The sequence below is a fragment of the Dipodomys merriami genome, unplaced genomic scaffold (genome assembly GCF_024711535.1).
Source record: "Dipodomys merriami isolate MVZ:Mamm:240054 unplaced genomic scaffold, mDipMer1.0.p SCAF_71, whole genome shotgun sequence".
Taxonomy (NCBI): Eukaryota; Metazoa; Chordata; class Mammalia; order Rodentia; family Heteromyidae; genus Dipodomys; species Dipodomys merriami.
Window position 1 is genome coordinate 7,108,013 of NW_027206302.1, and position 72,089 is coordinate 7,180,101.

Sequence of the window (72,089 nt, forward strand, 5' to 3'; positions counted from 1 at the left end):
CACTCAGCCTAATGACATCATTTTGGCTGCCTGTCAGGATTGGGTGTGTGCCCGAGAGGAGTACGGCAGAGAAATACCTGTGCATCAGGTTATATTTCCTCCTCTGCTGGCTGGGAGTCAGATTCTACACTGAGGAAGAAAGATAGTAAGTGTGGGAGGAGGGCTGGAAAGAGGATAGATGGGAGGGTGCTACGTTGTTAGATGTGAGGATTTGGCTTTATTAAAACCATAAGTGAAAAGATGGTGCAATACAGAGGAGCCTCTTAGAACCAGTAGGATAATTTGACAAACTGGCTTCTCTGGTGCAAACCAGTTATTAATTGCCATTTATTATTGTTATTTTTTTGCAATAAAACTGTACCACCCAGTTATTTACTTTCTCATTAAAGTAAGTCTGGAGAAAAGACTTGGGTTTAAATTGAGAAATCTAAGGGAGGCCGGATAGTCAGAGTGAGCAAGGAATGGAATATCCTTTTTCTCATTTGTCTTACCAACTGGGGTAGACAAGACCTCCCTTGTATCTACCAGTACAGATTGCTATTAGAGTGACATAAAGTTTCTTGATTTTAGAGCTTTTAACTTTTTTTGCCCCATCTTTCTTCCATCCTTTACTGACACTGGCCCTTCATGTACACTAAACCAGCCATCGTCCCAGTCCTTAGGTTCAAGTGTGTAGTAGACCACCCTGCCTTTAGCTAACTATGCTTAAATTGAATCTGTTTGTTTTCTCTTCTTACCCCAAATGATTTGAAGGCAGAACAAAGGGAAGAGAGTTTCTATGGTTTAGGAGTTTAAGTCTTCTGTATTTTATTGCTTGATTTAGGGGTCTTAGAACTTGCTAATATGTCTGTCTAATTTTTTTTTTTTTTGGTGCTGGTTCTGGGGCTTGAACTCAGGGCTTGGGTGCTATCCTTTGTTCACAGCTAGCACTCTGCCACTTGAGCCACAGCCCTACTTGCAGCTTTTTTGGTTAGAACTAGAGTTTCATTCTGGTTTCAAACCATGATCCTCAGATCTCAGCCTCTTGAATAGCTAGGATTACAGGCATGAGCCACCAATGCTTACCTTTGAATAATTTTTTATAAGTCATTGAACACTGATTTTCCTGGGACTGTCTTTGTGGGGAGAATTTTGGTCCATGGGAACAATGTGGGTTTTGATGTCTACTCCTTTCTTTTCAGATAAATCCTCCTACATGTCCCTTTCTCTGGTGTTGGGAGGGACAGACAGTTGGGAAAAGTTAATACACTCATGTCATTGTTCACGGCAAGTTTTCTGGGTGTGGTGTATAACTTCCTCTGAAAGCTGATTCAAGAATTCTCTTCCATTGTGGAACCGTTCTTGTTTTTACATGCCATTCCAATTTACAAGCTTGGAATTTTGGGCAGCATCATTTAGAGGTGTTAAATTGGGAAGGAGAAAGATAAAGCTTTTAAGAGATTCTCTGTGGGACAGGTTTGTTTCACTGGTTAATCTAAGTCTCCCTGGATGCTGTGACTGAGAATGGAACATGTCTAAACACACACTCTTCCATTTTGATGTGACCCATCTCTCTAAATACCCTGTGCCATAAGACTGAGCATTTTGAGGTAGATCAGGGATAGCATCTCATTCGTCACTGATGTTTTACATAATGCTAAAGGTAAGTGTTAACTGTGTATTGACTTAAATGATGAAGGGACATTTTAAATGTATTAACTTTAGATAGATTCATGCCTACCATACTGAATTGGGAGACATTAAAAGAAAGTGGAGAGGTGGCTGGGAAGGTGGCTCAGTGGTAGAGCGCTTGCCTTGTATGCCTGAGGCCCTGGGCTCGATTCCTCAGCACCACATAAGCAAAAAAAAAAAAAAAAGCTGGAAGTGGCGTTGTGGCTCAAGAGGTAGAGTTCTAGCCTTGAGCTGAAGAGCTGAGGGACAGTGCCCAGGCCCAGAGTTCAGGCCCCACGACGGGGCCAAAATAAATAAATAAATAAATGAAAGTGAAGCTAGATATGAAAGAGATAAGAAAAGTAGGTTTTCCTTTCTTTCTTTCTTTTTTCTTTTTTGGGTCCGGTCGTGGGGCCTGAACTCTGGGCCTGAGTGCTGTCCCTCAGCTCTTCAGCTCAGGGCTAGTGGTCTACCAGTTGAGCCACAGTGCCACTTCCAGCTTTTTTCTTTTTGCTTATGTGGTGCTGAGGAATCGAACCCAGGGCCTCATGCATGCAAGGCAAGTGCTCTACCACTGAGCCACTTTCCCAGCCCCTCCTTTCTTTTTTTTATTTCTTTATTTCTTTTCTCTTTTGACCCAAGAATTTTTGTGAGAAACAGTTGTGCACTTCTTTTTTATGAGAGAGCATTTGGAAGTTGCAAGTGTTACTTCCATATCTCTAGCTAGTGACCTTGGACAAACCTTTTCGTTACTGTAACCTTCTTTGTAGCTAGGACAAAAGATAACCTGCCATTTCCTCTCAAATAGAGGGATGGATAGTTTTCAACAAAGGGAGAGACTCAGGATTAGATTGAGATTGTTGGGGTGAGCACAGGCCCCCTACTAGGCAAACATTGTAGAAATACCCAACTGTTAATATGATTTCTTTTGGCAAATCAGATAGTCTCAGTTGCTTGTGTGGCTTGTAGCCCACACCCAGTCACAACCTTAGGTTGGGTGGATGCAGAATTTAGAATTAGGGTCACCTGTAGCTCTTAGCAAATGTCCCTTGTATTTCTCTGGGTATTATGCAAGCATTATTCTTTGGTTCTTTTCCTTCTGTCCATAAGCAGAAAGTAGGAAGTTTGTGGGATATACTTTTGGCAGACATTAGAACCTGAGCTGCTTTGCCCAGTTAAACTGGTAACTAACCAGCACTCTATAACAAGATGGCCTGGCTCAAAAAGTACTAGATTTTGCATTCCCTGCTGAAAAAAGGGGGGAAGGAACTTGGCTTGGGTCCTAATCAGCTGATTTCCTGTCTCTATAAGGATGATTCCTACCCCCCCCCCTTTCCTTCTGGAAGAAATGGATATTTTTTCATTTCCTGTTTGATAGCATATTTTGTGAATACCAGGAGACACTTGGTGACTATAAATCAGTCTGGGTGTGGGATGGGAAGGAAGGAGGCTGCTTTTGTTTTCAGCAGAATGACTTGAAGCATATCCATGAACTTAAGCTCCTTGTCCCCATAGGAGACTCATAGACATGAGGATTGTTTTGAATCCTTTTCCTGGACTGTGCCTACATGACTAGCATTTGGAGACCTATTTTCTCCACTTTCACAGGAACTACATCTTGTGGATTATTATAGTCTTACCATGCCTTCTGGGTAACCGTCAGTCCCTGGTGGAAGTGACACAACTCTTGGGATGGCACCTGACAGGATGCTCCCTGAGAGCCTTGTCTGAGCTGGTTTAGAATCCGGCGATCAGATTTCCTGTCCCCTCTCCTCACCAGCAGACCTTATTGCTTCCTCTCCTGGAGGGGGTGGTGGGGAGCTGGTTGGTTGTTAAGAAGGAGCGCCACCTGTGGACTTGCGTAGCCACTTCTGTTTTTCTAAGCAAGAGCTGCCAGTCCAGTCTGGCTTGCTCCTGATTCATCTGGGCAGAAAGTGGAGGACTCCGAAAAGAGGAGCCGAGAGGCAGTCATTGTGATCCCTTTGCTTGTAGTGGAGCTTTGCGTAGGGTTTGGAAGTTTTGAAATATAGTAACTCAGGGTGTTGGTGTTTCCTCCCCCTCCCCACTTGGATCATGGAAAAGTCCTTTAAAATTCTCACCTACAGAATGAAGAGGCTAGGAGAAATTGTTTTTGGGTTTGTGGGTATTATAAGCAGCATTTTTTTTTGTTAGGGTTGTGCTTTGCTGTTTGCTGAACTTATCAGTGGATTTAAAAAGCATGTCCCTAACTTCCAACAGAAAAAATTTCCTTTAATCTCTGACTACCATATCCTTTTCTAATAAAAAATTCTTCCTTTTATTCCTGCAGCTACCAGGAACTTGCTCCTGGGGTTTTCTTGTTTGTGACTATTTTGTAGTATCAGATAAATTTCCCCTGAAAGGGGAAATGGAAAGGAATTCTGACTTTGGAATTCTGTTCTCTGTGACTTTGGAAAACTATTTAATCTCCTTATTGGATATGCTTCTTTGAATTCATCATTTGCAAAATGTTGGTGTTAATCATATGTAAAAGTTTTGAAAGGTTAAATAGCTAATATCAGACACATTGCTTGGCACATAACTGTGTGATTGTGGCTTTTTTCCCCCTTTCTCATATATATATATATATGTACACACACATATATATGATACTTTACAGAGGGGTTACAGTTACATGAGTAAGGTAATGAGTACATTTCCTATCGAGCACTGTTATCTCCTCCTTTGTTTTTCCCCTACCATTCCTTCCTTCTCCTGTCTCCCCAACTCCTCCTCCCCCCCGCCCTCCCCCAAGTTGTAAAGTTCATTTTCAACATAGTGTCCTTTTGTTTTTATCGGTTGTGCAGCTTGAACTCTGGGCCTGGATGCTGTCGCTGAACTCTTCAGCTCATGGCAAGTGCTCTACCACTTGAGCCGTAGCGCCACTTCTGGTTTTCTGGTGGTTTATTGGAGATAAGAGTCTCATGGACATTCCTGCCCACACTGGCTTTGGATTCTCAGATCTCAGCCTCCTGAGTAGCTAGCATTATAGACATGAGCCACTGGCGCTGGGCTGTAGCTTGTTTTTAATGGCAGAAGTCATACCACAGTATTAAAAAAAAAAAAAACATTTTGGAAGCCGGAAGTGGCGCTATGGCCCAAGCCCAGAGTTCAGGCCCCACGACCGGACCCAAAACAAACAAACAAACAAAAAACCGTTTTGGGGTCCGTGTGTGTGTGTGTGTGTGTGTGTGTGTGTGTGTGTGTGTGTGTGTGTGTGTGTGTGTGTGTGTGTGTGTGTGTGTGTGTGTGTGTGTGTGTGTGTGTGTGTGTGTGTGTGTGTGTGTGTGTGTGTGTGTGTGTCCATGCGACGCACTCATGCATGCATACATTTACAGTTCTTTCCTGCTTTGTTTTTTTTTTGTTGTTGTTGTGGGGCTTGAACTCTGGGACTGAGTGCTGTCCTTGAGCTCTTCAGCTCAAGGCAAGTGCTCTACTACTTGAGCCACAGTGCCACTTACAGTTTCTGGTGGTTTATTGGAGATAAGAGTCTCATGGAATTTCCTGCCCAGGCTGGCTTTGAACCATGATCCTCAGATCTCAGCCTCCTGAGTAGCTAGTGTGAGCCACTAGTGTCTGGCTTATTTACCATTCTTTCTGGGCACCTGATTATATGACTCTCTTTTTTCTTTTTGGGGGGTGGCACTGGGGGTTGGACTCTGACATTACACTTGCTGGTCAGGAACTCTGCCACTTTTGAACTACCCTTAGCTTTTTTGTTTTTTGAACTTAGGGCCCGGACACGGTTTCTGAGGTTTTTTTGTGCTCAAGGCTGGTGCTATACCATTTGAGCCACAGCTCTCTCTGCTTCCAGCTTTTTTGGTGGTTAATTGGAGATGAGACTCTCACAGTCTTTCTTGCCCCAGGTGGCTTTGAACATTGATCCTCAGATTTCAGCCTCCAAGTAGCTAGGATTATAAGCATGTGCTGCTAGTGTCTGGCTTGCTTTAATTTTTTTCAAATATGGTCTTACATTTGTGTCCAAGTAGGCCTGGACTATGATTTTTCTATTCCTGCATAGCTGATACCACAAGCACACATCATCATGCCTAGTTCTTTTGGTGAAGATGAGGATCTCATGAACTTTTTGCCCAGACTAGATTTGAACCATGATCTTTCATGTAGCCTGGGCTATGTAGTGCAACTATGTTTCAGAATAGCTTCATGTTTGTGCTTTGTGAAAGCCACTACAGAAGATCTAAAAATGAATTTTAAAATCAACCAAACAAAAAGATAAAGAGATTAAATATGAACGACAGTAGGGGGCACTTGAATGACAGTGGAGAATAGACAAACACAAGACTGTTCAGTTTGAAATCTGAGCTTGTCCTTGTTCGTTGGACAGCTCAGACTTTTTCCTCTCACACTTTATGCAAAACGGACAGATTTTTAAATATAAAATGCTTGATGTGACCAACAAATTTTTATTCTTTAAAAATGGACTGCCTTATTACCTGACTTATGAAATGGTAGCCTCTCTGTATAACACCTGAATAATAGCAATAAAATTATATATAGGGCTGGGAATGTGTCTTAGTGGTAGAGTGATTGCCTATTATGTATCAAGCCTTGGGTTGAATTCCTCAGTACCACATAAAGAAAAAGCCAGAGGGCTGGGAAGGTGGCTCAGTGGTAAAGTGCTTGTCTTGCATGCATGAGGCCCTGGGTTCAATTCTTTAGCACCACATAAGCAGAAAAAGCTGGACGTGGCGCTATGGCTCAAATGGTAGAGGGCTAACCTTGAGCTGAAGAGCTGAGGGGCAGTGCCCAGGCCCAGAGTTCAGGCCCACAACCGACCAAAAAAAAAAAAAAAAAAAAAAGAGAAAAAGCCAGAAGTGGAGCTGTGGCTCAAGTGGTAGAGTGCTAGCCTTGAGCAAAAGAAGCTCAGGGACAGTGCCCAAGCCTTGAGTTCAAGCCCCAGGACCTGCAAAAAAAATAAATTATATATATATATATATATATATATATATATGTATATATAGAAAACTTCCTTCACAGTGTGTTGTGTTAAGCTTGTTTCTTTTCTTTTTAAACTTTCAAATATTCTTCAGCAAGTAAGGATTGTTTAATAAATTATTGAAGGTGTAATAAAGCTAGGTGCTGGTAGCTCACACCTGTAATCCTAGCTACTCAAAGGCTGAGCATTGTGGTTTGAAGCCAGCCTGTGCAGAAAAGTCCATGAAACTCTAATTTCCTATTAACCACCAAAAGTCTGGAAGTGGAGCTGCAGCTCGTGGTGGACCTCTAGCTTTGAGTGAAAATGCTAAGTGACAGTGCCCAGGCCTGAGTTCAGGCCCTAATATGCACACAAAAGACAACAAAACAAAAATACTCAACATCAGAAGCTTTAAAACTTTGTGTTGCTGGGTGCAGCTGGCTCACACCTATAGCTCCTCAAGAGGCTGAGACCTAGAGGATGGCAGTTCAAAGTCAGCTTTAGGCAGAAAAGTATGAGAAACTCTTATCTACAATTGATTGACAAAATACTGGGCTGGAGGTATGGCTCAAGTGGTAGAGTACAAGCCAGGAGCAAGCAAGCCAAGCAAGAGTGCAAGGCCCTGAGCTCAAGTCCTAATACCAGTCATGAGGACAAAAACAACAAAAGAAACCTTTGCGTAGGAAGCCTTACTTTCTTAATTTTATTTTATTTTTATTGTGCCAGGGACTGAACCCAGGATGTTGAGCAGCTAAGCACTGTGTCACTGAGCTACATCCTTAGCCCTTTTACTTTCGGTGTCAACAGGTTATGTGCTACCTGCCAAGGATCTTGTTGTATACTTTCCTGTGCAAAAACAATGAGTGTAAATAAAGAAAATAGAACAGGGCTGGGAATAGGACTTAGTGGTAGAGTGTTTGCTTAACATGCATGAAGCCTGGGTTCAATTCCTTAGTATCACATAAACAGAAAAAGCTGGAAATGGTGCTGTGGCTCAAGTGGTAGAGCACTAACCTTGCACAAAAGAAACTTAGGAACAGTGCCCAGGCCCTGAGTTCAAGCCCCAGGACTAGCAAAAAAAGAAAAAGAAAGAAAAAAGAAAGAAAGAAAACAACAAAGCAGAAATTAGTGTATGTCCTAATTTATTTGAATAGAGGACCTAACATATACTTGAACAGTTGCAAGAAGGTTGAATCCTTTTCACTTCTTTTTTTTTTTTTTTGGTCGGTCGTGAGGCTTGAACTCTGGGCCTGGGCGTTGTCCCTCAGCTCTTCAGCTCAAGGCGAGCGCTCTACCACTTGAGCTACAGCGCCACTTCCGGTTTTCTGGTGGTTTATTGGAGATAGGAGTCTCACAGTCTCTCCTGCCCGGGCTGGCTTTGAACCGAGATCCTCAGATCTCAGCCTCCTGAGTAGCTAGGATTACAGGCGTGAGCCACCAGCGCCCGGCTCACTTCATTTTTTTAAAGCCTGTTAGACAAATCCAGCCTTTTCTCTTATTTGAATAATGATGGTCAACAAAAGCCAAAACAATTCTTAAGATTGGTCTCTTTCATGCCCTGTGAGAAGCTTTGATAAGGAATAACAGTATCATTTTCAAATTGGCTGTGGTACAAACTGTGTAAGTATAGCATTCCATATTCGATGCATATGATGTAGCTAGCTCTTAATCATCTTGTGCAAATGGAGTTCAGGAACACATCAAATTCACAGATCAGTCCTAGAACTAATTTATACAACTTATCCATGACTTGCTACTTGGATTATCAACTATGCTTGGTGGGAAGAGGAAGAGATTCTTTTCCTTTTGTTCAGTCTTTGCCTGTCTTTTTCATGTTGTCTCCTAGTATTGTCTTTATGCCATCATAACTAGTGCTCTTGTACATGCACTAGTTTTTCCCTCTTCACTCATTGCTCATGCTGTTTACTGTACCTGGAGTTATCTTGCATTTCTGCATCTTATTTGTTTTTCTATGTCTATTTCAAATAGGACCGTTTCCTTTTTTTGGCTGCCTTTTCTAATTAGTGCAGGTTTTGTATTAAATTGTATCTTCCTGAACTTTCATAATAATAAAAATTTCATTCTTAAAGGCAAATTTAACAATAGTGGACAAGTAGGATACATACAGCCTTTTACAAAATGCTTTCATGTGTATTAGTTCTTTTGAACCTCAGAGATAGTTTATCACTCCTGTTTTATGGCTGAAGAAAACAGGCTCAGGAAGGTAAGTGATTTGCCTGAAGTCGCTCACAGTTGGAACTGGATCTAAATCATAGGACTTCAAACCTTGTGTTTCTAAACTAGGCACAGTATGATATGCTGTAGTACTGGGTACTTGGCTAAGATAGGAGAGTTGCAAGCTAGTCTGGGCAACATTGTGAGAACCCATCTCAATAACCAAACAACAAAAAACAGACAAAATCCCATATAATATCTAGTCTGCTGCTTTGTGCTGATCTTGAAGGAAGGGTTAATGCTTTCTTGTGCCCTTTCATCTCGGGTCTTGCTAATAACAAGATAATTAACATTTGACAGGCTGATGGTTAGTTGGGAAGATGAGAGCATGTGCCTAGCATAGCACCTAGCACATACATACTTCTGTATAACCAAGTGTAATTGCATATAACTAACCATACATATGTATAACCAACTATAGTTAATAAGTGGTTATGGCATTTACTGTGTCAAAAATATTATATAAGTTCTTTATATGATATTAGGTGTTCCTCACCCCCCTCCCCACAGTTCTAGAGATCAAACCTAGGGCCTTACTCATGCTTACTGTACTACTGGGCTGCACATCCTAAGCCTGATATTAACATATTTAATTCGAATAACCTATCGCCATACTTTTTGAAATTGAGAAACAGAAAAGTGTAATGACCTACCCAAAGACATAGCTGATTTCACACTGAAAGGCAATCACTCTGGCTGTAAATACACACACTGTCTTAACCATTATGCAATAATCACTTGTTCAGATGCTTTTACATTATTAAGTTCCTTTCCGTCTTGGGTGGGGCTCAAATATGGAAAAAGCAAAACAGCATAGCTTGAGAATATACTCTTATGGCTCTCAAACTTGAGTCTGCATCAGAATCACCTGGCGGGCTTGTTAAAACAGATTGCTGGGTTGCACCCCAGTTCTGGCTCAGTCTGCACTGAGTTTGGGGTGGGGCTTGAGAATTTGTGTTTCTAACAAGTTCCCAGGAGATGCTGATGCTGCTGGTCTGGGACCACTGGTGTAGAGTAGTGGACTCAGGCTGCCAACATTTGAGTTTCAGCCTTGGCATTTATTAACTGAACTTGGGCAAGATCTTACACTTTTGTATTCTTCAGTTTTCCTCTGTAAAATATTTTACCAATAGCACTTACATCCTAAGAGTCTTAATGAGATTGAGTGAAATGATATGTGGAGTGTTTAAAATGGTGCTTGGAGCATTCAGTTTTGCCACACAGAAGTAGGACACGTTTCTTCCTTTCATAAAGGTTTTAGGGTCCGGTTATTAGACTAAATCTAATAAATGATAAAAATTCTGAAATTGTCTGATGCTGGTGGCTCACACCTGTAATCTTAGCTATTCAGTAGGCTGAGATCTGAGGGTCCCAGTCTGGGCGGATAAATCTGAGTCATCTCCAATTAACCAGCAAAAACTGGAAATGGAAGTGTGGCTTAATTGATGAAGAAGGGGTAGCACACTAGCCCTGAGTTCAAGACACTGTACACACATAAAACAAAAAAAAAAACCTTCTAAAATAAAGCAATACACGATATAGTTCTGATTTTGAAATACCTTAGATTCATAGAGAAGTGTGTATATGGTGAGGTGCAGGGGAGGCAGTGGGGAACCAGTAATAGAAGTGCATTACACTGAAAATTGAGAAAGGTTGGGGCTGTGTTTTGCTTTCACTACCAGAGAGCTTGAGAAAACCTGGTGCCGCTTCACAGTTTGCCAGAGAGATGATGGATTGTCTTTCCCATTTATTTGCCTTAGAGCTGATATCTTGCCTCAAGGTGAAGTTATTGACAGCATTTCCTTTTTTTTTTTTTTTTTTTTTTTGTCCTGGGGCTTGAACTCTGGGCTTAGGCACTGTCCCTCAGCTCTTCAGCTCAAGGCTAGCATTCTACCATTTGAGCCACAGTGCCACTTCCGGTTTTCTGGTGTTTTATTGGAGATCAGTCTCACATATGTTCCTGCCCAGACTGGCTTTGAACTTGGATCCTAAGATCTCAGCCTCCTGAGTCGCTAGGATTACAGGTATGAGCCACCCGTGCCTGGCAACATACTTTTTTTGTGTGTGGGAAACAGTGGCCAAGGAAGTAGTTTGCTCTTTCCTTCTGAGCTAGGCTTTGCAGCCTTTCTCCTCCACAGCTGCCACACATATTTCTGATTCTTGCTGAGAAAGGCAGTTGTTAGGTTTGGAAGTCTTTACATTCCAGAGCCAGCTGGACAGCTGACCCTCTGGTAGCTATTTCCCAAGCTGTGAGCCCTCTGTGGCGCCTCATCTGCCTGGGCCCCTTCTTACTGACTTTGGAGCAATATTCCATATTTAGTGAGCTATCGAGTTAGAAGACTGGAGAAAATTTGAAGGGAGAGTCTCTCCTACCTTAAAATTCTGGATGGAGTATTCAGGCTTAGGATAAGATGAATCTGTTAGAAAATTTTAATCCTTTCTTCATGCTCAAATGACGATGTACAGTGAGTGCTAAGAGTGCACCTTTAATTCATAAGTAAGAGGCAGTGTTTATTTTTGAGTGCCCTAAAGAAAATACTTTTGGGGGAAGGAGTGGGTAGCCATTCAGACAGCTCCATTTATGGTTGAGCAATGCTTGGTATTCTACAGAGGGAGCAAAGAAACAGTGGGGAAGAACTTAATATTTGGATTTTTCACCTCTTGATCTCTTCATTCAGAGATGATTAGGGACACCTCATTAGCCATCAGAGGGGAACAAGTATTTCCTGGACTCACTTGAGCCTCAGCTGGCATCCTAGGCGTCTTCTGTTCTCGCGGGGTGCTGAATCACCACCTAGGAATGGCAGTAGCCAGGTTGCCGCCTGGAGCACCTGGAGCGCTCTTGGCATTCTGTACTGTTGACTGGTCTTGGTCTCTTAGACACAGTTTGGGCCTCTTCTGGCTGTTGGAGTGATAGGCTGGGTCTTAGCTCTTTCTCCAGCTTGTTCCACAAGGCACTGACCTACTTTTCAGGGACAATTAAGTGTTTGTGAGCAAAGGAAGGCGGTGACCTGAGTGAAGGTGAAGCTGAGCTACATTAAGCAAACATTGGAGTTACTTTTTCCATCTCACACAGCAGGGCCCATCTCAGTCCAAATGGAATGGTGGGATGAGACTGATGTGGGGTCCAAATTCCAGATGCTTATCCAGATGGCTAACCAACTATTCAATTCTTAATCTTTTTCTTTCTTTCTTTTTTTTTTTTTGGTCAGTCATGGGGCCTGAACTCTGGGCCTGGGTGCTGTCCCTCAGCTCTACAGCTCTTCAAGCCTTGAGCCACAGCACTACTTCCAGCTTTTTCTTTTTTTTGGGGGGGGTCCGGTCGTGGGGCCTGAGCACTGGGCCTGGGCGCCGTCCCTCAGCTCTTCAGCTCAAGGCTGGCACTCTACCACTGAGCCACAGCGCCACTTCTGGCTTTTTTCTCTTTTTGCTTATGTGGTGCTGAGGAATCGAACCCAGGGCCTCAGGCATGCAAGGCAAGTGCTCTACCACTGAGCCACCTTCCCAGCCCCTCTTCCAGCTTTTTCTGCTTATGTGGTATGGAGGAATTGCACCTAGGGCCTCATGCCTGCAAGACAAGCGCTCTACCACTGAGCCACCTTCCCAGCCCAATTCTTTACTCTTTTTTATCAATGTACCTTACTATTAAAAGTTACTTTTCACAGTCATTGCACTCTTTGTCTTTTTTTTAGATGATAGGAGGAAAGTAGGAAGTGAATTGTCATTTTGAGCCACTGACAGTGTTCTGTTAATTTGTAACTTTTTTTTTTGTACTAGGCTGGTATTGTAGGCTAGATGGGAGCCTTGAGTTTTAGGGAACTGAATAAACAGATTATTTAGGTTTTCTGTACTTGAAAGGCAACAGATAAAGGATTAGGTTCAATAATGTTTCCTTTCTTTCTTCCCTTTTCCTCTTTTCCTTCCCTCCCTCCTTCCCTCTTTCCTTCCCTCCTTCCCTCTTTCCCTCTTTCTCTCCCTCCTTCCCTCTTTCCCTCTTTCTCTCCCTCCTTCCCTCTTTCTCTCCCTCCTTCTGTCCCCCACCCCTCTCCCTTCCCTCCCTTCCTCCCTCCCTCCTTCCCTCCTTCCTTCCTCCTCTCCCCCCCCTTCTCTCTCCTCCCCTTTCTTTTCTTTCTTGTGCTGGGTATGGAACAAAGGGTATGCACAAGGGTGCATGCTAGGCAAAGCACTCTACCATTACACCTTCAGCCTTCCAATTTTCAGTGAAAGGAAATAAACTCACTTTCTTGCCCTGATCCTGGGTATCACTTACCTTATTAGCAGGCTCCTGTTTCTACTTTGTTGTTGAATTGTGATTATTATGCAGGAGTTGTTCTTCCTGTTCTACCTTACCAGTTGGGCTTTGCAGAGTCCAGGTTCAAGGCCCTGGACAACAGTGACTCTTGTCCTACATTGACTCAAGACACTGAGGGAATTGCCAAACTAGAGTTAAAGCAGTTTCTTAAACTTTTGTTTTCAGCAACTCCATATACATGAGAACACTCATAATTCCTTCTGTTAATTAAAAGAAAAAAATACTGGCATGCTCAGCAAAGAAGATCTCAAAGCATAAGAGATCCCCTGCTCCTCTCCGCATTGGGATTACTTCTATCAACCTTTGAGGTGTCAGCTTTATTTAAAGAACCCATTTCTATATCAAAACATGGCCAGGAAAGTGAACCTGGCATCGGTTCTGGTCATACAGATGGCCACATCTGGGTGAAGGGTATTTTATATGACTGGAAACATGTTGTGTTCCTGTTAAAAACCCAGATTCTGAGCACATCCCCTTTCTTTATCTTTTCCTATTCCTTTTAGCCTGTGAGATCCGGAATCTGTCTTTTCTGTCTACCACACTGTTTATGGATTGGTGCTTTTCTTGATCTAGTTTGTTTTTTCTTTCTTTTTCTTCTGTATACTACTTCCCTTTCCTCCAGGCTAGATCCATATTCCTTTTCTGCACTGAGTTACTGGGTGCTGCATCACACTGCTGACTGACTCCTTTATAGATTCATGAGTGCCAGCCACAGCTTGGCTCACCCTGCCCAGAAATCTTTTTATTCCGTTCACAGAGATTTTTTTTTTTCCTCCCTGCAACAACTATTCCAACTCTTTACTCTTATCTCTCCTTGTAAACGGTCAACCAGATATTCAGCTTTAACCTTCCATATCCAGTTTACCTGTGGTCTTACTGACTTTACTTCGTTCCCTCTAATTTAATTTTTTTTTTGTTTTTGTTTCTTTTTGGTTCCGGTCGTGGGCCTGAACTCTGGGCCTTGGTGCTGTCCCTCTCAGCTCTTCAGCTCAAGGCTAGTGCTCTACCATTTGAGCCACAGCGCCACTTCGGGCTTTTTTCCTTTTTCCCCTCTAATTTTAGAGGCAGGTTCTGGGAACATGCATAGAAATAATAATAATAATAGACAATTATTATTTTTTCCCGTCCTGGGGCTTGAACTCGGGGACTGGGCACTGTCCTTGAGCTTTTGCTCAAGGCTAGCACTCTGCCACTTTAGCCACAGCACCACTTCCAGCTTTTTCTGTTTACATGGTACTGAGGAATTGAACCCAGGGCTTCATGCATGCTAGGCAAGCATTCCCACCCAGATATAATTTTATATTCTTAGTTTCTCCTCCCTAGTGACTTTTTATAAATCTGTTCAGGCTTGCTTCACCCTAAGAAAAAACTTTTACGTTTATTTATTTATTTTTTTTTGTCGGTCATGGGGCTTGAACTCTGGGCTTGAGCGCTGTCCCTCAGCTCTTCAGCTCAAGGCGAGCGCTCTACCACTTGAGCTATAGCGCCACTTCCGGTTTTCTGGTGGTTTATTGGAGATAGGGGTCTCACAGTCTCTCCTGCCCTGGCTGGCTTTGAACTGCGATCCTCAGATCTCAGCCTCCTGTGTAGCTAGGATTACAGGAGTGAGCCACCAGCGCCGGCATTGACTGATAGGATTACAGGCGACGTTTATTTTTTTTAAAAGGCCATTCAACTCTAATAGCTTCTCATATTTCTTTAGTCTTCTTGACCTACCACAACCATCATGGAAAAAAAAAATCCCTGAAGTTGCTTTCACTTGTGATGACCCATTTGCAGAATTCAGTAGTCTCTTTTCAGTTCTCATGCTGTGTGGCCTTGTCACTGCGTTTGATGTTCTGTGGGTCCCCTTTTCCCCCTCACTCTGCATTTAAAAAAGATGATTGTACTTTTCCCCTTTGAAATCTATAGAAATTCAAATGTATCCTATCCCAACTTGAGCTTGCCATCATCTCCCATCCTGCCCTTGCCCAAATCTGCTTCTCTTTCTACACTCTCAATCTGTTTGCCCAAGCTAGAAAATTTAGTTTTGTTTGTGTGTTTGTTTTTGTCATATTTCTTTTTCCATCTCCAATTGGATACAAAGTCCAGCCCAGAAAAATCTTAGCAACTGTGTTTCTCTGGCTGGGCCTACTGCCTGTTTCAGATCCTCATTTTCTCTGGCTTCTGTCAGTGATCATGCCACATCCCTTAAAAAATAGATTCTCGGGCTGGGAAGGTGGCTCAGTGGTAGAGTGCTTGCCTTGCATGCATGAGGCCCTGGGTTCGATTCCTCAGCACCACATAAGCAAAAAGAAAAAAGCCGGAAGTGGCACTAGGGCTCAAGTGGTAGAGCGCTAGCCTTGAGCTGAAGAGCTGAGGGACAGTGCCCAGGCCCAGAGTTCAGGCCCCACAACCGGACCCAAAAAAAAAAAAAAGAAAAAAAGAAAAAAAAAAAAAAAGATTCTCGAGCCGGGCACCAGTGGCTCAGGCCTGTAATACTAGCTACTCAGGAGGCTGAGATCTGAGGATCATGGTTCAAAGCCAGCCCAGGCAGGAAAGTTCGTGAGACTCTCATCCCCAATAAACTACCAGAAAACCGGAAGTGGCGCTGTGACTCAAGTGATAGAGCACTAGCCTTGAGCTGAAGAGCTGAGGGACAGTGTCCAGGCCCAGAGTTCAAGCACCATGACCAAAAAAAAAAAAACAAAAAAACCCAAAACAAAACAAAAAAACACCCCAGATTCTCTTTTATCCCTTGTTTGTGCTGCTTCCTTGATCTTGAGAACTTTCTTCTGCTTTACCTGCCTCACACACTTCTTTATACCATAAAACAGTCTTTAGTTCTGTTGAACTGCTTTTTATGGTGTTCTGCTTCCTGTTTCCCACAGCTTTATGTCTAGTTCTTATGGTGCTTTATACATTTTTTTTGTATTTGTACTTACCATCTTATTTGTAGTTATCTGTTTGTCTGAAACTTCTAGACAGAAGTTTAGTAAGTGAAGACTATACATTTTTCATCTTTGCTTCTTTGGTTGCATTTTGTGTTTCAGTAAAGTTTTTTTTTTTTTTTTTTGGTCAGTTGTGGGGCCTGAACTCTGGGCCTGGGCGCTGTCTCTCAGCTCTTAAGCTCAAGGCTAGCACTCTACCACTTTAGTGTCAGCCCCACTTCCAGCTTTTTCTGCTTATGTGGTGCTGAGGAATCAAACCCAGGGCCTCATGTATGCAAGGCAAGCGCTCTACCACTGAGCCACCTTCCCAGTAAAGTTTTTATCTCCAGGTAAAAACTGTTGAATATTAGTTGTAATAATCTCTACTCCCCCTGTCCTTTGTGTGTGTGTTTGTGTTTGCACATGCATGTATGTAATCCTGAAGCTTGAACTCAGGGCCTGGCTCTGTCCCTGAGCTTTTTTTATTCAAGGCTAGCACTCTACCCCTTGAGCCACATGGTCTATTTTTGGCTCTTTTGATGGTTAATTGGAGATAAGAGTCTCATGGACAGCCGGGCACTGGTGGCTCACGCCTGTAATCCTACCTACTCAGGAGGCTGAGATCTGAGGATCGCGGTTCAAAGCCAGCCTAAGCAGGAGAGACTGTGAGACTCCTATCTCCAATAAACCACCAGAAAACCGGAAGTGGCGCTGTAGCTCAAGTGGTAGAGCGCTCGCCTTGAGCTGAAGAGCTGAGGGACAGCACCCAGGCCCAGAGTTCAAGCCCCACGACTGACAAAAAAAAAAAAAAAAGAGTCTCAACTGTCTAGGTTGGCTTTGAACCACTGTCTTCAGGTCTCAGCCTCATGAGTAGCAAGGATTATAGGAGTGAGCCACAAATATCTGGCCTCCTCTCTCTCTCTTTTTATTTCCGAATTCAGTCATGTTTATTGTGAGAAAAATATAAAATAATCACAAATAAAAAATTAAAATAATCTAAAATCCTATTATTTATAATCACTATAAATTTTTTTGGTGTGTATATAATTCACATGGTCTGCATATAGAGTCTTACCCACTGTTCACAATTTGCCTCAAAGCTATCTAAGGAACTACTTCTGATGCCCTACTAGAAGTTAGTTTCTAGTTTCCTAAATGTTAATAGCCTTTTTTTCCTGTATAATTTATATTGCATATTAACATCCTATTATTATGAATTCACTGTTTTCCTCTACAGAATTTGGGGACTTTTATAAATTTTCATCTTTTACATCATTATTTTACTATTATGCACATGTGTCCAAAATAGTTACTAATTTCTGGATTTCTTAGGGTGTGTGTGTGTGTGTGTGTGTGTACTGTTTCTTTTCATATAGGTTCTTTTTGCTGGGGCCTGCATCTAGACCATGATCTGCTTATTTTATGCTTCCCATCATCATAACTGGGATGATGAATGTGTTGTCACCATGCCGGGCCATCTTCTATTGAGATGGAGTCTTGCAGACTTTTCTATTTGATTGGCTTTAAATTGTAATCCTCCCCATCTCAACATCCCAAATAGGTACAATTACAAATGTGAGCCATCAGTATCTGGCTGGATCCTACTTTAAAAGTACTAGTATAAAGCCTGGCGCTGGTGGCTCATGCCTGTAATCCTAGCTACTCAGGAGGCTGAGATCTGAGGATCGTGGTTCAGAGCCAGCCCGGGCAGGAAAGTCCATGAAACTCTTATCTCCAATAAACCACTAGAAAACTGGAAGTGGCGCTGTAGCTCAAGTGGTAGAGCTCTGGCCTTGAGCTGAAGAGCTGAGGGACAGCGCTCAGGCCCAGAGTTCAAGCCCCACGACTAACAAAAAAAAAAAAGTACTAGTATAATACATTAATAATTTTTCTATACCTAATACCTAATAAAACTTAAATGTTAACTTATTTTATGTTCATTTTCCTTTTTATGCTTAATAATTAAGATATATTATAGGAGGGAAAGGGAAAAACAGAAAATGAAAATTCCCTTTTCATGGCTATCCTTTGTTAGTCTCCAGATTCTTTTTCTTTTTTGTTATTATAAAGGTGATGTACAGAGGAGTTACTGATTCATAAGTCAAGTAATGATGCATTTCTTTTTTGGATACCTTTTCCCTTGCTCTCTACCAGTTTTTCCCTCCACAGGTTGTATAGTTCATTTTCAACATAGTGTCTAGTGAGTACCACTGCTCATTTGTTCACCTTTTGCACCTCCATTTCTGTGTACCCCCTTACCTTTCCAAAGACAAATGAACAAATAAGAAAGAAAAAAGAAAACAAAAACAACAACAAAGAGAAAACATCTTGTTTCCATTTCCTGGAGTTCATTTTGCTAAATACTATTTTATATGATCAGAGGCACATAGGCATTGTGCCTTTGTGTTCCCCCCCTAAGAATATCCTCCTCTGGTCTCATAGTGTGTGAATGAATGCCTAGAGTTGTGTGTAACTTACCATGTCTCAGCTTTCAAGACTCTTAACAGTGAAATATAACTGTCCTCTAGTTTCCATCAGCTCCTTCTGGTCTACTGAAATTGTTGCTGTCAAGATTACTAATCACCACTCAATTGCGAAATCCAACAGCAAATTTTCAGCTCTGATCTTCTTGACCTTTTAGGCACTTGATACTGTGAAACACTCATCTTTCTTGAAAGTTTCTCCTGTATAACCTTTTGTGATCTGATCTCTCCTAATATTCCTTCATTCTTTGTTTCCTGGTTTACCTTCCTTTATTGAACATTAAATAAAGATGCTTCTAGAGCTGGGCTCTAGCCTTAGAAGGCATGGCGTGCACACACACACACACACACACACACAGAGTAGGATTTTGTCTTTGGCACACACACACACACACACAGAGTAGGATTTTGTCTTTGGCCCTCAACATTTTTTCTTGAGGAATCTCATTCATATTTATCTAATGTGCTGAGTCTGGACAAGGTTTCTTTTTTGTTGTTGTTGGTCAAGGGGCTTGAACTCAACCAGGGCCTGAGTACTGTTCCTGAGCCTTTTTGCTCAAGGCTACCACTTTGAGCCATAGTACCACTTCCTATTTTCTGGTGGTTAATTGGAGATAAGAGTCTCACAGACTTTCCTTCCCTGGGCTGGCTTCAAACTGCTGTCCTCAGACCTCAGCCTCCTAAGTAGCTAGCATTTACAGGTGTGAGCCACTGGCACCAGGATTGGACCAGGTTTATTTCTTGAGTGCCTTATCTTTGAGCACCAGAGAACTTCTTTTGGATGTCCTGTGAGTATCTTTTATTCAACATTTTGCACACTTAATCTTCATCTTCACTCTGGTAAACCCCCTTTTCTCTATTTCTAATTTTATTTAAGGTATTATCTTCTACCTAGTTACACACATGAGATATTGGAGAATCACTTGGCAATCTTCCTTTTCTTTTTCCTTCTACCCTACTCCACCCAACTCAAATAAAACTGTGATTTAGTATGGTATAATTCTCCTTCATATCTCATATCCCTTCATTTCTTTGGTTCTCAGTGTAGCTTTCTTTGAGATTCTATTCTTTCTTTGCATGACTTAATTATAAAAGTGTCCAAACCGATCTTCTGCCTTCTGTCTTCCTTCTCCCCTTTTTACTACTGCCAGAATATTCTTTGTAAAATCAAAATCTGATTATAAAGAAAGTCGCACCCAAACGTAAACTCTTTCAATGGGTTCCCATTGCTTTTAGGGTGAATTCTTGTTTCTTTAGTATGGCATGCAAAGCTTTTATGTATTGCCATCCCTCCAAGGTAGAGAGCACCCTACATTCCAGCCATATCAAATGATTTCATGTTCCTTAAATATACCACATTCTCTCATGTTTCCACTGTCTGAAACACTTCTGTTCCTGTCAATCTCTGAGGTTGCGGTTAAGAATCCTCCCTTGTGGAAGCCTTTCCTGATCTTCCACGCTGCCTTTATCTTTCTTCTATGTACCCTCACTGGCATTGCTGGGTTACTTGTTTATCTTCCTTACTAGTTTACATACTGCTTGGAGAAAGAGGTTGTGAGTTCTTCATCTCCATCTTAGTGCCCTAAAATTTGGCATAGGTAGGTTAGGCAAAATCACAGTGAACTTGACATCATAATTTATCTTGTAATCCCAACACTTAGGAGGCTGAGGCAGGAGGATTCAGAGTTTGAGGTCATTCTCTATGTAAAAAGAAGAAAAAGGAAAAGGAAAGAAAAAAATATGCACGGTAAACAAATTATGTGCTCATTCAGCAACCCTCTTCTTTTCTGTGGAAACAAAAAAGTATGAACAGTTTCTTTAGTTTCTTTTTGAGGTATGTTCATTTAGTTTTTAAAGAAATGAATTAAATATTGAACACTTAGTATGTCACAGATACTAACAGGAACAAAAAATAAATTGAACAAAACAGGCAGAAATCTCCACCTTTACCAGTATACTCTTTCCTCCTTTAAAAAATAATCAGTAGAGCCAGGTGCTGGTGGCTCACCCCTGTAATCCTAGCTACTCAGGAGGTTGAGATCTGAGGATTTTGGTTCAAAGCCAGCCTGGGCAGGAAAATCCATGAAACTCTTTTTTTTTTTGTTGGTTATAGAGCTTGAACTCTGGGCTTGAGCACTGTCCCTGTGCTCTTCAGCTCAAGGCGTGCGCTCTACGCTTGAGCCACAGCGCCACTTCCGGTTTTCTAGTGGTTTTTATTGGAGACAAGAGTCTCACAGACTCTTGTTTTAGTTATTACATTTTGAAAATTAATCCAGTCGGGGGGGGGGGGAGGCTGGGAAGGGATGTGAAGGGTAAACAAAGGAGGAGGCTGCAATGCTTGATAAGAAATGTACTCATTATCTTGCCCATGTAATTGAACTCCTCTGTACAGTATGTTCACAAAAAATAAAAATTAAAATTAAAAAAAAAAGAAAATTAATCCAGTCAGTAACCAGGCACTACTGAAATCTGAGGATCTTGGTTCAAAGCTAGCCCAAGCAGGAAAGTTCATTAGACTCTTATCTACAATTAAGCACCAAAATAGCTGGAAATAGAATTATGGCTCAAGTGATAGAGTCCTAGCTTTAAGCAAAAAAGCTCAGGGATAGCACCCAGGCCCTGACACTAGACAGACAGACAGACAGACAGACAGACAGACAGACAGACAGACAGACAGACAGACAGACAGACACACACACACACACACACACACACACACACACACACACACACACACACACACACACAAATTCAATCAGCTTATAAAGACCTTCCCCCACTGTTTATTAGTCCATTTTCCTGAGATATGGTCATACATTTAATCAGTGTCTTATTAGTGTGCAGTTATGATGTTACAAATCTTTTGCTACTTAAAAATGCTACAATGAGTGGATGAATGTAGTGTTTCACACCTGTAATGAATTCCAGCTACTTGAAAGAGGGAAATTGGGATCAAGCCAGGAAAGTTAGTGAAACCCATGCCTCGCAACCAAGGTTGGTATAGTGGTTCACACATGTGATCGTTGGTACAGAGGTGTATGGAGGAGGAGTATAGTATAAGACCTCCCTGGGTAAAAGTGAGACTCTACCTGAAAAATAAAAGCAAAAAGGGCTAGGAGTGTGGCTCAGATATTAGAGCACCTTCATAGTAAGTATACCACCCTGAGTTCAAACCCCAATATTGCCAAATAAGTAAATAAAGCTACAGTGAAAACCCTTGTATGCTTGTCATTTTGTGTATTTGTATCCTTAGGGAAAACTTTTAGATGTGGAATTGTGGGGTCAAAGGCTATAGATATTTATACATTTGATGAGTAGATCAATCTATTGCTTTATTTATGGTGCCCATACTGAGGTTTGAATTTTTGCTTTCCTTTTTTGCTACAGGCTGGCACTTTATCACTTGAGCCACACTTCTACTTCCTGCTTTTTACTGGATAATTGGAAATAAGAATCTCCTTGGATTTGTCTGCCTAGGCTGGCTTTGAACTTGATTATTAGATCTCAGTCTTCTGAGTAGCTAGGTTTACAGGCATGTGCCACTGGCACTCAGCTACTTTAATCTTATAAATTAATATTTGAGGGGCTGGAAAGGTGGCTCAGTGATAGAGCGCTTGCCTTGCATCCTTGAGGCCCTGAGTTCGATTCCTCAGCACCATATAAGCAGGAAAAAAAAGCCAGAAGTGGTGCTGTGGCTCAAGTGGTAGAGCGCAAGCCTTGAGCTGAAGAGCTGAGGGACAGCGCCCAGGCCCAGAGTTCAGGCCCCACGACCGGACCTCCCCCCAAAAAAATATTTGAAGCATATATACAAGTACAACTGATACTATAGAAGATACAGATGTACCCACTACTCATTAACTGATGTTGATGTTCTCATTGAGATTCTATCAGGAATATTTAGCACTTCCTTAACTTGTGGTGCTCTCCTACAGATTTCTCAGAACTCATACTCCTGAGTTACCATCATATATCCTGTTTTGGACTTTTTAAAAAATATAGTGTCATTGTTAGCAAAAAGCAGCTTCAAAAGAAAATTCCATTATACTATTTTTAGTGTCAGGAATCTGACTTCTCAAAAAATTATTTATTTTGTCTCTTTCCTCTGTTCAAAAACAACAAAAGAATGCTACTGGAAGTTGGTGGCCTTTGTTTTTGAGTATGTGTTTGCTTTTCTGGAAGAGGAGCCCAGGTGAATTGAGCCAGCAAGCTTTCTTCTCCTAGATTTGTTAGAATAACCAAATGTGGTTTTCCTAAACAGGCAGCTTATCATTTTCTGACTTGGAAGCACAGCTGTATCCTCTGGAAACTGGTAGAGCTTATGATTGAAACTGTTCTTAGAGGAGTGTGAAGCTGTTGACCCGTTACACCTGGCTGCTGAACTGTTTCAACTGTTTTGTTGAAATAACTTGCCAATCTTGCGGGGAACTTTTTTTTTTTTTTTGGATAGCACTGGGGTTTGAACTCAGAGCCAGGTGCTTGCTAGGGAGATGTTCTATCCATTTGAGTCATACACTGTTTACTTTTTGTTTTCATTTTTAATTAATTTTTGGTTGGTTGAGGGGCCTGATTCAGGACCTCAGTGCTGTTCCTGAGCCTTTTCACTTTTTAGCTCAAAGCTTGCACTCTACTACTTTGAGCCACAGCTCCACTTCCAGTTTTCTGGTGGTTAATTGGAGATAAGAGTCTCATGGGGACTTTTCTCACTGGGCTGGTTTTGAACTGCATCCTCAGATCTCAGCCTCTGCATCCTCAGATCTCAGCTTCCTGAGTAGCTAGGATTATAGATGTGAGCCATCAGTGCCCGAATTGTATTGTCTTGTCTTGTTTTGTCTTGTCTTGTCTTCTCTTTCCCTCTCTCTCTCCCTCTTTCTCCCTCCTTCCCTCCCTCCCTCCATTCCTCCTTCCTTCCTTCCTTCCATCCTTCCTTCCTTCCTTCCTTCCTTTCTTCCTTCCTTTCTTGCTTTCTTGCTTTCTTTCTTTCTCTCTTTTCTCTTTCTTTCTTTCTTTCTTTCTTTCTTTCTTTCTTTCTTTCTTTCTTTCTTTCTTTCTTTCTTTTTCTTTCTTTCTTTCTTTCTTTCTTTCTTTCTTTCTTTCTTTCTTTCTTTCTTTCTTTCTTTCTTTCTTTCTTTCTCTTTCTTCCTTTCTTTCTTTCCCTTCCTCTCTCCCTCCCTTCCTTCCTTCCATAGGGTATTACATTTTTGCTGGAGCTTGCCTGGACTACAGTTCTCCTACTTGTGTCTTCTGTGTAGACAGGATTACAGGTATACTTCCATTCTCAGTTTATTGATTGAGAAGGGGGTCTGGATAACTTTTTACCCTGGTTGGCCTCTCAAGGTAACTGGGATTGAAGACATGAACTACTATGCCAGACCTGGTTGATGACACTCATCTCTGATCTTTTTCTTAGGTTTTCAGGATACTTGACAGTGAGGCTTTTAGGTTATTTTATGATTTTATAAACAGAGAGAACCTTAGTCTCAGGTAGGGCTTGCAAGGTAGGAACACCCCCTAATAATTTTTTTTTTGCCTTCTCTACTTTGCTTAGTGTTTCTAACCTGTTCAGTTTTATAGTACTCATAACCAGTATATGGAAGTGCTTTCTCATGGACCACATAGCCAAAAGGAGAGTGAGCTGATTGGAAGGTGTGTGTTCTAAAAGCATGGGACCTCTTTAAGGTTATTGTCAGGGCCTGTAATGTAGTCTGGCCTAATCCACACCATGTATTTCTGCAGGCCTGGGAAGGGCACAAGGAGGGCAGAATTCCTTGCCCCATGTAGAGACAGCATTGGCTTTGGAACGGCCCTTTCTTCAGATGGTGAACTCATTTTCTCCCCAGCTGACCAGAGTACCACTGAATAATCCAACTCTCTCTCCCTGACCCTGCTGCCAGGGGGAAACAATGAAGAAAGTTATCTTTGTTGTTCCCTGAACAGGTCTCTGAACCTGGCACCTGCGTTTGTTACTGAAAGTAACCTCTTAAGTCACTAAGAACAATTTTGCTCTCTTCCTGTCAGTATCTGCTTTCAGGTAATGGTAAGAATGGGCTGTCAGGGGTCAGTTCTGCCTCAAAGAACATTGCATATTTATATGAGGAGGTACTGTGTCCCTAAACCTCTTGTCTTTGGGCTTATCTCTGAGTAAGCAGTTGGGGAGTCAGCTGTGCACTTCGGTTGATGATCCCATGACCCTCATCTTTTTTTTTTTTTTTTTTTTTTGTCAGTTGGAGGGCTTGAACTCAGGGCCTGGATACGGTACCTAAGCTTTTCTGCTCAAGACTAGCCCTCTACCACATTAAGCCAATCTCCTGGATTTTCCTGCCCAGGCTGGCTTCAAATGCAATCCTCCTATCTCAGCCTCCTGAGTAGCTAGGATTATAGGTGTGAGCCACCAGTGCCTAGGTCATAACCCTCATCTTTGAGTCCCAGGAGACACTGCCATTTCTTCTTCTTCCTGCATTTCAGTGAAGTTGAGTTCTATGTCCCTATTACCTAGGTCAGTGCCTTGTACCTGGTGACTGTGAAAATGAGTGATTAGAAATATTCCTTAATCTGGCTGTCCAGACTTAGTGTTTCTGACCTAATATGCAGGTGTGGGGAAGACCACCTTTTTTTTTTTTTTTTTTTTTTTTTGAGAATTGCCTCAAAGAAATTGTGGAAAGTACTGATTTCTAGAGAAGTTTTAGGGAACTAGGGGAACTGCAAGCAAGGGTTTTTTCTCTCTTCTTTGGCCTAGATCCTTCTTCCTAGTTATAATTCTGCTGGCAAGCTTGTGTTCTTCTTTAGGAACAGTATCCTGAACCTGACTTGAGCCTTCATTTTAGCTAGTGGCCCTTGTCCCCTCTGGTAGGACAAGTTATTTCTTCTCAGTAATCACCCCATCACTGAGAGTCACAAGTCTCAGGACCACACCTCATGTACTGTAGTCTGGACTTTCTGATCTGGCTGCGTTTGTCAAGTTCCACTCAACTATTAGGTGTCTGTGCCTTTGTAAGAGCTGTTGGAGACAGCAGGGCCTGTTTTTCCCCTTTGTCAGCAGCTGGCAGTGAGTGTCTGTGGTCTGCCAGACATAAACCATCCATATTTGTCTGTATCTGAACTTAGGTCAGAATCTCTGTTGCCACCTGAGGGTTCCTTTCACTATTCACCTTTGTGGGTCTTATTGGAAAATAAAAGATGAGCAGCACAGGACTGGGAAGGTGGCTTAGTGGTAGGGTGCTTGCCTTGCATGCATGAGGCCTGGGGTTCGATTTCTCAGCACCACATAAGCAGAAAAAGCCAGTAGTGGCATTGTGGCTCAAGTGATAGAGCGCTAGCCTTAGCTGAAGAACTGAGGACAGTGCCCAGGCCCAGAGTTCAGGCCCCATGACTGGCAAAAAAAAAAAAAAAGAAAAAAAGAAAAGAAAAGGAAAAAAAGATGAAGATGAGCAGCCACAAAGAGTGTACAGAGGTATTTGGATTATGGTGCTTTGAAATGCTATTCCTCGGACAGTCTCTGTCACCAAGAATGCAGATAGTGTCCAGATCATTGCAACCCCCTCCCCCCCAAAGTTGGAACCGTCACTTATTGCATTATTCTAAACATCCTTGTTTTTGTTTAATTTTTATCTGATAACATGCTATTCAACAATTTTAATGGTGAAATACACAGGAAATGACAAGCCAGCATGTGTTATCTTTTAAATACACTTAGTTCAAGTGGCTATTTTAAGTCAGTTGTTCTTGAAGTTAGATTGCTGTTGTCTAGTCTACTTTGCTATTTGAGGTGGGAGGAACCACTGGGTAGACTTCTTGCTAAAGGTCCCAACTTTCTCTCTTTGATCAGTCATGCCTTTGTACTTTATTCTTTCCAGCACCTGTATTCAAATTGTACTATGTTAGTAGCTTTCAGATCACGACACAGAAAAGATCTTAAGAGATGAACCCTGAGGTTTGTTTTTTGTTTTGTTTTGTTTTTTCAGGTAAGGGGTAGGTTTATTCATTAGACCTGCTGGGACCAGGCAAGGTTGGCACTCCACGTGGCTGGGAAAGAGAGAGAGGAAAGAGAGAGAAAAGAGCTAGAAAAGAGCTAGAAAAGAGCAGAGAAAGAGAGCAAGAAAAGAACAGAGAGAGCTAGAATAGAACACACAGAGAGAGATAGAGAGCTAGAAAAGAACAGAGAGAGAGCCTGGGCCTGGGCTAGCCCTTATCTAGGGTGAGCAACAGAGAACTGTAAAGAGTAGTTTCATTCACCAGAGTAGCATTTACCATTGCAGTAGCAAAAACTGTCTGGTGTGTGTGGATGTGAAGGCAGCAATGGTATCGATCCTCAGAGCAAAAAGGGAAAAAACAGAAAAAGAAAAAAGAGGAAAAAAAAAGGAGGAATCCCAGCTATCCTTACTTTAAGCCCTTTATCCGAGTCACGGCACCATTTATGTTAGAACAGCAGCACTCACATGGTATTCGGGTAAGGGGTAGGTTTATTCAGTAGACCTGCTGGGACCAGGCAAGGTTGGCACTCCACGTGGCTGGGAAAGAGAGAGGAAAGAGAGAGAAGAAAGAGCTAGAGCAGAAAGCAGAGAGAGCTAGAAAAGAACAGTGAGGGAGATAGGTAGCAGAGAGAGCTAGAATAGAGCAGTGAGAGAGCAGAGAGCTAGAAATGAACAGAGAGAGCTAGAATAGAACAGAGAGAGTGTTTTATTTTTTTTTGTTTTCACCAGTCCTGGGGCTTAAACTCTGGGCTTGGGCACTGTCCTGAGCTCCTTTCATTCAAGGCTAGTACTCTGCCACTTGAGCCAGAGCACCACTTCCAGCTTTTTCTGCGATTAACTGGAGATAAGAGTTTCATGGGCTTTCCTGCCAGGGCTGGCTTTGAACCGTAATCTTTAGATTTCAGCTAGGATCACATGCGTGAGCCACCCATGCCTGGCAACCCTGACTTTTTTTTTTCCGGTCATGAGGTTTGAACTCTGGGCCTGGGCACTGCCCCTCAGCTCTTCAGCTCAAGGCTAGTACTTTACCACTTGAGTCACAGCACCACTTCCGGTTTTCTGAGTGGTTTATTGGAAATAAGAGTCTCATGGACTTTCCTGTCTGGGCTAGCTTTGAACCATGATCTCAGATCTCAGCCTCCTGAATAGCTAGGATTACAGGCATGAGCCACCAGTGCCCCATGAGTCCTGAATTTATTTACCTGAGGTTACAAAAGTTTATATGTAGGCGAATATGCTCCTTTTTCTAGGAAGCTGTATTCTTAGTTTTTAGTCATATTTTCAGTGGGGTTTGTGACCTGGAAAAAAAACAAATTAGCATTTTATCAGAATTTTGAACTCCTGTTCACATAGCTACTGGCAAAGTTAAGTCTTGAGACAGAGTTTGAGTCTACATGTTGATTCTATAACCAAAGTTCTTTCTGATCTCTACTTATCTGCACTTTTTCTGGAGAAACAGCTAGAATTACCTCAGGAAAACAAGCGAGAGCTGAATTTCATTTAATATTTGCCTTTTTCAGTCCACAGCCTTATTTCTTAGATGTGGAATCCAGGCTCCATGATGCAGATCATGTAGTCAGGCTGTTTGGAAAAGGTCACTTAAAATATACTGTCATTCTAATAGTAGTGTATCATAACATCTATGTTTGCCTTTTTTTTTTTTGATGACCGTGAGGCTTGAACTTAGGGCTAAGGCATTAGCCCTGAGCTTCTTTTGCTCAAGGCTAGCACTCTATCACTTGAGCCACAACTGTACTTCTGGCTACCCTCCCCCCCCCTCCCCCAGCAGTTTATTGGAAATAAGGGTCTTACAGACTTGACTGCTTGGGTCAATTTCAAACCATGATCCTTAGATCTTAGCCTCCTGAAGTAGCTAGGCATGAGCAATGATATTTTTTTAAAACTATATCGTACTATCTAAATTCTGTTCTTGAAGCATTAAACTCCTTTTTACCCTGTCTTTCCTACTAAGTTATCTGTCCTTTCTTCCATTCTCTCTCTTTCTTATCCTGGGGTTGAAACTCTGGGCCTTGTGCTCAGTAGGCAAATGATTTACCACTTGAACTATACCTCCAGCTCTTTTTGCTTTAGTTTAATTTTCAGATAAGGTCTTTTTGCTCTGGGTCTGTCCCACACTGTGATTCTCCTTTGTCTCCCAAATTGTTCTTTAAGAAAAAGAGTTATAGGGCTAGGTATGGTAGAGCATTTCCTATAATCCCAGATACCCAGGAAGCAGAGATAGGAGAATCTTAGTTGTAGGACAGCCTGGACTAAAAGTTAGCAAGACTTTATCTCAAAGTGGTAGTCTCAGTTACATGGAAAACAGAAGTGGTATGATCATGGATCAAGACTAACCCTCGGGTAAAAGCATGAGACTCTACTTGAAAAATAAGCTACAGGAAAAAAGGGTTAAAGTATGGCTTAAGTGTAGAGTACTTGCCTCGTGAGTGCAAGACCCTGAGTTCAAACACAGTACCACTAAAATAAAAAAGGAAAAAAAAAGAAAGTTACATATTTATGTTCCCATGACTCCTTCTACTCAGATTTGTATTAAGTAGCATAAAAGCTTGGATTAAGGTTTTTTTTTTTTAATTAAAAAAAATCCCTTCCTACCTGGTGCTGGTGGCTCATACTCATAATCCTGGCTACTCAGGTGCTTGAGATCTGCTGATCCTGGTTTGAAGCCAGTCTGGGCAGACAAATTCAAGAAATTATTGTCTCCAGTTAACCAGCAAAAAGCCTGAAGTAGAGGTATGGCTCAAATAATAGAGTGCCAGCTTTTTTTTTTTTTTTGGGTCCGGTCATGGGGCCTGAACTCTGGGCCTGGGCACTGTCCCTCAGCTCTTCAGCTCAAGGCTAGCACTTTATCACTTGAGCCACAGCGCCACTTCTGGCTTTTTTCTTTTTGCTTATGTGGTGCTGAGGAATCGAACTCAGGGCCTCACGCATGCAAGGCAAGCGCTATCACTGAGCCACCTTCCCAGCCCCCCCCCCTTTTTTTTCTCCTTTTAGGCTGGTTCTGGGGCTTGAACTCAGGGCCTAAGCACTGTCTCTGAGCCTCTTTGTGCTCAAGGGTAGCATTTGATCACTTGAGCCACAGTGCCACTTCTGACTTTTTCTGAGTAGTTTATTGGAGATAAGAGTCTTATGCACTTTCCTGTCTGGTCTGGTTTTGAATCCTCAGATCTCAGCCTTCTGAGTAGCTAGGTTTAAGATGTGTACCACTTCTGCCCAGCTCGTTTTTTTGTGCCGATGTGCTGGGGCTTGAACTCAGGGTCTAGGTTCTGTCCCTGAACTTTTTTTGCTTGAGTCTAGCACTCTACCACTTGATCCACAGCTTCACTTCTGGCATTTTGGTGATTCATTTGAGATAAGAATCTCATGGACTTTACTGCTTGGGCTGACTTCGAATTGTGATCCTCAGATCTCAGCTTTCTGAGTAGCTAGGATTATAGGCAGGAGCTACTAGTGACCAACTGAGCACCATCTTTGTGTGGGAAAAGCTAAGGGGCAGCATCCAGGTCCTGTATTCAAGCCCCATCTTTAACTGCAGCTACTGATAACAATAAAGCAGTTTGAAAATAGATCAGCTGATTGAAATAGCACTTCAAAATGGAGATCATGCAGGGCTGGGATGTAGCTCAGTGGCAAAGCGCTTGCCTAGCAAGTGCAATGTCCTGGGTTGGATCCCCAGTACCAAAAAAAAAAAAGAAAGAAAGAAAAGACAAAATGGGGGTCATGCAATGATGTTTGAACAGCATTTTCTCCCCAGTTGTCTCTGGGGAAGTATCCTGAGTTTCTAGTACTAGTGATGGACCTTTCAATTTCAGCTGTCTTCCTCTCCCTCCCTGGGACGGTGTTGAAATGCAGTCCCCTGCCTTGGGTGGCTGTATTCCAGTTTATAAACATGACTTCTGTAAGAAGGGAGCAAAGTTGCTTGTTTATTTTGTGAAACCTGTCCCTTCGTCATGTGATATTTGCTCAAGAGCTCCTGTTGTAGTGACATTCTTGTGGTAAGTGTGGCCCTTTAAAAAATTTATTTTCAAATGTTAAATGAACTTCCAGCTGGTGTCCTGAAAAATATTTAAACATCTCTCGCTAGAATTTAAGCAAGAGCAGCAGTAATCCTACTGGAGCCTATGCTGGGGTCTAGAGTGGAGGTGGCAAATGATAGGCAGAGGCTGTTGTGATCTCTGGGCTCATTTACACAGAGGAGGGGCTGGCCTTTCCTGGGGGAGGTATTTCCGTTCACTGCAGCAAATGAGGGAGCACAAAGGTTGTAATGTAATGAGGCTTCTCTGGTGACGTCACTTGTAAGTGTGGTCAAAGTCTAGATCTTGGGGGCTAGTAGAAGCAGGAGTAGAGATTAGTTGGTTTGTGTTCTCTCAATTCCCGGCTGTCATTGCACCACTACTTCAGTCACCAAACCAACCCAGCCTGGCTGGCCATGAATGCTTACAAGTACCAGAAATTCCTGGAGGGACTGAACAACCTTAGAGGTACTACAAGACTTTAGTCTATTCTTTATCATGTTCATGCTGATTGCATGAACATTTGTGTTGTGTGTTAAGGGGTGTGTGTGTGTGTGGGGGGGGAGGTGTCTTTTATTTTCCAGCAACACCTTGCAGGTTTAGGAAGCTCTCCTGATCTTAGCTGGCTGTGTTCTTTATGTGTTCAGGTAATTATGCAGAAGGAATAATTTATAAATGCAGTCTTAGGTGAGTAGGAAAGAATACCTTGAAGTATTTCAGCAACAGCCTGCTCTCTGGCTTTAAGATGCATCTAAGAAATGTCCCCAACTCTCCTGAGCTCAGCAGGGCTCTGGGTATTCCGTTTTCTCTCTAAACCAGCTGGGCAGTACGGGAACAAGGCTCGTGTCAGGGGGCCCTGCGTTCTCACCTAGGTGTAGCTATATTTCTTGGGCAGGGTTTTCTAGTTACCTGTGTCTACAGTGAGTCAGTTTGCCCTTTAGGGAGAAAACAGGGAGTGGGAAGAGGGATAGAGGGAGGAGTGCAGGTTGATGGGCTATACAAGCTTTTGTAAAACATAAAGCAGCTATTTTGAATGGAGCAGTTTTTAGAGTTAAAATGATGTTTAAAGGAAAGAATTTTTATTCTTTGTATCATCAACAAAGTCTTCACTGACCATAGATGAGCAGATATGATCAGATATGACAATGAAGGATTCTTTTTTTTGCTATTAAGGAGAAAAATTAATGAAAATATTTTATGTTTTTCTTCTTTAAAAAACAGGTGGGCTATTTCTGTGTTCAGAAGGGGCTGCTCAAACCATCTCTCTTTCATTAGCAGTGAGGATTCTGGATTTAGAACATATATAGGGTATGGAGAGAGTGGGAGAATGTAGAAGGAGGAAAAGAGTACATTTTTTTTTCAGGAATGAGATGAGTGGCAGACAAAGTATGGGTAAGAAATCTGGATTCCCTTTCTGCTAAAGTTTGTAGATACTTGGTTTATCTTCTTTTACTAGCTGTTAAAGAACTCTTTCTAGGAAACATGAGAGGCTTTGTATACTGCCAAGGAATATACATGCTGAGCATTCTTTATTCAGTCATCCAAAATCTGAAAGCTGAAACTTAAGGAGTGCCATTCAACTTTAAGATTTCAGAACATTTCGGATCTCTCATCTTTGGCCTAGGGATGCTCAACCAGTAAAGTCTGTGCATATATTCCAAATCTAAAAAGATCTGAAGCACTTCTGGTCTTGAGCATTTCAGATAAGGGATATATCAGCCTGCATAACTATAATAAAATACTGTTCTGTTTGTGTCCATCTTCTCTTCCTTATTCCCTATCTGCACCCCGTACAACTGTTTCATTTTTTTCTTTCTCAAAAACTTCCAACAGCTGGAGCCCGTTCCTTTTAGGTTCATGGTTCTATATTCTGTAAGCTCATCATGTATCAAATGTGTCTTAGCAAGAATGAATGACATTAACTGTTGTTCTCACTTCCCTGTCAACAGAAGGTTTAAGAGGGCAAAAAGGGTCTGGATCCTTAATCTAGTCTCACAGGGGAGCAGTGGGAAGAGGGGGCAGCAGCTCTTCTGGTTCTTGGGTGAGGGGAGGTGCTAGAATGTATACTTGTCCCTATATAAAAGCTCTGTTCTTTGTCCTGTTTTTAGTCTTGCCTTCTGTGTTTCTGGGCATGATAACCACTCAATAACTGGAGTCTTTTTGCTTTATTTGTTTATAAAACACTCCATAATTCTTCAGTAGAAGAAGAGGGTCAGAGTAGGAATTTTAAATTGCACTTAGGATCCTTAGTTTCTTGGTGTGGTTATATGTGTTGTCACTCTTCTGGTAGAAAATGGCTAAGGTTTTCTGAGGATGGATAGGTAGTGGAGTGTATGATGGGGGTCCTTTTTGTTGTCACTCTTCTGGTAGAAAATGGCTAAGGTTTTCTGAGGATGGATAGGTGGTGGAGTGTATGATGGGGGTCCTTTTTGTTCTCCTTTTATAAAGCATGGAGGATAGAATCTATTTTTATTCCCTAAATAAGAGTGGTCTTATTCCCCAGTTTCCTGTGCTCTCCTGACTTTCTCAGTCCTGGCTTGATCCTCTCAGGCAAAAAGATTTGAAATTGTACCAAAAGGTTATTTTTGCTTTTGGAGTCCACATAGAAGGTGGCTGTTGTTTTGTTTTGTTTTCCCTCTTTCTCCATTGCCCCAATTATGCGAACAGGTACCAGACAAGATGTCTACATAAGAGTCCTTTATGGGGTTGAAATCAGAGAAAAGACCACAGCACAATTCCTCCTCCTTCCTCCCCACTCTAGACACTGGAACTCTATATTATGTCCTCTGGTTTTGTCTGTACCTCTTAGGAGGGACTCAGAAAGCACTCATTGTTGTGGGCATTAAACAGGAAGGTGTGTGTGGGAGGAGTGTGTGCATGCATGCATGCATGCATGCATGCTGGTACTTTTAGCTTTTTCACTCAAGCTTGGCATTCTACCACTTGATCCATAGCTCCACTCTGGCTTTTTGATACTTAATTGGAGGTAAGAGTCTTACAGACTTTCCTGCCTGGTCTGATTTTGAACCGTTTTCTTTAGATCTCAGCCTCCTCAGTTGCAAGGGTTATAAGCATAAGCTACTGGCAGAAAAAGCCAGAAGTGCGCTGTGGCTCAAAGTAGAGTACTAGCCTTGAGCAAAAGAAGTTTAGTGACAGCACCACTTCCATCATTTTCTGTGTATGTGATACTGAGGAATGGAACCCAGGGTTCATGCATGCTAGGCAAGCCACATTCCTAGCCCCATGCTTCTTGCCTTCTCTTTTTTGTACTGGTAATGGTGCTTGAACTTAGGGCCACATGCACTCACTTTTCACTTTGCTTTTTTGCTCAAGGCTATAGTACTTTACCACTTGAGCCATACCTGCACTTCCACGTTGTTTTTTGTTGTTGTTGTTTGTTTTTTGTTTTTAATGAATTGGTTGAAGATAAGATTTTTCTGCCTGGGCTGGCTTTGAGCCTTGATCCTTAGATTTTAGCCTCCTGAGTAGCTGGGATTGCAAGCATGAACCACTGTTAATCTGGTTTACAACGAGATTTTTAGTTAGGTAGAATTCTGTCAAATAGCATGACCATTTATTTAACATTTCTCAATTGTGGAGTATATACCTTTCTAGCTTTTTATTTGTAATGCATATATTTGTAAATAAAATTTTCTTTGTGTGTTTGGTTTTTATCGTTTTGGATAGATTTCTAGAAGTGGAATTATTCCATCTTAAATGTTTTTAGGGCTCTGGACTTTATTATTATTATTTATTTATTTACTTTTTGTCAGTCATGGGGCTTGAACTCTGGGCCTGGGCACTGTCTCTCAGCAATTCAGCTCAAGGCAAGCAGTCAGCTACTTGAGCCATAGCACCACTTCCAGTTTTCTGGTGGTTAATTGGAGATAAGGGTCTCACACACTTTCCTACCCAATCTGACTTTGAACTGTGATCCTCAGATCTCAGCCTTCTGAGTAGCTAGGATTACAGGCGTGAGCCACTGGCATTCGCCTCATTATTATTTTTTTAAACAGTCTCACTCTCACTTTCACTCAGTAGCCCATGCTGGCCTCCATTTCATGTACCTCTGCCTCACTGCCCAAGTGCTGTGATTATGGGCATGTACTACCACACCAACTATGGAGCCACAGCAACACTTCTCTTTTTTTCTGTTTATGTGGTACTGAGGAATCGAACCCAGGGCCTCATGCATGCTAGGCAAGCACTCTACCACTGAGCCACATTCCCAGCCCATGGATGACAATTTAAAATTTTATTTCACTTCTAAGAGCTACTGAGGGTAAGAGGAGGATATTCTGCAACAGTGAATACTCATCTGATACCTCCCAGCTTCTTGTGCTACAGCAATAGTCCTGTCTTCAGGCTTAGTGGCCAGCTGGCTCAGATGTTTTTATTATCCACTTAATTTCATGAGGCAACAGGTGCCAAGTTCCTCTCTCATTTAGTCAGCATCTCCCACATGTCTTCATCATATCACTGTACTGTTGTATTACAGTGATCCAACTCCCCCAGCTTCCCTCTTGTGCTGGGGAGAGAACCACTGATGGTGATTGAGAAACTGCAGTACCAAGAATGATGTAACCAGCTGGGCACTGGTGGCTCATGCCTGTAATACTAGCTATTCAGGAGGCTGAGATCTGAGGATCGTGGAGCTAAGCCGTCCTGGGTAGAAACATCCCTGTGAGACTTTTATTTCCATTTAACCACTCAAAAGCCAGAAGTGGAGTTGTGGCTCAAAGTGGTAGAGCACTAGCTTTGAGCCAAAGAGCTCCGAACTTGGGGCCCTGAGCTCAAGCCTCATGACCAATCAAAGAGAGAGAGAGAGAGAGAGAGAGAGAGAGAGAGAGAGAGAGAGAGAGAGAGAGAGAGAGAGAGAGAGAGGAGGAGAGGACAGGAGAGGAGAGGACAGGAGAGGAGAGGAGAGGAGAGGAGAGGAGAGGAGAGGAGAGGAAGAATGACCTAGCCAGTACTGTGTGGAAATCTCACATTGGAACCCAGATTGGTACCATATTGAGATTGTCTTTGTATACCTGTTACTGAGCTTGCACTTAAATTGAGCCTAGTGATAGAAATAGGTTGACAACTCAGCTGTGTCAATACCTTGGCTTATGGTAGGCGTCTGCCTCTGGAAGAAATAGAACTTGTTCTATGTTTAAATGAACATATTTCAGTCAAGTACAAATGGGATTCTGTTGCTTGAGACCAACAGCCTTAGAGTAGAGTTGTGGCCTTGATGAGAGTACCTTCTTGTTTCTGCCTTGGAATTGACATCTTGCAGACAAGGGGAGGTTTTCTAGCTGTTTGGAGATGAAGCACATGTGTGGGACTTAATTGTGCAGTGGTCAACAAGAAAGTCTCCACAACAGCCAGAATAGTGGAAAATGGCTTGAGTCACCCACAGTATTACATCCTTCACTAGTGTGAACTGTCTGCCCCTCCCATTCCCAGAGCCCTGAAGCAAACTGTCACAGTGGGGTGATTCTCTCTCCTGTAGGGACTCTGCTGGTCTGCATACTTCTGGGGTGAGCCCTGTCTACTACTTTTACTACACCAGGCATTAATGGGCCCTGTACTTGCTGAAATGCATGGAAGTTTTTCACTGCATTATTTTCTTCTTAATTGTATATTTTTAGGCTTATTGCATATCACTGGGCTAGAGAGAGACACCAACTCAAGTTCACTTTGGGGCTAGATTTTGTTAATGCCGGTTGATGGTTTGTTAGGGTAGTTACGTGTTTTTTGTTACAACTGGAGGTGGTTGTGTACTCCCTCTTTGTCAGACAGTGAGGCTAACAGTATAAATTGCAGTGTCTCCTTATGTTCTGCCTTGTGTTTTTGGAAGTAGGTATTAGTATTTCAGGGTTATGATCACACAATGTCTATTGTCTGCTCTGTTAGGAACCTCAACTGTTTGTCTATTAGCGTCACAGCAACTGTGGGAACAGATCCTCTGAATGAATATGTTACTAAATACTATCTTTCACTCACTATAGATGATAGCAGGGACCTTTTCTAACTTACTAAAGCTTGAAATCCTTTGATTTGGAAGATTTTTTTTTAACTTGGGTTTGAGCTCAGACCCTCATGCTTTCTAAGTGAACCTTCTACTGCTGAGCCACACTTCCAGCCTTTTATTAACACTGGTTGACATTATTATTGTATTGTTGTTGTTATTTTGTGATGGTCCTGGGGCTTAAACTCAGGGCCTGGGCACTGTCCCTGAGCTTTTTTTGCTTAAGGCTAGTGCTCTACCACTTGAGCCACAGCTCAGCTTTGGCTTTTTGATGGTTAACTGAATAAATATCTGTCATAATTTCCTGATCATGCTGGCTTTGAACCATGATCCTCAGATCACAGCCTCCTAAGTAGCTAGGATTACAGGCATGAGCCACAGGAGCTGGGTAATTCCCACAGCAGTGTGAATATCATTTATAGGGACATAGGGCTGAAGTTAAACCAGTAAGTGTGTCCTTGATTTTAGTTTGATAGGATGCAAAGAGATGAGAGAAGAAGGGAAGAACAGGCATGTGGAATTCTTTCGAAAGTTTTTTCCCTTTTTGTTTTATTTTTTAAAATTTTAACGTTTATTTATTTATTTTGGTGCTGGTACTGGGGCTTGAACTCAGAGCCTTAAACTCTCACTTGGCTTTTTCACTCCAGGTTGGCACTCTACTACGTTAGCTATACCTCCAGTTCTAAGAGATTGGTTTTTAGAGGCAAACGACTTTTATGTTGAATTGTAGCTAGAAGGTGGAGATCCACTTATCCCTAAGTTGAAACCAACTCTTATACAGTGCTTTCTGGGACTGCTCAGGTGATGTATTTCAGCAAGAAGTCTGTGGGACTAGCTGGAGATTAATAGCCCTAGGTGGCTGTCTGAGTTCTCAGTACCCTGCTGAGTTCTCCCATTTCTTAAGAAATCTACTTGGGGCTAGGAAGGTGGCTCAGTGGTGGAGTGCTTGCCTTGCATACATGAGGCCCTGGGTTTGATTCCTCAGCACAACGTAAGCAGAAAAAGCCGGAAGTGGCGCTGTGGCTTAAGTGGTAGAACACTAGCCTTGAGCTGAAGAGCTGAGGGACAGCACCCTAGCCCAGAGTTCAGGCCCCATGACCTGAAAAAAGTCATTGGGACTTTTCTGCCTGGGCTGGCTTTGAACCACGACCCTCAGACCTCAGCCTCCTGAGTAGCTAGAATTATAGGCATGAGTCACCAGTGCCTGCCTACCCCGGCATCATCATCATCATCATCTTCTTCTTCTTCTTCTTCTTCTTCTTCTTCTTCTTCTTCTTCTTCTTCTTCTTCTTCTTCTTCTTCTTCTTCTTCTTCTTCTTCTTCTTCTTCTCCTCCTCCTCCTCCTCCTCCTCCTCCTCCTCCTCCTCCTCCTCCTCCTCCTCCTCCTCCTCCTCCTCCTCCTCCTCCTCCTCCTCCCTCCCCCTCCCCCTCCCCCCTCCCCCTCCCCCTCCCCCTCCTTCTCCTTTTCTTCTTCTCCTCCTCCTCCTCCTTCCTCCTCCTCCTCTTCTTCTTCTCCTTTTCTTCTTCTTCTCCTCCTCCTCCTCCTCCTCCTCCTCCTCCTCCTCCTCCTCCTCCTCCTCCTCCTCCTCCTCCTCCTCCCCTTCTCCTCCTCCTCCTCCTTCTCCTCCTCCTCCTTCTTCCTCCTTCCTCCTCCTCCTCCTCCTTCTCCTTTTCTTCTTCTTCTCCTCCTCCTCCTCCTCCTCCTCTTCTTCTTCTCCTTCTTCTTCCTCCTCCTCCTCTTCTTCTTCTCCTTTTCTTCTTCTTCTTCTTCTTCTTCTTCTTCTTCTTCTTCTTCTTCTTCTTCTTCTTCTTCTTCTTCTTCTTCTTCTTCTTCTTCCTCTTCCTCTTCCTCTTCCTTCCTCCTCCTTCCTTTCTTCCTCCTTCTTCTCCTTCTTCTTCTTCTTCCTCCTCCTCCTCTTCCTTCTTTTTCTATTTCTTTTTTTTTCATTTTCATTATTTTTTTATTGTGAAAATACTGTACAGAGGGTTTACAATTATGTGAGCAAGGTAATGAGTACATTTCTTATCAAGCATTATTGCCTCCTCCTTTGTTTTCCCTTCCCATCCCTTCCCACCTCCTCCAACCTCCCCCCCCCACTTTCTTCTTCTTTTTTTAAAAAAGAACTCTCTTCTTACTTTTTTTTTTTTTTGGTGGGTCATGGGGCCTGAACTCTGGGCCTGGGCGCTGTCCCTCATCTCTTCAGCTCAAGGCTAGTGCTCTACCACTTGAGCCACAGCACCACTTCCAGCCTTTTCTGCTTATGTGGTGCTGAGGAATCGAACCCAGGGCCTCATGCATGCAAGGCAAGCACTCCACCTTCCCAGCTCCTCTTCTTCCTTATCTTTACTTTCCTCACATAATTTCCTAGAACACCTTCAGTCCAGACAAATCCATCTCCCCATTGTATCTCAAGCAATTCTCATTCATTCTCGGTGCTTGCCTTCTCTTGTGCATTCATTTTATTTGGAATGCTCTTGTTCTTTATGTTAATTGGGATCTGTCAGTCTTGCAAACTTACTTGAGGTCTTTCTTCTGAGGAACACCTCTCTGATTATCAAAGAGCAAGTTGATGTATCTTTTTCCCACAGTTTTATCTTTCTGAAATTATGAATTTTTTGAAGTGACCATTTTATAGAAGTTTTATTTTTTTTAACTTCACAGTGCCTAGTTTATATAACTAGCTAGCTTTAAATGATTATCACTGAGCTCTTATAAAGTATAGGAATCAAAGCAAATAATTGTTTGGTTCTACAGATATATAGAACCACCTGCCACCAGTGCTTTGATGGACATAGGATCCAGCAACAAACAACACAGTAACAAGACTGATTATACTGTACATAAGCAGACACTAGGCAAATATTTGTTGGTGGATTCAATTTGAGGAAGCCAGGCAAATGACAAGAAATGAGAGATTTTAGAAAGTAGGCACAAATGCATAATTTATGGGAGAAAGACATAATGGATTTATTCAACATCAGTTTACTGTAAGTGTTAGGGATATACTAGCAACTATGACAAAGGCTCTCCCTTGTAGAACTTACGTTCTATCATTTAGATTTGTCTTAAAAAAAAAAACGAAGTTCTAGCCAGGTGCCAGTAGCTCATACCTGTAATCCTAGCTACTCAGGAGGCTGAGATCTGAGGATCATGGTTCAGAGCCAGCCCAGGCATGAAAGTTTATGAGATTCTGATTTCCAATTAACCAGCCAGAAAACCAGAAGTGGTGCTGTGGCTCAAGTGGTAGAGTGCTCACTTTGAGCTGAAGAGCTCTGGGACAGGGCCCAGGCCCAGAGTTCAATCCCTATGACTGACCTGCCGCCCCCCCCCCCCACGTTCCCCCCAAAGCGGGGGTTGGGGGGGAGTTCTTAGTGTTGGATGAAATCCATATGTGGGAAGTCAGTAATGAAAGAGTTAATCTGTTTCTGGGTCTGTAGGTTTTGTTGAAACAGATGGTTTCTGTGCCTTAGGGAGGGTTTCTAAGGAGGATTAGAGGACTGGGTTGAGAAGGCCTGAGACCTCTCTTGCTCACCCCATTGCACACACACCTGCTTTTCTGGCGCCTGGTGAGCTATGTGACTCGTCTCCTACTTGGTAGGCACTTGTTTGCTGGCTTGTAATTGTGGCTGTAGAGCTGTCTATATGACTGCCATTTTTGTTTTCCTTTCTTGATTTTTGTTTATTTTCCAACATCAACAGTGTTTCATTTTAGTTTAACAGATGTTGGGATTGTCTTCCATTATGACCTATATTTACATTTACATGATTTTAACTCTTGTAGTGTAATAAAATACACATAACATGTACCATTGTAACCTTTTTTTTTTTTTTTTTTTTTTGCCAGTCTTAGGGTTTGAACTCAGGGCTTGGGGATGTCCCTGAACTTCTTTTTGCTCAAGGCTAGCACTCTACCTCTTGAGCCACAGCGCCACTACTGCCTTTTTCTGTTTATGTGGTACTGAGGAATCAAACCCAGAGTTTCATGCATGCTAGGCAAGCACTCTACCACTAAGCCACATTCCCAGCCCCCATTGTAACAATTTTAAACTGTAAGAGTCATAGACCTTAAGTTATATTCATAATAATGTGTAATTATTTTGACTCTAGTTAATGAAGGACTTTTTATGACCCCAGATGAATCTTGTATCCATTAAACAGTCTTTGCCTGTACCCCTAGTCCCTGGTAGCCACTATTCTACTTTATAATTTGCTGATTCTGGGTATTTTATATAAATGGAATCTTTTTTTTTTTTTTTTTTTTTGGTCGGCTGTGGGGGCTTGAACTCTGGGCCTGGGCGCTGTCCCTCAGCTCTTCAGCTCAAGGCGAGCGCTCTACCACTTGAGCTACAGCGCCACTTCCCATTTTCTGGTGGTTTATTGGAGATAGGAGTCTCATGGTCTCTCCTGCCAGGGCTGGCTTTGAACTGCGATCCTCAGATCTCAGCCTCCTGAGTAACTAGGATTACAGGCGTGAGCCACCAGCGCCCTGCTATAAATGGAATCTTTATGTCTTCCTTCACCTGGCATATACAGATATGTTCCTAAGCCTTTTTTATGTAACATTATAAGGACTTTTTTAGTGTTTGCTTGCAGCCATATAATTTTATTATCTTGTTGATAATGATGTTCACTTAGCTATTCTCTTATTATTGAATATCTGATGTTCCAAGATATTACAGTTATTAGAAAAAATACTTTAATGAAGCTGGATACCAGCAGTTCACTCCTATAATCCTGTTTGGGGGTGTGTGTCTGAGGTAATCGTTCAAGGCCAGCCTTGAACATTATGAGACCTCTTATTCATTAGTTTGATGATGGTACTCACTTTTCACCCAGCTTCATGGGCAGTTGAGATTGAGAGGATCACAGTTGGTGGCTAGCCAGGGCAAAAAGTTCATGAGATTCCTTGTCAAAGGAAAGAAGCTGGTTGTGGTTGTGGTTGTGGTAGCATATGCCTGTCATTCCAGCTATCCAAGAAGCCTAAAATAGGCCTAGCAAGAAACAAGACCCTATTTCAAAAACAATCATATTTCAAAACCAACCACAGCAAAAAGGACTAGAGGTGTGGTTCAGTGGTATAGTGCCTGCCTATTGAACATAAGGCCCTGAGTTCTGTAGGGTCTGCACAGGGACACCTCCCTCCCTCTTGGCTAAGTCTCTACCCAGTATCTGTTACCTAGGTAACTGGCAGACCTGGAAGCAGTTACCTTCCCCTCCTGCTAGGTCACATCCTGGGCCACCTCTGGTCACATGCCTCCCACTGACCTTAGGAGGGTCCCAGACCCTGAGGTCACTTCCAGATCCAGTGTGGCCACACCTTTCTCCCACCTGGCCACACCTGGCCACACCTCTTCCTGTTCCTGGCCTAGATAAGTCCTGCCTCAGAGGTGGGTCCCCCTCCCCCCCTTTCCTTTTCAACCAGGCTTCTCCACCATGCTGACGGGGGCAGCAGTTCGGTAAATAAACTTCTTTTCCTGCCTGAATAGTGCATGGTGTTCTCTTCATCGGCTGCCTAATGAAACCTACCTATATAATATACCTTACAAATTCAAACCCCAGTACTGCCAAAAGGAAAAAAAAATGCTATAGGGACATCTCTTTGACTATGTACTGCTTTTTTTTTCCTATAGGAATCTGTATGTTGCATGTCAGTTTCAAAAGAATCATTGTCCCTGATTTAGGACAGTTTGGCTAGCTATACATCTCTATGGGTGAACAGCCAAGTAGTAAATTTTATATAGTATTCTTTGCAATGTAAGATCTTGATCATTAGGAAATGGCAGGGAATTTTTTTTTTCTGTTGTCTAGAATTCGTCTCTGATACTTCTTTCTACACTTTAGGTATAGAAAAGCATTGATTGTAACAATTGAAGATGAATTTTTAAAAATTAATTTACTTACTCAACAAATATTTGAGATACTTGAAACTTGGTAGTGGGTTGGTTTGGCTAAACAATGCCTTTTATTCCATGGACCTTTGATATTGTCTGGGAGCAAGTCTAGTACTTACTTCCACTGGAATGAGAGGATGCAGAGGCCTGAGCCACATGGCTCGCCTCTTCCCATCCATGAAAATATTTATTTACTTATTGTGCTGGGGATTGAACCTAGGTCTTTATAAATGCTAAATGAGTGCTTTGTCACTAAGCTACATTTCAAACCCTAGCAAAACATTCTTAATTTTTCTGTAACTACTGGGAAAATGTAAACCACCTAAGGCCATTCATGGGCACACTATGCCTCCAAAACCCATTGTTAAGCCGGAAACATTGGAGAGTGTTAAATTGTTGAATTGTTGACTTGGGATGAAAAGCTGAGAGGCTAGAAAGAGTACCAATAGTTAGTAAGCCTGATGGCTATCCTCCTCCACCTCCACTTGTTGCTTTTCCTGCTAGTAATCAGAATTTGATCTTCAGAAATATACCTTCAGATGTCTTCTCTGCCAACCCCCCCGCCCCCACTTGAAAAACTGTTGAAAGTCCCTTCTCAGGAAGACTGCTGAGAAAGGGATAGTCAGGAGAAGGACCTCTGTTTCCCCACACCCAGGAATTAACCCGAAGGCCTGCGATTACTGGGGGTGGCTGTGTTTGTTTTTCAATGGGCTGCCTTTACTGAGTAGGAAACAAAGACCCAGAGCATAGACCAATCGCATAAGCCTAACATTTTCATATTTTTTTGCTCTGCCAAAGAATCTTTGGTTAGTGTTAAGAATAACTAGTCTGTCCATGGAAACACCAAGGCCTTTTGTCTGCCAGAAGAAAAGGGCTTTTGATTAAGGCTCTTCTCCCTTTCTCCTCTCCCTCTCTCCCTGTCTCTCTCCTTTACCCCCCTCTTCTTTTCCTTAAGCTGTTTTGGGAAGCCTCAGAAAGTGCTGTTTGGGGAATTTGGTTCTTTGTGCTTTGCTGTGCGTTCATGCAAAGATGAACTACAGTAAAATGTGTTCAACTTTTGATGATTACTTCTTCCAGCCTTCCTTTAATCTTTCATGAAAGACTTTCACCAAAACAGTAGCTCCTGCAGAACCTGTAGTAGTGATCTGACCTTGATTTCTTAGTATGATTTTGATATAGTTAATATGCTTTTTTTTTTTTCAAGTCCTGCGGCTTGAACTCAGGGCTTGAGCGCTGTCCTTAACCTTCATTTGCTCAAGGCTAACACTCTACCACTTCAGCCACAGTGCCATTTCTGGCTATTTCTGTGTATATGGTACTGAGGAATTGAACCCAGGGCTTCATGCATGTTAGGCAAACACTCTACCACTGAGCTACCTTCCCAGACTAGTTAATACACTTAATCTGACTCATTAGATCAGTTTTCTAGCTATAAAATCAAAAACTTTATATCATACCATTTTTATAGCATTATAATGAGAATTGCATGAATTCATATGTGGGAAGTACCTAGAAGGCATGCCTAGTACACAGTAAGTACTCACATTAGTATTGCTACCAGCCACAGAATATTACTTTTATAAATTAATTAGTTAACTAATTAACTTTTCACAGTGCTAGACATTGAACCCAGGTCCTCATACATGCCAGCAAGCTTTCTGAGCTATACTTCTATTCCCTATATAATAATAGTTTAATAGTAATAATGTTTTATCTTACTGATTTGACCTCTTTGTGCTCAAGGTTAGTGCTCTACCATTTGAGCCACAGCCCCACTTCCAGCTTTTTCTGACTAGTTTATAAGTCTTAAGGACTTTCCTGCCCAGGCTGGCTTCGATCTCAGATCTCCCGAGTAGCTAGGATTACAGGCATGAGCCAGTTGACATGATCTTATAACAAAGGGAAGGATTTATTTTCTGTGTGGACATATCTCAAAAGTTCAGATTCTCAATTGAGTATCAGCAAGGCAATCTGCTTTATTGTGAGGAACTTAGTCTTTGGCTACAAAGAGTATTTGCAAGGTGGTTATAGACTGTTACAAGACATCTCCTTTCTCATTGTTTTTCTGAGGACAGTGATACTTCTTGTGCCACAAAAGAGCCCGAGCCAAATTATAGAGAGCTCCTAGTCCTCCAAATCCATAGTAGTAAGAGAAAGAAAGAGGCGGCATCTTAGGTAAAGAGAGTATCCACAGGGCTGGGTCTGGCCCATGACTTCCACAAGTATAGGAGTGTTATTAATGGAAGTTAGAGTAAGTACCTAGTCACTGGATTTCCCTGGCCCCAAGAAAAAGAGTAAAATGATCTGCCATAAGCCTCTGGGTTGTTTTATGAACTGCTACCTTCTTTGCCAAGTTACTGGGGTGGCTTCATAAGTAACACAGAAATTTAGGTTTTTGTCTTTTGTCACTTTCTGTATTATCCTTTATTTTTAGAAAGGGCTATTTGGTTGGATTTCTACTCCCTTTTCCCCACTCCTGCAGGGTGATCTCATCTTACCTTCCTGTAGGAGGAGGCTAGGTTATAAAGGAGAATTGCAGCTCGGGCTTGCCTAACATAAAACAAGACCCTATCTCAAAAATATCCCATGAAAAAAGGAGCTGGAGGAGGCATGGCTCAAGTGATAAAGCCCAAGGCTGGCAAGCATTTGCCAAGTGTATGGCCCTGAGTTCAATCCCTTGAGTGTGGAGGCAGGGAGGGAGTTTACAAAAGCCTATATCCAAAGCTTTAAAGGCAATCAACTATAAGTCAGGAACTCAGTTCCTGAGTTTTACTGTGTCAAAACTAGCCCTGAGTTCAATCCCTTGAGTGTGGAGGCAGGGGGGGAGTTTACAAAAACCTATATCTAAAGCTTTAAAGGCAGTCAACTATAAGTCAGGAACTCAGTTCCTGAGTTTTACTGTGTCAAAACTAGCTGTATAACCTGAGGGCAAGAGTAGAAACAGTTTTATTTTTTATGATACTGTGAATTTAGTCTTTAGTTGGCCAACCAGCTGGAGTTTGTGTAGCAGGAATTTTCTGATGGAAGACTGATAGTAGTCCTACATGCTCACGTATAAGTAGGATACATCAGAGAGTTCTGCATATAATCCATGTAGTGCTCAGATTCTTACTACTAATGAAGACTCCCACCCACACCCATTTCTAATTAGCATTAGTGATACAGATGACATCTTTCAGCTTCAAGTGGTGACTTTGGGGAAGCATCTCAGTTTTGCATTGTGTTTGTTTACCACTACAGCAGCTGTGGTAAATGGAGAGTCATTGCTTTCTACAGTGCCCTTAGACCATTTGCAGTGACCTCAAGTCTTGAGAATCATTTGTGTGAGAATAATGCTGAAAATCCTGTAGCTATTTGGCTCTAAAGAAAAGCTGCACTGCCATGGCAATAAAGCTCCCCATTGAATAAGTAAAATGGCAATTTCCAAGAGTCTGGGTGGTAGTTATTTCAATCAAGTTGAGAAATGGGATCACCAAGAGAGAAGGGGATTTCTGAAGAATTTAGACTTTCAGGGAAACAGTCATTTCCAACTGGCCGGGCAAGAGCATAAGGCTTTTAGGTTGTATCTCTGTCCTCAGTAAGACAGGGAGTCCACAGAGGTTAGCCACTACTTCACACTTGTATTATAACTTTTTCCTTTTTTTCTGTGTGCTGTCCTAAGGCTTGAACTCAGGGACTAGGCACTGTCCCTGAGCATTTGTGCTCAAGCTAGCACTCTACCACTTGAGCCACAACTCCACTCCCAGCATTTTGGTGTTTAATTGAAGAGTCATAGACTTCTCTACCCAAGCTGGCTTTGAACCTTGATCCTCAGATCTCAGTTATGAATACAGGCGTGAGCTACCAGTGCCTGGCGTATAACTTTTTCTTTTTTAAAAATACTTTAAAATACTGAACAAAAGTTTAGTGCCTCACAGAGGGTGCACGTGTATTTAACATTCTTCCTAGAATCTGAAATAAAATATATAGGTGCATTTTCTCCTGAATAGTCAATTTGGATTTCCCTTGCCTTTTAGTCTTATCTTACTTCTTGAGAGGTAGTAAGATCATTTCTCTTCTTTTTCTTACAGTTCACTTTAGTGAGGCAAAAAGTTGCTGGATTTGACAACATTCTTTCTCCAAAGATTCTTGAGGCATGAGGGGGTCAATGTGGTTTATTTTTAAATTCTAGTTCTTGGTTAAGGGAAAGCAGTTGTCTTCACTGAATTCCCCTGGGGAGGCTTCCAGCTGCCCAGAAACCTGCCCCCCCAACACTCCCCCACCCCGACCATATCTTTGTCCAGCACATTCCAGCAGTCTTGAAGTCCTCTCAGGAGCGAAATGCTGGTCTGATGACTCTCCTGAAATACCTTCATGAGACTAGGCCATGTCATGAATTAGGTATCCACTTGGCAAGCTGAAGGAACAAGTGGCTTGTGACCTTGATATAAAACTTCCGACTGATAAAATGGTTTTGTAGTCTTATGTATATGCAAAGTTTCCAGCCAGCCATCTGTGGCTCATGCCTATAATCATAGCTACTCTAGAAACTAAGATCTGAGGATCAGAGTTTGAAGCCAGCCCAGCAGACAAATCCAAGAAACTCTTATCTCCAGTTAACCAGCAACAAGCTATACAGCTCAAGTGGTAGGGTGCCACCTTTGAGCAAAAAGCTAAGCAAGAGACTGACTCCCTGAGTTCAAACCCCAGGACTAGCACACAAAAAAGGAGAAAGTTTCTATCTACTTTCTTGTTCACTTTATTTATTTATTTATTTATTTTGTGTGTGTGTGTGTGTGTGTGTGTGTGTGTGTGTACATGTGTGCGTGAGTGCTGATTTGGGGGCTTGAACTTAGGGCTTCATATTCTTGCTCAGCTTTGGCTGAGCGTGACTACTTGAACCACACCTCTACTCCAGCTTCTTGCTAGTTAATTATAGATATAAGAGTTTTACAGACTTTTCTACTCCAGGTTTGAATTGTGATTGTTAGACATCGTCTTCCTGAGTAGCTAGGATTACAAGTGTGAGCTATGTAGTTTTTACTATTTCTCTTTAGGTATAGCCTAGAGTTTTCTGGGAGCCTACTGGAGATAAAAGAAGTTAAGCTGCAATGAACTTGTAGAGAACGATTAAACAGTGATTAAGTGATATTTTCACTGTGATTAAGTGATACTTTAACTTGTTTCAGGGAAGAAATGGCAGTCATTAGGGAAAGAAAAAGATTTCTTTGCTGTTTTGACTCAAGTTATCTTTGTAGACCAGGTCTGCCTGCCCTTAATTCAGTTTCATTTTTAGCTGTAAAGTGAACTCCCCCTCACTTTTCTTTACTGATTTTCTTCTTAGTCTTATATTCTGTCGTCTACTCGCTCCATACCTCTGTGTTGCTCTATTTTATTCTTATTTTTGGTAGTATTAGGGTTGAACTCAGGGCCTCATGCTTGTTAGTGATACTTGTCTACCACTTTTGAGCTACTTCTCCACCCCATTTTGATCTGTTTATTTTAATTTTTTTGTCAGTCCTAGGCTTGAACTCAGAATCTGGGTACTGTCTCTCTCCCCCCCCCCCCCCCCCCCCCCATAGATCATGGGGCTTCAACTCAGGGCCTGGGAGCTGAGCTCTTGCTCAAGGCTAGCACTCTACCACTTTGAGGCACAGGTCCACTTCTGGATTTCTGGTGGTTAATTGGAGATAAGGATCTCAGGGCCTTTCCTGCCCAGGCTGCCTTTGAACCATGATCCTCAGACCTCAGCCTTCTGAGTAGCTAGGATTGTAGGCATGGGCCACCAGTATCCTGCTTCCCTGAGCTTTTTTTGTTGAAGGCTAATGTTCTGCCACTTTCAGCGTGTGTGTGTGTGTGTGTGTGTGTGTGTGTGTGTGTGTGTGTGTGTGTGTGTGTGTGTGTGTGTGTGTGTGTGTGTGTGTGTGTGTGTGTGTGTGTGTGTGTGTGTGTGTGTGTGTGTGTGTGTGTGTGTGTGTGTGTGATTACTTGGATATGAAAGTCTCCTGCCCAGGCAGTCTTTGAACTGGCATCCTCAGATCTCAGCCTCCTGAGTAGCTAGTATTATATAGACATGAGCCATCAACAACCAGCTTGCTCTCGTTATTTTTGAGATAAACTCACATTTTATACAGACTGGACTAGAGTCCTCCTGTTATGCTGTAAGTAGGATGACAGGTGCATACTCCCTGTTGTTGAGATGGGGTTTTGTGAACTTTTTGCCTAGGCTGGCCTCATCCTGTCTCCTTGAGAGGTAGGATTACAAGCATGAAACACTATGCCAAGTTCCTACATTGCTGCAGTTGCCCTAGGAAAATCAGTTCCATTGAATAGATTTGGGGTAGGACTCATATACATTTCTGCCTATTGTTTCTTGAAGATGTAGAGATGATGCAGGAAAGTTGGAAAGTCGTGGGACTGGTGAGAAAATCCCCAGATGGGGAGTTGAAGAGACTTGAGTTTGAATCGCAAATCTGTTAATTAACTAGGTGATCTTGAACAAATTATTTAATCTCTATAACCTTCAGTTTTCTATTTGTGTAAAGGTGGGCTGATGATTCCAACCTGTTAGAGTAGGAATTGGAATTTTGTATGTAAAGAGCATTGCCTGATGGACATTATTAGGCATTTGATTATGTTTGGAAGTAACTCCTATGTGATCAAAGAGGTAAGAGTTGGTTTAGATTGTTTTGACTAGCTTTCTCTCATTATGTCAATCCATGGTTTATATATTCTAGTGTAAAACTGTGCTTTCTTTTGCCTTTATCAGTATTTAATAAGCATTTAATAGAAAACCAAAGGAGTTTCTAGTCCCTGTAATCTCTATCACCTTCCCCATTAGTTTTAAACAACTTTCAGTAAAAACTGTTTACTAAATAAATACAGCATTTAGGCTTATTATGATTGTTTTCTCTTAGATCTCTGATATGCTAAGTATTTAATGAACATGAAGAAATTTTGAGTATTTTGGCTTCAAAGTATCAGTAAACAATGACTGAGATTGCCTTTTATTTTACGTTCACACACTGAAAGATGTAGTAATTATTCCCTAAAACCTATGGGCTGCAATTCCAGTCAACTCTCAATTAGATTTTTTTTCATCTAGAAATTAGCAAGCTGCCTGAAACTTATGTGGAAATGTAAAGGAACAGAATTGGAGGACTCAGACTTCCTAATTTAAAAACTTAGGTTACAGGACTGGGAAGTTGGCTCAATGGTAGAGTGCTTGCCTTGCATGCATGAGGCCCTGGGTTCGATTCCTCAGCACCACATATGCAAAAAAGAAAAAAAGCCGGAAGTGGTGCTGTAGCTCAAGTGGTAGAGCACTAGCCTTGAGCTGAAGAGCTGAGGGACAGTGCCCAGGCCTAGAGTTCAGGCCCCACGACTGGACCCCCCCCCAAAAAAAAAAAAACAAAACTTAGTTTACAGCATGGTGATGGATAAGACTATATTGATCAGTGGAATAGAATTGAGAGTCCATAAATAAACCCTTATATTTATGGTTAGATGATTTTTGATAAAGATGCCAGGATAGTTTAATTGGAAAGAATGTCTTTTCAACAAGTAATTCTGAGACAATTTAATATTGTTTCATAAACAATGAATTTGAACCCCTATTTTTCTGCAATATGTAAAAATTAGCTAAAAATGAATCATAGGATTGGGTGTGGTGGGATAACACACCTGTTATCACAATAACTTATGAGGCAGAGGCAGAAGAATTGTGAGTTCAAGGTTAGTATGGGAAAAGGTAGTGGGAAGACTTGTCTCAAAGAGAGAGAGAGAGGGGCTGGGAAGGTAGCTCAGCGGTAGAGTGCATGCCTTGCAAGCATGAGGCCCTGGGTTCGATTCCTCAGCACCACATAAACAGAAAAAGCCGGAAGTGGCGCTGTGGCTCCAGCGCTAGAGCGCTAGCCTTGAGCTGAAGAGCTGAGGGACAGCACCCAGGCCCAGAGTTCAGGCCCCATGACCGACAAAAAAAAAATAAAAATAAATAAAAATAAAAATAAAAAAAAAGAGAGAGAGAGAGAGGTAAGGAGGAGAAGAGAGTGAGGGAAGGAAGGGAGAAGTTAGACCAAGGGAAGGAAGAAGTAAAGAAAGAAAACAAGGAAGACAGACTGAGAATGTACCTCAAGTGGTAGAATTCTTGTCTAGAATGCACAAGGCCTTGTGATCAGTTTGCAGTAATATGCACACAATTACAGACCTACATGTAAAAGTTATAATTATGGAACAATTAGAAGAAAATTTAGGAATGAGTTTTGGATTAGGCAGTGGTTTCTTGGATATGACCCTGAAAACATAAACAACAAAAAGGGGGAAAATATATTATACTAGACCAAAATTGAAAACCTTTGTGCTTCAGTGAACATGATGGTTTTCAAAACTTCAGTGAACATGAAAAGGTAGCTGGATATCAATGGCTCACTGCTGGTATTTATTTTTGTTGTTTTTTAGTTTTTTTAAATTAATTTTTTAAAAAGATTTATCTTATTGTATAGGTATTCAGAGGAGTTACATAAGAAAATGAGTACAAATTGTTTGACAAGAATTGTTCCTGTAGGTGGCTGCTTCTTTTTGTGTTGGTTCTGGGTCTTGAACTCAGGGTTTGGGTTCTGTCCCTGAACCTCTTTGTGCTCAAGGCTAGCGCTGTACCACTTGAGCCACAGTGCTACTTCACACTTGTAATCTTAGCAATAAGGAGGCTGAGATCTGAGGATCACAGTTTGAAGCCAGCCAGGGCAGAAAAGTCTTAGAGACTTTTATGTCCAGCTAACCAGAAGAAAGGCAGAAATGGTGATGTGGCTTAAGTGGTAGCCTGCCAGCCTTGAGTTGAACAAAACAGTTAAGAGCCCTGAGTTCAAGGCCCATTTCTGGCATTGCTGATCTGAATATAAAATAGTGCAGATGGGGCTGGGAAGGTGGCTCAGTGGTAGAGTGCTTGCCTTGCATGCGTGAAGCCCTGGGTTTGATTCCTCAGCACCACATAAGCAAAAAGAAAAAAACCGCAAGTGGCGCTGTGGCTCAAGTGGTAGAGCGCTAGCCTTGAGCTGAAGAGCTGAGGGACAGTGCCCAGACCCAGAGTTCAGGCCCACGACTAGACCCCCCCCCCAAAAAAAAAATAGTGCAGTTGCATTAGAAAACAGTTTCTCAAAAAGTTAACATTTCCTAGCAACTCTCTCCTAAATATATGACCAAGAGAATTGAAAACATATTCTCAGAAAATTTGTATACAGATGTACATAGTAATACAAATGTTCATAGTAATCACAGAACTCAATACCAGCTGACAAATGGATAAACATTATAAAGAATAGGCAAACCCATAGAGACAATAAGTAGATTAGTGGTTGCTAGGGGTTGGGGATAGGAAGCAAGTGACTGCTAATGGGTATAGGGCTTTTTGGTGAGGGTGGGGGGTGATAAAGTATCCTAAAATTACATAATGGTGATAGTTGCACACCTCCGAGCTGTGCAATGTGTGTTAACATTCATTGCAGCTGTTAATAAAATACTAGTGTCACCTGTATGTATAAATTGCATTTTGTCACTTTTTACTTGGCCCTTTATTCCTGCCACTGTGAATCTTGAAGTTGTTTGGATTTCTTGAGGCAGGTTACTGTTGTTCAAAACTTCAGGTTTGGAATTATATCTTGCAAGAAATAATTGATGGAGAAGAGTTGATAGCATGTTGTGTCAAGAATCAACCCTTTGAGGTAGATATTCTTGAGGCTGAAGCCTTTCCACCTCAAAGTTGACTTACCTTACTTTATTTCTTACTTCATTCTTTAAATTATAGGTCCAATTTTGTTTTATGTTCTGGTTTGCAGCCCCATTCCCAGCTGCACTAAGGAATACACTTTTTTTCTTTTTTTGTGGTCAGTCATGGGGCTTGAACTCAGCTCTTGTCCCTAAGCTCTTCAGCTCAAGGCTAGCACTCTACCCCTTGAGCTACAGAACCACTTTCAGTTTTCTGGTGGTTTATTGGAGATAAGTTTTATGGCCTTTCCTGCCTGGGCTGGCTTTGAACCACAATCCTCAAATCTCAGCCTCCTGAGTAGCTAGGATTACAGGCCTGAGCCACCGGCAACCAGCTAAGAAATACACTTTTTGAAATTTCTTCCCCTGTTCTTCTGCCAGGCTAGGCACTTGCTTTAGTGTTCTTTTTTTGGGCGGTATGGAAGAGCAACTGGAAGAGCCACTGGGTGGCACCCTGCCCCCAGAGCATTTCTGGAAAAGAATGACATGCCTGGATGAGGCTCAGGCCTGTGTTGGCAAGGAGAGGTGACTCATTTTTCATCAAAGTAATTTCAAAGAAAATGTAATGACAGGATGACGTCAGAGAAGCAGGTGGAAACAGGATCCTTGATTCAGGTTTTGGAAGGAAGTGCTGAATGGTGTGGTTGCCTGGGCATTCAGAATGATTGACTGGCATAGATCATGGGAAACATCACTGTTTTTTAATTTCTGTCTCAGGAGCCCTGATGTGGGCAATACTTGACATTCACGTGCCCTCAGAGTATGTGGTCAAGTCTATGCCTGTGCTGGGTGTGTTTGTTTGGATCACAACATCCTGTTGAAGTCATGGACTTCTTTAACATTCATTGTGCCATAAGTGGGTTCTTGTATTGTGTACAGCATTTCCATGACTAACAAGGTCAGTGTTTTGGAACTGAACCTCACCTTCTCATGATGCTAGTTTAGAGATGTGGCATTTTTTTGTTGACTTAGATACAGAAATTTGCTTTAGCATCAAAATATCCAGATCTTAGGGACTTGACTTTTTTGCCCAAAGTGCTCTGATTCCTTCTAGTGTTTTTAGAAAAAGATCTATCTAAGGTTCATCACATATACTCTTTCCTTCTGAATAGAAGCCCCTTGTGGAGTGTGTGTATGTATGAAGCTGATAAAGTGCAAAAGGAGTTAGTCAGAAAGGATAGTGAATTTTGATATCTTTGTATATTGCAAAGAAGTAAAGTTGAGTATTGGGCTCCCATTAATGCAACAATTGTGCAATAGAATCCCTATTATCCCTATGCCTTCAAACCTACTGGAATGTGTGTGGTTTTAAAGTTAAGAGACTTATATAAGGGAAAAGTTAATAAAGTTTATTATTAATGCTCTGCTTCAGGTCTTGGGAAAGATGGCTTAGTGTCAATTGTTTCAGAATCAAATTGTTCATTTTAAAGTGGAAAGATAAGCTGGAGCCAGTGACTCAAGCCTGTAATCCTAGCTACTCAGGAGGCTGAGATCTGAGGATCGAGGTTTAAAGCCAGCCTGGGCAGGAAAATCTGTGAGACTCTTTTTTTTGGAGGGGGGACTGGGGGGGTGGTCAGTCATGGGGCTTGAACTGTGCTCTGGGTCTGGGCACTGTCCCTCAGCTCTTCAGCTCAAGGGGAGCACTCTGTCACCACTTCTGGTTTTCTGGTGGTTAATTGGAGATACGAGTCTCATGGACTTCCCTGCCTGGGATGGCTTTCAACTACAATCTTCAGATCTCAGCTTCCTGAGTAGCTAGGATTGCACTGGCTCCTGAGCCACTGGCTCCTGGCTGTGAGACTCTCATCTCCAGTTAACCAGCAGAAAACTGGAAGTGGCACTGTGGCTCTAGCAGTAGGGCACTTGCCTTGAGCTGAAGAACTGAGGGACAGTGCCCAGGCCCAGAGTTCAAGCCCTATGACTGGAGGGAAAAAAGTGCAAGGACATAGAAACTTTTAGACTGCATAGGACACTGATGTTACCAAGAAGCAGAATACATTACCTCTCTAAGATTTATTGTAAGCAAGACAGAAAAGTTTTTTTAAAAAATTAAGTTTGAAAATGATGGAGGAAAATAATTTCTTGACATTGTCTCTGATGTCACTTCCTCCTAGTTGATCATGAATTCTGTTTTTACAGGGTACTACTAGGTGAACCCTTGGATGGAAACTAATCACTGAGGTTGGGTTAGTAGGAAGTGAGTCAGGAGGGACTGAGTCAGATAACCTATTTCTTAGAGAAAGGTGCTGGACTTCCTGAGCTTTTAGCCAGTCCTCATCCCTGCTAGTATGGCTTCTCTATTTATCTCTGGGAAATAACAGATCATTAGCAGAAACTTTTCACTAAAGTGCCAAAAGACCCAGGGAGAAATCATGCTTAGGACAGGCTTGTTTGGAACCTCCATGAGGAAACTTTGTGATGTGGTTTCATAGATTCTGTTCTGATTTATTGAGTCCTATGACAATGAATAGAAGAAGAAGCCATCTTGACATTTTTTTTTTTTGGGTGGGGCAGAAAAAAATTATCTCAAATAGAATAAAATCCAAACTCATCATTTAAGATCTCCCATAATCGAGCCCAAGTTTCTTTAAAACAACATAATCTCTCACTATGGGGCACAGGCTAACTTCCAGATTATCTTGTCGGCAGCTTCCTGAGTGCTGGATTACAAGTATAAGCCATCATATCCTGCTCAAAACTGTATGTAGCTTCCTGCCCCTTATCCCCATAGGATCAAACCTAGTTCCTCATAAATGTTGGGCAAATTTTCTGTCACTGAGCTTTACCTCCAGCTGTGTCCTACCTCTCAGTGATTTTTTTTGATGTTTTGTCTTGATGTTCCACTACAGATGTGTTTTAGTTCTTTGTCCCCATATCTTTAACACGTACACTTTGACTTCCCCCTTCTTCTCATTATCACAGATTATTTTGATTATGTAAAATATTGCTTAGCTGAGCCAGGTAATATACTATAATCACATTTTCTTTTTTGACTAACCTTTTATTTTTCCAGGAATTGTCTTGTTTTGTCATTTATTTATGGTTCTGTGTATTCCTGCAAGCTTTCCCAAAGGGATTCTAAGGTTGTCTCACTCAGTATGCTAAAACATACCAAATAATCTTGAGTCCTTTGTGTGTGTAAGAGAGGAACATACCTTTTAGAAGCTTTCTCTTATTACTATTCTTATTGCTATTCTTAATATTATTACTATTATTACTGTTAACTTTTGTGTCCATGCCTTTATTAAATCTGTCATCTAGTGGGAGAGGGACATATTAAAGAATAATAGAGGGGGTGACTAATATCAAAGTATATTATATGCAAATATGGCAATATGATGAAACCCATTTCTATGCACAGTTTACTATTGTACTGAAAAAGCTGGTGACATTGCTCCACCCCAGGAAAAATGTCCTCATTACATGATTTAGGAAACAGTAACCCCTTTCTACATCACCTTAATAATAACAAGGAAAAAAAAGCATCGTCCTAGGAAATTTCTTCCACCTCTCTTCCTTGATGGGTCTAATGTTTGTGGACATTGTTATATTTCGTGGTTTATTCTATTTTTTAGTTGGGCTCATGTCTTTAGTTTCCTGAGAAAGAACATATAGGAGGAAAATATTATTGAGACTCTATCATCTATCTATCTGTGTGTGTGTGTGTGTGTGTGTGTGTGTGTGTCTGTGTGTGTCTGTGTGTGTGTCTGTGTGTGTGTGTGTGAGTGTGTATGCATGCATGCATGCTGGTACTGGGCCTATGACCTCTTGTTTTAACTTTTTACTCAGGGCTAGTGCTCTACTACTTCTACCACATCTTCATTTTTTGCTAGTTAATTGGAAATAGGAGTCTCAGATTTGTCTCAGAGTTTGGGTATAGAGTTGTAAATCTTTTGTTTTGTTTTGTTTTGGTCAGTTGTGAGGCTTGAACTCTGGGCCTGGGCACTGTCCCTGAGCTCTTCAGCTCAAGACTAGCATTCTACACTTGAGCCACAGTGCCACTTCTGGTTTTCTGAGTGGTTTATTGGAGATAAGAACCTCACAGACCTTTCCTGCCCTGGCTGGCTTTGAACCTTGATCCTCAGATCTCAACCTCCTGAGTGTAGCTAGGATTACAGGTGTGAGCCAATGGTGCCTGGCCTTGCAAATAATTTTTGATCAGACTTTGGAGTTGTCCCTCGTGTTTTCAGTTTTCAGTGTTGCTGTCCAGAAATCTAACCCATTCTGGTTCTTGTGTATGTATGTATCAGTACTGGGCCTTGAATTCAGGATCTTGGGCTCTCACTGGGATTTTTATTTTTTTTGCTCACAGCTGGCCCTCTACCATTTGAACCGTAACTGCAGTGACCAGTGTTTTCTTTTTTTTTTTTTTTTTTTTTTTTGGTCAGTCGTGGGGCTTGAACTCTGGGCCTGGGCGCTGTCCCTCAGCTCTTCAGCTCAAGGCGAGCGCTCTACCACTTGAGCTACAGCGCCACTTCCGGTTTTCTGGTGGTTTATTGGAGATAGGAGTCTCACGGTCTCTCCTGCCCGGGCTGGCTTTGAACCGCGATCCTCAGATCTCAGCCTCCTGAGTAGCTAGGATTACAGGCGTGAGCCACCAGCGCCCGGCGACCAGTGTTTTCTTAAGACAGGATCTTACTATGTAGCCTTGGCTGGCCTTGAATATGTGATCCTCCTTAGGCTAATATTTGACATTTAAATTTAAGTGACTCTAACAGAAAAGATTTGGCCACCAAACTGTACAGAAGGAACTTTAAAGAAACAGATACAATAGTAGACGTCACAGGACACTTTTTTTTTTAGTGAGGAGGACAGAGAGAGAGAGAGAGAGAGAGAGAGAGAGAGAGAGAGAGAATACTATGATCACCTTTTCTCTTTTGGTTAAAGAAGAGAGCAAGTGAGAGAAAATGAACTCTTAACATCCTCAAGAGTCTTAAAAGGCAATATCAGCATAAACTGAGAACAAGTACTATATAAAAAACATTCAAAGAGTAACAAACAGTGGTCAAAAATGAGAAAAATGATATCACAAACAATTCTTAGCCAATGAGTGGTACGGGCCTGTCATCCCAGCTATGCTGAAATGTGTGTAAATAGGAGGATCATGATCCAAACCTACCTGGACATAAACCCAAGACCCTAAAGGAAAAATAACCAAAGCAAAAGGGCTGGGGACTCTTGTCAGAACACTTGGTAGGTCCTGCATTCAGCCTTCAGTACTATCTCTCCCCATCCCCCCTGGGGCTTGAACTCAGGGCCTGGGCACTGTCCCACAGTATCACTTCTGGCTTTTTCTGTTTAAATGTTATTGAGGAATTGAACCCAGGGCTTCATGTAAGCTAAGCAAGCACTCTACCACTGAGCCACATTCCCAGCCCTCACATATATTAAAAAACAAAACAAAACAAACTAGAATGAAGCTAGGAATGATGGTGCATGGTACACACTTAAAACCCCAGCACTCAGAATGCTGAGATAGGAGTCTGAAGTTTCTTGGTTATCTTCATGTTTTACAGTTTAGTCCTAAAAGGTTGAATAATGAGACTTTTTGGCTGATGTGCTCTTAATAAATAACCAGGAAGAGGAGATTGGTTTCCTCATAGAGGAACTGGCCAGTGTCCTATCTGGGGCCTTTGAAGACTGGCAGACAGAGCTTTGACATTTCCAAGCAGGGCAATGGGGCAGTGGGGTAGTGGGAAAGAGGCTATTATTGTTCACTTAATCAAAATTTGATCAATGCTATTGTTTTCATGAGATGCTTCTCTTGCCCTTACCCTTATGTGTGCCTGAAGACTTACTATTAATTGATCTTATTTTCAGCCTTTTAGCCTCACCTTGCCTTTCTCTTCTTCCCTTAAACCTTTCTGCATCTTTATGCTGTTCTACAGTTTACCTTGATATTTCTCTCCTCTCTCTCTTTCTGTTTCTCTCTCTGTCTGTCTGTCTCTCTGTCTGTCTGTCTCTGTCTCTCCTGGGGCTTGAACTCAGGCCCTGGGCACTGTCCCTGAGCTTCTTTTGCTCAAGGCTAGCATTCTACTACTTGAGCCACAGCTCCACTTTTGGCTTTTTCTGTGATACTGAGGAATGGAACCAAGGGGCTTCATGCAAGCTAGGTAAGTACTCTACCACTAAGCCACATTCCCAGCCTACCTTGATTCTTACCGCTTATTCCTACCAGGCAAGAATTAGAGATACTGCAATTTAAAACAAAATGAGCTATTTTTTTTTTGTAATGCTGGGAATGAACCCAAGAAATTTAAATTTGTGATTATTTGTTCATCTACTTTCCAGTCTGTTAATTTTCTGAACACTATAGCATTTATTTACTAGCACTTTTTTGAGGTTTCAGAAAGGATGTTTAACCTCATTTTACCCCCTTGCCCCAGCCTCCCCATGCACAAGTCCTGTGTTCTGTTTGTTTCATTTTGGTGGTACTGGGGTTTTGAACTCAGGCGTGGTAGGTAGATACTCTACTGCTTGAGTCACACCCCTTGCCCTTTTTGCTTTAATTATTTTTCAGCTAGGGTCTTGTTTTTGACCAGAGCTATCCTTAACCACATCTTCCAAACTATGCCTCTCTCTACAGCATTACAACACCATTTACAGCACATTCATTGATGCGATCTCCATAACTTTTTGCCTTAGCACTCTTGAAGCTAGATATGCTCAGACTCCTGTGTAGCATTTGTACTTTCTCTTTTCCATTTTCTTCCTTGAGCCATCTCTCCTTGAATGTCTGCTTTTATTTCAGACTATTGAAATCATAGATGGTCTTTCAGACCCAGTTTATGTTGATTATCCATGGAAGCCATTTACTGATTCTTTCAACTGGAAATGACCATCTCATTATATGAATTTCTAAAGTTCCATTCCTGAGTTCTTGTAGTCTTGACAACATCATGACAATGTATTATTGCCTTATGTTAAAACTCCTTGCATACATATTATTTCTGTAGAAAATCATAAGATCTTAAGGGACAGTTTAAAGGCTGGCTTTGTACTTTTGTTGTTGTTGCCAATAATAGTTAACATAATATGTAGGCAACAAAATATTTAATAGAACCATGGTATTTTAGAGCTGGAAAAGAATCTATAATGTCAACTTGTTTTATGAATGCGTAAATAGATCCAGTGTGGATATATATATATATATATATATATATATATATATATATATATATATATACAGTATACAATAAACTAGTAACAGAACTGGAGTTATAACCTCATTCTTTAGTTTTTAAAATTGCTAAATGAATCAGTATAGTCTGATAGATGCTTAACTAGATAGTTTGATTAAGGTTAATCTGAGGGCTTTTTTTTTTAAATTTAATTTTATTTTATTTGAGAACATACTGTACAGAGGGGTTACAATTACATTGGCAGGATAATGCATACATTTCTTACCAAGCATTGCAGCCTCCTCCTTTGTTTACCCTTCACCTCCCTTCCCAGCCTCCCCCCACCCAATCATACCCCCCTCCCCCCTCCACACCGACATGAGGGCTTTTTTTTTTTTTTGGTCAGTCATGGGGCTTGAACTCTAGGCCTGGGCACTGACCCTCAGCTCTTCAGCTCAAGCTCTACCACTTGAGCCACAGTGCCACTTCCTGTTTTCGGGTGGTTAATTGGAGATGAGTCTCACAGACTTTCCTGCCCAGGCTGGCTTTGAACTATGATTCTCAAATTTCAGCCTCCTGAGTAGCTAGGATTACAGGCATGATTCACTAGTGCCTACCCTTATTTAAAATTTTTTATAAATTGTGGGGGAGGGAAGGGATAGTGGACTTATGACCTGGGACAGCAAGACAGTCCATCAAGGCACAGTGAAAGGTGAACAAAAGAAATTTATTTACACTATTTACACCAGAGAGGGGACCTGAGACTACCTTGTCTAGGCTAGATACCCAGAACCAAGAGCAGCCTCAACCCCCAAACTTCCAAGCCTCCATTAGGCAGTCCTGACCCCCCGACCTTCATTAGTTGGTCTGCAAACCTCCAAACCTCTGACCTCCAACGCTCCAAAGGGGAAGGCTTTCCCCTTTCTTCCCTTCCTCCTCCACTGCGGGCCTCTCCATCTCCACAGGCCTGTCCTGCTCTGCTCCGGGAGGCGCCTCTCCACAGGTCTCTCTAGAGGAAGGTCCCAAATGGCCTCCCAAGGAGGCCCCAGATGGCCTCCTGAGGCTTGCCCTGCCCTCCACAAGGCTTTCCCTCCTGCAGTCTCTCCCCTTCCTTAAATTTAAACAAAAAATTTATAAATTGAAAAATTTTAAGTATCTTTTTGGCTTTATAGTAGTTAGGTTTACATGACAAGCTTGTATATTCTGAATTTTGTCAAATTTCTCAGTTCTGTCAAAAACTGACTAGATAATAGTATAGTTGCAAGGTGAACCAGTATTAGCAAACCAATGATTGATTATAGGTAAGGGGAGAAAATGTAGGCAACTGTACTGAAAGGGCCTGAATTCAAGAAAACTAGAAACAATTTTAAGGGGGTGATTTATTCACCTAATAGTAGAGTGTAAAACTAGTTCGGTCCTATTTAATTAATTTTTGCTATTTGACAGTTATCAATTATTATTGCTTAAAGAATCTTTGGAAAGGTGGCTCAGTGGTAGAGTGCTTGCCTTGCATGCTTGAAGCCCTGCGTTCGATTCCTCAGCACCACATAAGCAGGAAAACAAAGCCGGAAGTGGCGCTGTGGTTCAAGTGGTAGAGTGCTAGACTTGAGCTGAAGAGCTGAGGGACAGCGACCAGGCCCAGAGTTCAGGCCCCACGACCGGACCCCCCCCCCCCCAAAAAAAAAGAATCTTTGAAGTAAAGCATCTGTGCCATTTTTTTCCATAGCTTTCGACAGTGATTTCCAGAATGTTTGAATTAGTGCTACAAATTGTTTCAGGGTATCAATATTCCTGGTACTGCGGTGGTGGAAAGTGGAGTTATAACTACTTTTTTTTTGGGGGGGGGGGTCCCGTTGTGGGGCCTGAACTCTGGGCCTGGGCGCTGTCCCTCAGCTCTTCAACTCAAGGCTAGCGCTCTACCACTTGAGCCACAGCGCCACTTCTGGCTTTTTTTCTTTTTGCTTATGTGGTGCTGAGGAATCGAACCCAGGGCCTCAGGCATGCAAGGCAAGCACTCTACCACTGAGCCACCTTCCCAGCCCCATAACTACTTAATATATATTTATTGAAGGGTATAAATTGCTGAGTATGAAGTGTGCCAGTCACTTTTCAGTAAAGCCAGATGCTGTCCTTGTCCCCAGTCGTATTGTGGACACTTCAGGGTGGGTGGGCAAGTACTAGTGGCTGCCTCCTTCCTTGGAGACATGGACAACACTAGGGCTGTGCCTTACAAGTATATTGGCTATGGTCTGATAATGGGCAGCTTTGTAGTCTCCACTAGGCAGAGCTGTTGCTAAAAAAAGCGTTCTGTGATTGAATGAACCCTAACTGACTAACAGGCCAGGTTGGGTCCTGCCTCATGCCCATTGCTTTTGGTTTTCTCCAAAGCAGAAGCTGTAATCTCCATATTTTAGTGAGAAAAAATTTATTATCCTTGCTATTTCTGCCTTTGTCTGTTTCATTGCCACCTGGCTGTCATTAAAGGGAATTCTCTACAACTCTTGGGTCACTGCAAGCCAGCTGAAAGGAACTATTGAGAGGAACTGTTTCTGCTTGGCCAATGAGCCGTGTGTTCTCCTTAAAACTGAAAACTGCTACCCAGATTTCCTTTTATGACTTGTTAAGTCAGAGACAGCTGGAAGGATGCAACAGGGAAGCATTACTCATAGGCACACACAGTGGCCTGACTGCGGGGTGGGGGTGGGGGTAATCTTGAGTTGTGCTGAGTATGTGTCAGCTCAGGAGTGGGAAAGTCACAGGGCACTGTGGGTGGAGACTGGGTGCCAGTGACTGTGCCTTCTCTGCTCTCCCCTCCCTCTACCAGGACTCATCAGAAAGCCACACATACTAGGGATCCATAAATACAGTTGAGGCAGCCATTAGGCTAGGTACCTTCATGGTAACACTATTACTATGAAAGGATTGGCTGACTGGGCACAGCACTATTGCTTTCTGTGTGTGTGTGTGTGTGTGTGTGTGTGTGTGTGTGTGTGTGTGTGTGTGTGTGTGTGTGTGTGTGTGTGTGTGTGTGTGTGTGTGTATGTTGGTTGTGGGGCTTGAACTCTGGTGTGTGTGTGTGTGTGTGTGTGTGTGTTGGTTGTGGGGCTTGAACTCTGGTCCTGGGCTCTGTCCCTGAGCTCTTCAGCTCAAGGCTAGCACTCTACCACTTGAGCCACAGCACCACTTCTGGTTTTCTGGTGATTTATTGGAGATAAGAGTCTCAGGGACTTTCCTGCCACGTCTGGCTTTGAACCATGATCCTCAGATCTCAGCCTCCTGAGTAGCTAGGATTACAGGTGTGAGCCAGTGGTGCCCTGCAACAGCACTTTTGCTTTCTATGTCCTGGGTGTAGAACATCTCTAGAAAAAAAAATAACACAAGGTCTCTTTTTTGGTTATAAAATTTAGTCATCTCAGCCAAGCACCAGTGGCTCACACCTGTAATCCAATCTATTTCAGGAGACTGAGATCTGAGGATTGTGATTAGAAGCCAGCCTAGGCAGAATAGTACTGGAGACTCTTATCTCTATAAATAACCACCAAAAAGTAGGAAGTAAAGCTGTGGCGCAAGTAGTAGAAGTAGTAGAGCATTAGCCTTGAGCAAAAAAGCTCAAGAGACTGAACCAAGATCTGAGTTCAAGCCCCACAACCTGGACAAAAATAAATAAAAATTCAGTCTTCTCTATCTGTCCAGTAGGGGTCACTGGAAGATTAGGCTCTCAGTGACAAGAACTGTCACTACTTGTGTGATGGAACAGTCAGATTCCTTGTCCTTATTGGCATCTTTGTATATAAAGTACTGTCACACACACACACACACACACACACACACACACACACACAATCACACACAATCACACAGAAATCATACTCTGTACTAGGAACAAAAGTTGTAAACTTGTATTAAGAACTTGGTGGCTGGGTGCTGGTGGCTCATACTGGTAACCCTAGCTACTCATGAGGCTGAGATCTGAGGATCAGGGTTCAAAAGCCAGCCCTGGCAGGGATTCTGTGAGACTCTTTTTTTCCAGTTAACCATTTAAAGCCCAGAAGTGGAGCTGTGGCTCAAAGTGGTAGAGTACTAGCCTTGAGCAAAAAAAACTTAAGGATAGTGCTCAGGCCCCTGAGGTCAAGCTCCATGATCAACCAACTACAGCTCTAGCTATAGTTGTAGCTGTAGCTATCATATAGCTGAGATTATAGTTCTGAGCTCCTAGCACCTGCTTTTTTAAAATTTTTTATTTTTATTTTTTGGGTCCAGTCGTGGGGCCTGAACTCTGGGCCTGGGTGTTGTCCCTCAGCTCTTCAGCTCAAGGCTAGCGCTCTACCACTTGAGCCACAGTGCCGCTTCTGGCTTTTTTCTCTTTGCTTATGTGGTGCTGAGGAATCGAACCCAGGGCCTCATGCATGCAAGGCAAGCACTCTACCACTGAGCCAACTTCCTAGCCCTAGCACCTGGTTTTCTTCTGAGCCTTGACTATGGCTACTTTCTGGTAGTCACCTGTTTGCCCCAGGTTATTTCATTGTTGAGGTCCTCATAACTACTTTGTCCTCTGGACAGCTATAGAAGAACCTCATGCCCTTTCAAGAGTGTCCCATGTTCAAGATGTCTCAGTAAAACTGTTCTTAGCCAGTCTATTCTAAAGATACTTCTGACTGAGAACATTTTTCATTTTTATTTGGAACAACATTTTTAATTGCTTTTAGGTTGGATAGGAATAAGATGTTAACTCTCCCTTACTGTTCACTCACTGGAAATGAGAGATATTTCTGGACAAAAAATAACGATCCTCAGTAAGGTTCAGGAGCAATCCCCATAGACAAGGTTTCTTTTTCCTGTTCCCTTTTCTTTATGTATTTAACAAGTTGACTACCAGAGTTTTCTGGGGGGAGAAAACTAATACCTGGGTCTTGTTACTTTGTTGGACAAATAGTCAGAATTCCAGAGAAGAAAGATTACTTAAAATAGTAATGTGGCTAGATATTCTCCATTTTATTTCTGAAGTATTGCTTTTGAAGTTTACTTGTACTTATCATTGAGTTGATGGCTTAGAGCTGTTAAATATCATACATTTTACCTTGACTTTCCTCTTAGCATTGACCACTAAGAAGACTTGATGCTGCTAGTCATAATAGCAATAGTTAACGCTAATGAGTTAATATAATATTTATTATCTTTCAATAGTTAATGCTTATTGTGTGCCAAATATTCCACACATTTTCTCATTTGATCCTTCCTGTAGTACATATTGCCCCATTCTACAGATGAGGAAACTGAAGATTAAAGGGATTAATTGATTCTGAGACACTGTTGGAGATGGTGAAGTCAGAATTTGAATATTAACTTTGGTTAATAGATTATGTTAATCTTACACAGGAGAAAGGCCCTTGAGTTTAAGATTTAAGTTTTATAGCCAGGTGCAAGTGGCTCACGCCTATAATACTAAAGTAGTAGTATTATACTACTACTGGAAGGGGCTAGGAATCTTGCTCAGTGATAGAGTGCTTGCTTAGCATGCATGAAGCTCTGGGTTTGATTCCTCAGGACCACATAAACAGAAAAAGCCAGAAGTCACACTGTGGCTCAAGTAGTAGAGTACTAGCCTTGAGCAAAAAGAAGCTCAGGGACAGTGCCCAAGGCCATGAGTTCAGTCCCTAGGACTGGCACCAAAACAAAACAAAAACAGAAAACCCTGGAAGTGGTGCTGTGACTCACATGGTAGAGCATAGTCTTGAGCCCAAAGAAGCTCAAGGACGGTGCCCAGTCCCTGAGTTCAGTCCCAGGACTGGTACCAAAACAAAACAGAAACAGAAAACACTGAAAGTGGTGCTGTGACTCACATGGTAGAACATAGCCTTGAGTACAAAGAAGCTCAAGGACAGGTCCCAGGCCTGGACTTCAAGCTTCAGGGTCAGCAAAAAAAAAAAGAAAGAAAGAAAGAAAGAAAAAAAAAGTGAATCTTACAAGTGTCCAGAACATCTTTTGCTGTATCTTCTACCCTTGCTCTTCAGTGTTCCTTTTATTTGTGGATGGAGAGTTTTACTCAAGGTTGTATCCTGTTGAGGAGGCTGTTATATAGTTCAGTTTGTTGAGCTGGACAATAAGGCCACCAGAGTTTGGATCTGGGGTAGAATTTCTGAAACTATACACCATCTTCTCTCCAGCTCAAAGAAAAAGCAAACTTTTTACTTACATTCTAGTCACTATTACAGATATACTCTCTAAGAACCATCGGAGTCACAATAGACAACAAAAATAAAGAATTGTCTGAGCAAGGCAAAATTCTAGCAAGCAAGCAGAGTAGGCAGGCTGCCCCTCCAACCCTAACATAGCAGGCCCTGCCCTTTTGTTCAGATTGATTGAGCTCAGGTTCACAATCTGCTCATGACTGACTAGTTTGAATAAGGTGAAATATATTTAAGGTGACTTTGAAATAAGATTAACAGCACCCTCTGCTATTTCTTGATTGGTTGGAGGCATATTTTAGTTCTGTCTTGAAGCCAATTAAGACAAAACCTTACATTTGTAAAACCCTCCTTTACCCCAAAAGCAATTCCTCTTTTCCTTAAGCAAGAGCCAGGCCATGGAACTTTTTTATTGTTTGGGTCTTGGGGCTTGGATGCTGTCCTAGGAACTTTTTTTTGTCAGTCATGGGCTTGAACTCAGGGTCTGGATACTGTCCCTGAGCTTTTTTTGCTCAAGGCTAGTATTCTGCCTCTTTGAGCCACAGCACCACTTCCTGTTTTTAGGTGGCTTATTGGAGTTAAGAGTCTCTTGGCTTTTCCTGCCTGGAATGTCTTTGAACTGAGATCCTTAGATCTCAGCCTCTTCAGTAGCTAGAATTACAGGCATGAGCCACCAGCACCTGGTTTAAAACAAGGACTTTTAAGCAACACACTTTGATAAAAAAAGAGTTTTCCTTACTTCACTTTCCCTTTAAATGTTCAGGTGAATTTAGAAATGCTTTTTTTTTTTTTTGGTCAGTCATGGAACTTGAAGTAGGGGCCTAGGTATTGTCCCTGAACTCTTTTTGCCCAAGGCTAGTGCTCTACCACTTTGAGCCACAGTTCCACTACCCATTTTCTGGTGATTGGAGATTAGAGTCTCATGGACTTTCTTGCCTGGGCTGGTTTTCAACACAGATCCTCAGATCTCAGCTTCCTGAGTAGTTAGTCACCAGTGCCCAGCTTAGAAGTTCATTTTAAGGTGGTTTGGCCCCTTTGTGTATATGTGTGTGATCCACTGCGCTTGTGTATTAGTCCTGCCACAAGATGAATGGTTTTCCAAGTACTTTTCTGGGTACTCTGCTGTATGTTTTGATAGTCAAAACATAACTCTTCCCTGGAAGAACTATAAACATTCTTGATTTATGATTTGCTGAACTCAGTTTTGTTCTTTTTAGTTTTTCTCCCCCCTCCTCCTCTTCTTTTTCTTCTTCCAGATCTATCTATCTATCTATCTATCTATCTATCTATCTATCTATCTATCTATCTATCATCTATCTATCTATCTATCTATCTATCTATCTATCTATCTATCTATCTATCTATCTATCTATCTATCTATCTATCTATCTTTGCAGTACAAGCTCTACTACTGAGATTTATCGCCAGCCTTGTAACCTACTTCTTAGGCCCTCTAGTTCAGTAATTATATACTTCCTCATCCTGCAAATGGTCATTTAGTAACTAAGACTTTAGTAAAGGTACACAGGCATTCATCTAGCTTCAAAAATTTAATCTAGTGAGAGGCTAAAGATATGTATTCAACAAGGTGTGGATAACTCATACCTATAGTTCTAGCTACTTGGGAGGCTAAGATCAAGAAGATAGCGGTTTTAGGCTGAGCTAAAAAGTTGGTGAGACCTCTTCTCAACCAAGAGCTGGATATGATGACCTATGCTTGTCATCCCTACTATGACAGGAATGGTAAAATAGGGGAATTGCAGTTTAAACATGTACCTGGCAAGAAGTGAGACCCTGTTCCAAAAAGGCTGGAGATATGGTTTATCTGTATGAGTTTAAACCCCAGTACCACTAAAACAAACAAAATACAACACTACATTATAAAGTACTAAACACCAGGAGAGAGAAACAAGTTGTAATAAAAGTCAAGAGAAGGAGAAATTTATTTCTAGCTGGAGTAGAGGAAAAGATCAGGGGAAATTCTGTTCAAGTATTAGCTTTGTCGTTGTTGTTGTTGTTGTTGATCCCAAGGCTTGCTCTCAGCCTGGGTGCAGTCCTTGAGTCTCTTTGTGCTCAAGGGTAGTGCTTTAGCCTTGAGCCACAGTGCCACGTCTGGCTTTTTCTGAGTAGTTTATTGGATATAAGAAACTCACAGACTTTCTTGCCTAGGCTTCAAGCTATGATCTTCAGATCTCAGCCTCCTGAGTAGCTAGGAATATAGATATGAGCCACTGTCACCCAGCAAGTATTAACTTTAAGAGTGGGATTTTGAGACAGTATTGTTTTGATTAAACTATCATATGCATATCTGAAATAGCATGGTGAAACCCATTGTATAATATACACTAAAGAAAGAAAATAACATGAAAGTAAAACAAACTCTGTTGGAATTACTACCAGGATGTGGGAGGGTGAAGGAAGAAGAATACGGGCCAAGTAGTTTATTTACATACATGAAAATAGAATAATGAAACCTGTTAAAATTGTTTTAGACGAAAGGAGATAGAGGAGGTAAACTTGATTAAGATACATTGTATGCATGTATGTGAATATAAAAATGAATAATGTATGCTAATTGTTTCAAAAACTCAAAATAATCTTTCTTTTATAAAAATGGGATTTTGATATGCTGAGTTAGAAAGGAAAATTAATTCAGAGTAGATGAGGGAGATATGATGAAACAAGAGTGTTTTAGATTAAAATGCTGATAGTTGGAGATTGAAAGTTTTAGACTGAAATAAACAAACATTTATGAGCCAGGCACTGGTGGCTCATGACTATAATTCTAGCTACTGAGGAGGCAGAGATCTGAGGATCACAGTTCAAAGCCAGCCTGGGCAGGCTGTGAGATTCTCATCTCCAGTTAACTACTAAAAAACCAGAAATGGAGCTGTGGCTCAAAAATGGTAGAGTACTAGCCTTGAGTACTCAGAGACAGTGCCCAGGCCCCTGAATTCAAGCCCCACACCCCACACACAAACAAACAGAAATAAACATTTATGAAACATTTAAGGTGTACCATGTTAATCCAGGAAGATTAATCTATGGTGAATGAGGATAGATTTAACAAGTGAGAGACTGGATTAGGTTAGTTAGGTTAGGTTATTGATGTAATAATAAATAAATTACCAGTTTGAGATTTGATATAGTCTGAGTTAATATTTAGAGGTCTTTGTTTGCTATTCCTACCAATAATGACAATAATAGCCAGTGGTTATTGGGCAGATAGCAAGTACCTTTAATGAAGTAAGTCATTTAATCCTTCGTATAACTCTGAGACAGGTGCCATTATCATTATTTTACAGATGAGGAAATGAGTGGCTTGAGTAACTTAACCAAAGGTGCTAAATGTGATGTGGTGGGTGGGTGTGTGTGTGTGTGTGTGTGTGTGTGTGTGTGTGTGTGTGTGTGTGTGTGTGTGTGTGTGTGTGTGTGTGTGTGTGTGTGTGTGTGTGTGTGTGTGTGTGTGTGTGTGTGTGTGTGTGTGTGTGTGTGTGTGTGTGTGTGTGTGTCTAGCTCACTGGGCTTATAATGATCATGTTACTATAATGCTAATATACCTAGTTTTGCTATTGGGAGGTTTTACTTTATTGTACTCAGCAATACTTGGGCAGGTAGAATATTCTGGCCCTTTGCTTGTTCATCTTGGTCTCAGTACCACATTTCTTTCCCTCCTCTTTTTCCTCCTCCTCTTCCTTTCTGCCCTTCCTTCACTTCCTCTCCCCTCCCCCTTCTCCTCCTTCTGTTGGTCTTGGGGCTTAAACCCAGGGTTTGGGTGCTGTCTCTGAGTTTTGTTTTTGTTTTTATTTTTTTGTGTTTGTTTTTTCCAAGTCTTGGGGCTTGATCTCAGGGCCTAGTTATTGTCCCTGAGCTTCTTTTGCTCAAGTCTAGCACTCCACCACTTGGGCCACAGTGCCACTTCCTGCTTTTTCTGTTTAGAGGTATTGAGGAATCAAATGCAGGGCTTCATGCATGCTAGGCAAGCTCTCTACCATTAAGCCACATTCCCAACTCCTGAGCTTTTTTGTTCAAGGCTACTGTGCTACCACTTTGAGCCACAGCTCTACTTCCTCAGTATTACATTTCTTTTTTTTTTTTTTTTTTTTTGTCGGTCGTGGGACCTGAACTCTGGGTCTGGGTGCCAGACCTGAGCTCTTCAGCTCAAGGTTAGCGCTCTACCACTTGAGACACAGTGCCACTTCCAGCTTTTTCTGCTTATGTGGTGCTGAGGAATCGAACCCAGGGCCTCATGCATGCAAGGCAAGCATTCTTACCACTGAGCCACCTTCCCAGCCCCAGTATTACATTTCTAAACCCTAGATAGGCCAAATCATGGTTCTCTCTTAACTTCTGTGAAGCCCATCTCTTTTGTCTTTTAGCAGTTAGGTGCTGTGTTCTCATGGGAGGAAACAGCTAACAAGAATTTTAGAGCCAATGGGCTGGGAAGGTGGCTCAGTGGTAGAGCTCTTGCCTTGCATGCATGAGGCCCTGGGTTCGATTCCTCAGCACCACATAAGCAAAAAAAAAAAAAAAGAAAAAAGCTGGAAATGGCGCTGTGGCTCAAGTGGTAGAGCGCTAGCCTTGAGCTGAAGAGCTGAGGGACAGTGCCCAGGCCCAGAGTTCAGGCCCCCACGACTGGACACCCCCCACCCCCCCAAAAAAAAAGAATTTTAGAGCCAAGTTTTGATATCACTCACAGAAAACCAAAATGCAAAATCCTATCAGTCAATGCCGGCGCTGGTGGCTCACTCCTGTAATCCTAGCTACACAGGAGGCTGAGATCTGAGGATTGCAGTTCAAAGCCAGCCAGGGCAGGAGAGACTGTGAGACCCCTATCTCCAATAAACCACCAGAAAACAGGAAGTGGCGCTGTAGCTCAAGTGGTAGAGCGCTCGCCTTGAGCTGAAGAGCTGACGGACAGCGCCCAGGCCCAGAGTTCAAGCCGCACGACTGACCAAAAAAAAAAAAAAAAAAAATCCTATCAGTCATATGCTTTTCCCTCTACCAAATTTATAATCCCATACACACACATGTACATGCACACAATATATACATATACATATATACATTCTTTCTCTCTGTAAGCATTTTTTTCCTTCTAGATTTTAATTATGACAGGTTTTTAAATTTTAGTCTGTGTCTACTGAAGTTATGAGCTTTGTGGATAACAGTTATTTTGATAGATGTAATAAAACTCCATGGCACTTTAAAAATAAAACATGCAGGGGCTGGGAAGGTAGCTCAGTGGTAGAGTGCTTGCCTTGCATGCATGAGGCCCTGGGTTAGATTCCTCAGCACCACATAAGCAGAAAAAGCTGGAAGTGGTGCTGTGGCTGAAGTGGTAGAGCACTAGCCTTGAGCTAAAGAACTGAGGGACAGTGGCCAGGCCCAGAGTTCAGGCACCATGACTGGCAAAAAATAAATAAAAAAATAAAAAATAAAACATGCAGCATATCTTCTGGGCTTGCGTTGATCTCATTTACAAACATTAAAGATGCTCTGGGATGTTCACATAGTTTGAGATTTCTTTGGGTAGTAGGTATGGGAGACCATCTTAAATTCCTATGGGTGAATTAATCTCAAAGTGAGGCATGTCTGAGATTTTAATGAAATTCTGAGCCTACAAGTCTTCTTTAGTGGTTTGGTTTGCCTATTTGCTGTTAGAAAGGGATTTCCTGGGGGTTGCTAAATGTGACTTTAAAGGTCCTGTTCTTTATATAATAAACGATCTCTAAAAGGAAAACTTGTCATTCTCTTCTCTAACCACTTCCTGTAAGTAGCAGCACACAGATCCATCTTAGTTTCTCTAAATGAAACATACGTTTAATTTCACATATGCAGTCCTCTGCCCCTTCTCTCTTCATACATATATGCATCCATGTAACTGAAAAGACTGCAAGCAAGCAAGCAAGCAAGCTTTTTTTTACCTATCATGTGCAGAAAAGTGATATTTTTGAGTATAATATGCTATTTTGGCTGGACGTTGGTGGCTCATGCCTGTAATCCTAGCTACTCAGGATGCTGAGATCTGAGGGTTACAGTTCAATGCCAGCCTGGGCAGGAAACTCTGTGAGACTCTTATCTCTAATAAACCACTCAGAAAACTGGAAGTGGCGCTGTGCCTCAAGTGGTAGAGTGCTAGCCTTGAGCTGAAGAGCTGAGGGATAAACACCCAGGCCCAGAGTTCAAGCTCCATGACTGACAAAAAAACAAAAACATGCTATTTTAAGAAAATCTCGAGACTAAATTCCTTTGGATCTCTCGCTGTCTTCTCTAGTAATAAAAGTAGATTCTGAATGTTCTTGATAGTTGAGCTTTGTATCTTTTCTAAGTTTTTTTTTCTAGTTATTTTTGAATGAAACAGATATGGTATATGAATTTTTAAAATTATAACAATTTTGCAGTGGCTTTGGTAGGCAGAATAGGCAAAGATGGTATTGACAGTATGAAATAATGATAAGGACAGCAGTGGTGTGTAATGTGTTGAAGTTAAATTGATATTCTTTTTTTTTCTTTTCTTTTTTTTTTGTTGGTCATGGGGCTTGAACTCTAAGCCTGGGCGCTGTCCCTGTGTTCTTCAGCTCAAGGCTAGCACT